Raw genomic sequence first — 72,089 nt, forward strand, 5'->3', positions numbered from 1 at the left:
GGAATCTGAAGGGTGCAGATTAGAGCAGGTAAGAGGAGGTCTGAACTTGATCAGTTCTAATGGATAGCCAGGGTACGCCTTTGGAGAGTTAAGGCGCCCTTTGGGATTGTTAAAAGTGAACATGATTGTGCACTTTTTTACGCACCAACTCATTGGAATTATCAAGCTGTAAAAGTGCTGCCCAGCAGTCAAGGACCTGTCAAGGGACTGTCCAGCTGTCAAGTAAATGTTAAGGAGCTATCTAGCTGTCAAATGTCTCAAAGCTATCCATAAAGTGTCAAAGCAGTCAAGGAACTGTCTAAGGATACTAGGTAAGTTGGCATGGAGGGGGTAAGAGCAAAGGGTGGTGGGTGGGGGACATGGGTTGACATGAGTTGGCACTAAGTTGGTATAGAGTGTGTGGGGGCAATGGGGTTGGATATAGGGTAACTAAATTGGCATGGGGTGTAGGGGCCATGGGGGAGGGTAGAGGAGCACTACATTGGTATAGGGTGAGTGGGGGCCATGGGAGGGTGAGTAGTATGCATTGGAATAGGTTGGTATGGATTTGGCATAGGGAGTATGGAGGGGGGGGCGAGGGGTAAGAGTGAAGAGAATGTGTTTTATTATTATTTATTCATTTAAACAGAACACAGAGACAGGCCTTGCATCCGCATCTAGCAACCTCCGTACTCGTTCTGGGCTCACCTTCCATGACTCCTTTCTCAGCCACTCCCCACCACCCCCCCCCAAAACCCCCACCTGAAAACCCCACCACTGGACGGACATTCTGAAAGGTCGGGTTCTCTGAGCCAGGGAGCCTCCCGACTCTGTGAACCCAAACTGAGGATGAAAATCTGGGCCTTCGATTGAAAAGGCTGTAGGAGGAAAAGGGAAAAAATGAAGAATTCTTGTGTACAGGAGCAACAGAAAGGAGAAAACATGCAGCCCCGATTCGGCAGTCAGTCAGATGAAGAGTTCTCTACCACTTTTTACAGCATACCCAACTGAAAGGGAAGATGAACATGGATATTGTTCGGAAGAAGAATGAGCTGAAGGAAAAGGAGGAGGCATTAAAAGGGAAAGCCGTAGAGCTTTCCAATCTGTGAGCAGATATTGAAGCCATGAGCAGCACAACTACTGAACTGAAGAGGTTAAGGCCTCACCAGCAACAGAAGACCCGGCCAACAGTGAAACCAAAATGAAGGACACGGACAAAGATCTGCTGCAGATGGAGAAAGAAAAGGCAGGAATAAGATCGGGAAATGTAAACCCGACCAAGGAACAAGAGGGAAAAGCACTGGGTGCCCCAAACTTACTGAGAAACATTGAGTTGTTGAAAAATGACATGGCTGAAATGAAAATCAAGAATTGAGGATGTCAAGAAAAAGTTGAACAGTTGTAAGAGAAAGTAGAAGCTCTCACAGAGAGGTGTGAAGAGTCTCAGAAATAGCCAGCAGAAGGAAAACTGAAAAATATAAGCTTGAGAGATAACACAGAGGCAAGGAAAAGCTGTTCAGCTTGGAGAACCAGCTTTCACAAACGGAAGATGTGTTTGTTCATGAAGAATTAGAACTTGGTGAACTTCAAGTATCATGAGTGAATATTAAAAAAAAAAATGGATGAACTGTGCATGTGCAGCCACTACCTGGCCAGCAGAAGCCCCAAGGCCGGGTAGTTCCGGAATGGTAACTGCCCATTCAAAACCAAGGTAAGTGTCGGATTTCCTTACAATGGATAAACACATGCTGGGGAAGGGAATGTTGATAGGGTTAGATCAGGGACCTGTAACCTGCGACTTAGGAGCTGTACGTGGCTCATTAAGGAGTTGCGTGGCTCCCAACTTTGATCGACTGAACCCATTTTGACGATAATTAAATATTTGATTCGGTCCCTTAGAAAAGGCATATTGGCTCTCTCCACGGATGCTGCCAGACCTGCTGAGTTTTGCCAGCGTGCTCTGTTTTTATTTGCTTTATTAAACTTTTATTCACATTGTACTTGTGGGAAAGCATAATTCAATTCATTTTTTTGGAAAAACCTTTAAATTGTTGTTGAAATGAGTATCTGTCTTGTTTTTCATTATTATTGGTATTTGAGTAACAGTATTGCTACTCTTATTGTGCTTTTGACTAAACTTAAAAAAAAAACTTCTTGTTATTAAAGTGTTGCTTACAAATGAAGAGGGTTGAGAGGAGGCTCATGTGGAACATTAACACTGGCATGGACTGGTTGGGCCGAATGGCCTATTTCTGCCCTGTACCATCGATCTAATTCTTTGGAATGCGTTAATTGGATCACTGGAGCTACTAAAGTTCAGGGCTGTGGTGATTGTAATTGCCCCTGGATCTCTTGCCCCTGTGTCTGCAGGCTGATTCAAGGGGAGCCCACATCTCCACTTCCATCTTGCTGCTAAAAGTGGAAGGTAATCGCCCTTGGTTATTCTCAGATAGATGTGCCGAGGTCTGTACATCCAGTTGCTATGGCTGGGGGCGAATGGGTGCAAGTAAAGCTTCCTCGCACCTCCCCCTTCACCAACTCCTTCCTTCTACCAAAGAGGGAGGAATTCCCATCAGAATTCCCATATTCCAATTTTTTATTGGAAATCTACTCACCCCTGGGACCAAAGCAAAATCAGGTGGACACCAAAGATCCAATCGCGGAAGAGCAAAGAGGCTCTTCCTTTGGCTTTGCCATTATTGATCATTCTAGCAATGCCACCAAAGCAGATTGCCTATTCAAGGATCTCATTTGCAGTTTTTGGGATCTTACCGTGTAGTCTTTGTTTCCATTCTCGCCTACAAGGCAATGGTGACCGTATGGCAGAAGTAGGTCACAGCTTGAGAAGCACTTTGGGATATTTAGCACAAAGAGCTACGTAAGTGCAAGCCTTTCGCTCCCTTTAGTGAAAACAGTGTCCTTAATGGTAATGAATGGGGCAAGTTTCAGCAATTATGTAAAACTTAGAACATGAGTGCTTTAGTGTAGAAAAATCAAATTTAATGGTTCATGTATTTCAACTTGATGCTGTTTTAATATCTAAAGTCCCGACCGATGGATTTTAATATTTAATTTTCGTTCCAGCTGCTTCAAAGATTTCTATTTGTCAAAAGGCTAAATTACCCTGGGAGCTGATAGACCATAGAGCTGCAGCGATTTTTATTTTCATTGCTTGCCGATCTTGCTTCTTGAGACACATGAGTGCCAAAACTGAAGGCAGAGCACTGATAAGAGAGAGAATTGGGATTTAGTGTCAACTCTTTGAGGGCTGCTGGAGAGGTTGTGCACCAACAGTATAAATTGTGGTGAAGCTGCATTCACAAGGGCACGGGATAAAATACAGGAGAGGAAGAGCTATCCCCACTCATCTGTACAGAAAACAACAAATATCTGACGGGTTCCCCTGAGCCTTCTGCCAGAGCTGTGACAAGCCACTGCAGAAACCCCCACAGGATTTCCAGACCACGTACTCCCATCAGAGTATATGGTCTTAGATTTTCCCCAGGTTCTTTAAGTTATGAAGAGAGGTTGGATAGACTTGGGTTGTTTTCGTTGGAGCAGAGAAGACTGAGGAGGGGCGACCTGATCGAGGTGTACAAGATTATGAGGGGCATGGACAGGGTGGATAGGGAGCAGCTGTTCCCCTTAGTTGAAGGGTCAGTCACGAGGGGACATAAGTTCAAGGTGAGGGGCAGGAGGTTTAGGGGGATGTGAGGAAAAACTTTTTTTTACCCAGAGGGTGGTGACGGTCTGGAATGCGCTGCCTGGGAGGGTGGTGGAGGCAGGTTGCCTCACATCCTTTATAAAGTAGTTGGATGAGCACTTGGCACATCATAACATTCAAGGCTATGGGCCAAGTGCTGGTAAATGGGATTAGGTAGGTAGTTCAGGTGTTTCTCACGTGTCGGTGCAGACTCGATGGGCTGAAGGGCCTCTTCTGCACTGTGAGATTCAGTGATTCTTGATCCTGTGGAGTCCATTCTATGTAAAAAGAAAGGCTAGCATTTATATAGTGTCTCTCACGACCTCAGCACCGTCCAAAGTGCTTTACAGCCAATGAAGTACTTTTTGAAATGTAGTCGTGATTGTACACAGCAAGCTCCCGCTAACTGCAATGTGACAATGACCAGATAAGCTGTTTTCCTGGTGATATTAGTTGAGGGATTAAATATTGGCCAGGACACCAGGGAGAACTCCACTGTTCTTGTTTAAAATTGTGCGTGGAATCTCCTACATCCAGTTAAGAGGATAGATGGGGCCTTAAAAGGCAGCACCCCCTTCATTGTCAGTCTGGATTTTTGCACCCAAATATTTAGAGAGGGACCTGAACACCCAACTTTCTGATTCAAAGGTGAGAGTGCGACCAACTGAGCCACAGCTGGCACTGTTTTGCTGGCGGCCTTCTGGGCATCCATTCGACTTTTATTAGTTTGAACCTTTCCTCGTTGACCTACATCTCAAGATAGTATTTGGGATTGACAGTGCCGCTACCATTTAAAACTCCGCGAGGACGTCTCTAAGCTGCCTTCTTTCAACACCGGAGCACTTTTCCCCAGCCTTCCCTCATAATTTAGACATCCGATGCGCCTCATGGATTTTCTCAGAGCCACGTCCAGGGATTGACTATCGGGCAATAATTTCTGATGACTCTGATGTGCTGCACTGCCCTCTCATGCTGTGTGACAGAGAGTATGTATGTATCATACTGCTTCTGACAACTAATTGCAAGTCTATTCTGCATCTGGGTGTCTTGAAATATGTACCTAATTAGGAAGGAGATTGCTTTTTTAATTGCTTTACATGGAGCTCAAAATAACAAAGGGCCAAATTTTCCTCTTTTGTTGCGCTATAAGATGGATGCCCTTTTATCAGACCTACTTAAAACCCTCTGACAAAATGGCGGAAATGAGAGCATTTGGAAACTTCGATGAATTGATGATTCTGTCAGGAAGTAGCTCACTTATTATGACTCTTTTAAGCAAGTTGACCTGCCACGTACCTCATCCGTTAATGATGAAAAGTAAAATAATCCACCACAGAATGAGCAATTGCTGAACAAAATGGCTGACTGAAAGGAAGATTTCGTTCATGATGCCCGGAATGTGCTTGTCAGCTATATTATAGAGAAGGAGCAGGACTTATTGTGGGGGCTGGAGAAATGTCCCGAATGTCAGTACACCCGGCAAAATTTCCCATTAACGCTCCAATTTCCAATAAGCGCTGCATGCAAAACTCCAAGCAGGAGAGCTTATTCCTAAAGTCTACTCAATTCAGTTACCTCCCATTTTGGTTTATTTTTAGGGAGACTTTCTTGCACAGCTTCACTCTTAAGAGCGCTTCCTAAACAGCTACAAATATCCCAAATGCTTTTTTTCCTCCATTGACATTAAAGACTTTTCCATTAATATCTTTTGGATGAATTTATTGAACAAGGGAGAACATGGAAGAAATATCACATGTGAAAAATCTTATCCACATAGACTTTTCGTCCTGATATTGCAATTGACCTTAAGATATGGAAGTTCTTTGATTATAGATTAACTTTTTATTACTCACACTGAAGTTGATCCTCTTTGTGCGGTGGTATCAAGGTGGGCAAGACTCCCGCCCACTCCTTCCTGAACATCCCCCAACTCAACCCATTCGCAAAGTACAACGATGGCAGGCTCTGAGGCCCTTTTGGTACCACTAGGCTGATGGACTCAGTGGGCTGAAGTTTTACAGTCCCGCAGATGCGGTTTCAAAAATGGAATCAGGAGCAAAGTCGAAATAAAGCGTGCTGGGTCTGCTAACCGAGGAGTTGCAAAAGGTGGGGCCAGTGCAGCAGAGGCTAATCACAATTGATGGGTCAATTGGGGTTAAGATGATGGCACTGCTGTGATCTTACTGGCAGGAGACAGTACCTGCTGTCAAATTGTCCAGGATTGACCTGAAGGTCAGGGCGGGGGGTAATAGATGCCTTCTCTCTATCATACCAGCAAGGACCCACAGGGATGCGATGGCTAAAGCTGCAGATGCAAGCCCGCTGTGAAGGGAAACCCGCTCCACAATGATGACCTGAGAGCTGTGGCCGTGCATGGGGGTTGTAATTTTTTCACAATACTGCAGAGGGTGCCCTTGCGATTTCCTGCCTGCCTCAGCAGTACCCACCCCGCCCAATGGGGCAGCTGGCCGGACATCGGAGCAGGCCCTCTCACCCTCTGGTTGGACCTCCCATTGCACTGGTCCACCTGCTCCTCTTAATTGGACGGGTCTTCCGGCAGTGGGTTTTTAACTGACCGCCTCCAGGAAGATCAAGAGCAACACCCGACCACTTTTGGGTTGCTGATCCAGAACTGAGGCCAACATCGACCTGAGTGGAAAAATGCAGCCTCCTGTGTCCCTGAAAATAAAATTTTGGTTCTACCATTCACTGCCTGGCTACTTGAGTTCTAAATATAGCTTTTTTTTGTTCATTGGGGTAGGGGGAGGTGTTACTACTTAGCAATTATTGCCCTTGAGCTGAGTGGCTTACTGAGGCATTTGAGAGTCACATGTAGCTTAGGCCAATTACAGATAGCTTTTTACAACGATTGATAATGGTTTCACACTCATCACTTTTAATTCCAATTTGTTTTTTATTTCACAATCTGCTGTGGTGGGATTTGAATTCTGGTCTCTGGAGAACTACCCTAGATATCCAGTGACAATGCCACTATACCAACCACCTTCCCCTAGTACAGAGTGTTGTCAATATGTTAACCACATATGGAGAATTGGCAATCCAAATATGGCAAATTGCACCGTAGATTGGTAATTTAAAAAATGAACAATAGACCCAATTGTCCATATTCGTACGGCATGAACTTTAACCTTTTGCACACTTGCATTCAGTGATAAAATGGTAAGAGGAAAATTAGACTGAATATTTTTTTTCATTATTGTGAGTGGTGTACTTCCTTGATTACTAAAATCAAATGTTTTTTAAGTAGTTATAGACACGTTAAGTATTGTGCAAGTGTATTTAAGGCATTTATATTAATGTTAATGTGCGTGGCTGATATAGTTCCGCTGCAGTTAAGACTTGTGGCTAGTCAGAAATTTCTATTGGATATCACTCATCTAGAGTGACTGAGATCCATTGTTTCATTTTTAATAGAAGATTCCAGGTTTTTTTTTCAACACAGATGATTGAAAACACACAATTGAACCACGAGGCAAAGATTGTTAAATTGATACATGAGTCAATGACTGAGCAAGCAAACAGCCCTGAATCACAGTTTGAGGAAGACAAGCCATGGTAAAGGTTAATGGTACAAAGCCATGATCGTTCATGGTGAATAATCCTGTTTCAACCATGGCTGCACAATTATAACTGTGCCCTAATTACGATCATTTCATTCTCTGAGCTGAATGAGGAGATATATGACCCCATCATAACTGTGCCAGCTTCTGATAGCATTTCTCAGACTTGAACAAGCTCTGCATTTTGGATTGACTGGCAAATTCTCCGCTGACAGTTCCTTGTAGTTGCTAAGACACGCTGCCTTAACCTGAACTATGGAGTTCAATAATTGGATATGGGTTATTGAGGCTGTTGAGTCTATCCTGGAGGCTTTTTAATACCAAGTGGTACCCAAATCAGTGGCAGAATTCTCCTGTAGAGTTATCTCTGGATTGGAGTCAGGTGCCTGCGTTGGAATATTTATTATTCAAGGGCTACTAGCAACGGTGGGAGGGAGCAGTGAATAGGGTTGCACCATTTAATGCATAAAAGAAATAACTTGCATTTTTATAGTGCCTTTCAAGGCTTCAAGATAGCTTTTCACTGCCCATAAAATACTTTTGAAATGTCATTACTGTTGCAATGTAGGAAATGCATCAGTCAAATTGTGTACAGCACACTCCCACGACTGAGATAACAACCAGAGAATCTGTGATGTTGGTTGATGAGGGATAAATATTGGTTACGTCATTGCCCTTGTCTGAAATAGTGCCATGGGATCTTTAGCGTCCACCTGAGGGGGTTTAATGCCCCATCCGAAATATGGCACCTCTGTAGGTGAGGCACTCGCTCAATGCTGCACCGGAGGGTGGACCTCAATTCTGTGCTCAAATCTCTGGGGTGGGACTTGATCCACCATCTTCTGAAAGCTTTCTTAAATCCTCAACCACACTATCCTATTAGCTCCAGTCTGTGACTGTGCACCTCCAACCAACTCCTATAGTATAGACTTTTGAGAAGATTCAACCACAGTGCGGGTCTGGAGTCATGTGTAGGTCAACCCAGATGTGTTTTTACAACAATTAGTCATGGTTATCATTAGACTTTTAATTCCAGATAATTCATGGAATTCAAATTCCACCCACTGCTCTGGTGAGATTTGAACCCAGGTCCCCAGAGCATTATCCTGGGTCTCAGGATTACTAGTCCAGTGACAATACCACTACATTGCTGCCTCCACCACCACCTCCCCTGCTACTATATATTTGAGCACAGGCAATAACCCAATTAATGCCCCTCTCCTGACTACTATTAACCCCAAAGGTATACAATTAACACACTGAGATATGCAAACCAAGTTCTATTTGTACGGAGTACAAATATTTTAATTTTTAATACTGGGATAATTCTGAAAAAGATGGCTTTTCAAATATTGCTGATAGCTGAAGGAACCTGCTCCTTGCCTGGTCCAATAGGCAGAGAGCCAAAGATGTGGGTGCTTTGTAGGACTTTGCATCACCTGCCTTATTTTCAAGAAAATACCAAGCCCCAGAAGCAACAAAATGTCTGCCTACTGAATTACTGGTGGCAGACTCAGGAGCCATCTTTTTTGTTTGCCATTTAACAGGCCATGTCTTAGCTCGGAGACTCCAGGCTGTGTCATGCCCAGAGGTAGGCATGGGAGAAGGAAAGCGGCCTAGGTACTGGCAAAGAAACAAAGGCACCGAATGAGGCAAAGTAAATAGATTGAGAGAGAGAAAAAGAGAGAGAGAAGTGAAGTAAAATTGGTCAGAGCACATGAATCAAAAGAAGAACAAATAGAAGCCACTTCAATCATTCCAATACACTAAAATTGCTCCCGACATTCTCTTTAGAGTACTTCTCTGCACACACCAAGGATATATTAGTTTAATTACCACCATACTCCAGTAACCATTTGTGCAGTAAGCCCTAGGAAAGGAATAAAGGGCTTTGTAGTTGATTAAAAGCTATGATCATCTGGAACATTGATAGCGCCCAAGTTGATCATAATTCTTTCTAACATTTTGACATTTCAAAATGGAAAAGGATACCTTAATCCCCCCTTTAATATATATTGTAATAACCTCTGTAAAAGATTACACTCAACCCTTCCTCGTGCATTTCAAGCTTTCATACTGTCAGGATAATACGGGTGGTTAAGAAATTTGTAATTTAATAATCAACCTGATGGAACATGGTGAGGAAATGGTTGCTTTTTTATTGTGTTTCTTTAGCTCTGCTTGGTGTCTTCAAGCTTCACAACCAGGTGATACAAGGGTTACATTAGAAAGAGAGAAGGATTGGTCAATCACAGCCATTCGAGATTTGGGAACACAGTTGCCACATTGTGAATGACTGGTCTTGGTCATGTTGGCCTGTGTTACCAGTTAGTGGTCAGGGTGAAAATGAAGAGGGGTGTGGAGGGCCAGTGGCAAAACAAATGCTTGCCACCTCCTAGTGGCTCCTTAAGGACCAAAATTGGAACAAGGTTGGCAAAGCCAATGCTGAACAGACGCATACATGTTGCTGAATTGTCTTGGGGTTTCACATCGGACTATGACCTTGAAGCTTGCATTCACCACGCCTCTCATGACCTTAGGATGCCCTGAAGTGCTTCACAACCAATGAAATATTTGTGAAGGGCAGTTATCATTCTAATGTAGGAAACATGGCAGCCAATTTACACATAGCCAGATCCCAGAAACAGCTCATCAGCTTTTTAGTTTTTTTTATCCAAACCATTCTCCTACCCCACCCCAAGTGCCAGTCTGAATCGTCTTCTCATGTTTTGCTTTAAGAAAGTGTTGTTCTGCCACTAACACATTCTGCTATCTTCCTTTCAGACAGGGCTGACCTTTATGCCACTATTAACACTTGCTTTAGTCCTTAATACTATAATTACCACTCCCTTTGTCTTGTGTCCATGACATCTTTGCCATTTAAAAGCTCCTGACCTCCAACATATTCCTGACCTTCTATTTTGCCCCACCTGCTCCACCACCCCACCCCTTTTTAACAGCATAAAACCCTTCACATTCCAACCTCCCTTCAGCTCTGAAGACAGGTCACACAGACTCACAACATTAACTTTGTTTCTCTCTCCCCAGCCTGCTGAGTTTTTCCGGAATTTTCTGTTTTTAATTCAGTTTTCTTTTTTGCGATGTTGGTTGCGAGATAAATATTGGCCTGGACACCAGGGAGAACTCCCCCACTCTCTTTCAAAATAGCACCGTCAGATCTTTTACATCCACTTGAGAGGGTAGAAGTGACCTTAATTTAACATCTGATTTGAAAGTCAGCGCTTCCAATCTGCAGCGCTCCTTCAGTATCGGATTGAGTATCCCCAGATTTGGTGCCCCTGTCACTGAAGTAGGACTTCAATCCTCAATCTTCTGACTCAGAGGTGAGAGTGCAACCCGCTGAGCCAGAGCTGATAAGAAGTTCCAATGGGCCCTGCCTTTGCATATCTTTGGGCTTGTCCAGCCATAATTGTACATGCTACGAGGTCATCCCAGCGTGACTGAAGTGTTCACAGAATGCGCACTGTCAGCAATGGAAACTCTAACCCTGGCACTTGATGTGGGAAAAAGAAGGCGAAAATAATAAACATCTCACATAAAATATATATTTATTTTTGAAATAAATCTATCTTCATTGTGAGCGATCTTCAATACTGGCTACTCGGTCAAAGTCATTTTCATTGCACTCAGACATCTCCCTCTCTCTTACATAAAACATAAAACGCTGTGAATTATTCATGGCGCTGCAGACAGACTTCACACAGACACACACACACACACACTCGCAGACATCCTGTTAAATGTAATAGGTCAAGACATAACAGAAATGCTGCTTTTAAGTACAATTGGATATAACAGGAGTCGCCATTGCAATTTTGAAAATGCCACAAGCAAGCTAGGCGCTGGTAAACATTGAATCAGGAGTTTGTTTTGTCAGGGTCTCTAGATGTACAGTTTGAGCCAGTCCTTTAATTGCGGATGGGCTTCAATTTTCCAATGTTCTACAGTAGCAGCCTCAAACTCGGTATTTTGCTAACACTGCACGTTATTACCAGTCTGGATATTTTTATTGTAGATCAGCATGCACAGATCCAATGAAATAACAATTTTACTCAATATTTTTCTTAACAATGTTTGTTTTTTCACCAACTCACACATTCATTGGTCTCCTCAGGCAGTCCACACTCCCACTGCCATCCCAACGCAGTCCACACTCCCACTGCCATCCCAACGCAGTCCACACTCCCACTGCCATCCCAACGCAGTCCACACTCCCACTGCCATCCCAACGCAGTCCACACTCCCACTGCCATCCCAACGCAGTCCACACTCCCACTGCCATCCCAACGCAGTCCACACTCCCACTGCCATCCCAACGCAGTCCACACTCCCACTGCCATCCCAACGCAGTCCACACTCCCACTGCCATTCCAACGCAGTCCACACTCCCACTGCCATTCCAACACAGTCCACACTCCCACTGCCATTCCAATGCAGTCCACACTCCCACTGCCATCCCAACCCAGTCCACACTCCCACTGCCATCCCAACGCAGTCCACACTCCCACTGCCATCCCAACGCAGTCCACACTCCCACTGCCATTCCAACGCAGTCCACACTCCCATTGCCATCCCAACGCAGTCCACACTCCCACTGCCATCCCAACGCAGTCCACACTCCCACTGCCATTCCAACACAGTCCACACTCCCACTACCATTCCAACGCAGTCCTACTGCCATCCCAATGAGTCCACACTCCTACTGCCATCCCAACACAGTCCCACTGCCATCCCAACACAGTCCACACTCCTACTGCCATCCTAACACAGTCCACACTCCCACTGCCATTCCAACACAGTCCACACTCCCACTGCCATCCCAACACAGTCTCACTGCCATCCCAATGAGTCCACACTCCTACTGCCATCCCAACACAGTCCCACTGCCATCCCAACACAGTCCCACTGCCATCCCAATGAGTCCACACTCCCACTGCCATCTCAACACAGTCCCACTGCCATCCCAACACAGTCCCACTGCCATCCCAATGAGTCCACACTCCCACTGCCATCTCAACACAGTCCCACTGCCATCCCAATGAGTCCACACTCCCACTGCCATCCCAACGAGTCCACACTCCTACTGCCATCCCAACCCAGTCCACACTCCCACTGCCATCCCAACACAGTCCCACTGCCATCCCAACCCAGTCCCACTGCCATCCCAACGAGTCCATACTCCCACTGCCATCCCAACACAGTCCCACTGCCATCCCAACACAGTCCACACTCCCACTGCCATCCCAACCCAGTCCACACTCCCACTGCCATCCAAACGCAGTCCACTCTCCCACTGCCATCCCAACGCAGTCCACACTCCCACTGCCATCCCAACGCAGTCCACACTCCCACTGCCATCCCAACGCAGTCCACACTCCCACTGCCATCCCAACACAGTCCACACTCCCACTGCCATCCCAACCCAGTCCCACTGCCATCCCAACCCAGTCCACACTCCCACTGCCATCCAAACGCAGTCCACTCTCCCACTGCCATCCCAACACAGTCCACACTCCCACTGCCATCCCAACACAGTCCACACTCCCACTGCCATCCCAACCCAGTCCACACTCCCACTGCCATCCAAACGCAGTCCACACTCCCACTGCCATCCCAACCCAGTCCACACTCCCACTGCCATCCCAACCCAGTCCACTCTCCCACTGCCATCCCAACCCAGTCCACTCTCCCACTGCCATCCCAACCCAGTCCACTCTCCCACTGCCATCCCAACGCAGTCCACACTCCCACTGCCATCCCAACCCAGTCCACTCTCCCACTGCCATCCCAACGCAGTCCACACTCCCACTGCCATCCCAACCCAGTCCACACTCCCACTGCCATCCAAACGCAGTCCACTCTCCCACTGCCATCCCAACCCAGTCCACACTCCCATTGCTATCCCAAACCTTTCCACATTCCTTCTGTCATCCCAGCCCAGCCCTGGAGCCAGTCTCCCGGAGCCATCCCAGTACAGCCTCGCCTACCATTGCTCTACCCACCAGCCCTGACACTTATCGGTTCCGCTACCTTTGATTCTCAACGCCTCCAAGTACAAACACTGGCTTGTGCTGGAGGCAGCTTTGTCTACCTTGCACCAACAGTCCCCAGGGAAGTTCCTTACCATGGAGCTCAACGTAAATTTTGAACATGCTGCAAGTGTTTCCTAGGGGTCAGGAAACCCAACAGAGAAAGGGAGGCAGGAGCTTCCAGGCCAGAACTTTCTCAGCACTCCTTGTGACCCAGGAGGAGCTGGAGTGCTCCCTCATGCTCTCCGGGGAGGCTTCTGCCTCCCCTCTGCCAATTGAGGACCCTCTATTCCTCCTGCTGCAATTGGTGACCTGCTCCCCCCAGCCCCACTCCAGCTCCGAGGCCTCATCTGCCCCTATCCCAATTCTAAATGCTGACCAATTTCCACCCACCCCTCTTCCATCATCAGAGGCTGTCCTTAGGGTCCCTGGATAAGGCCTCCTGTCACTAACAGCAGAAGAAGGAAATAGTAATCATAAAAGATTTGGTAAAATCCCCTTTTACCAAGCCTCGCCAGGTTCTTTAGCCATTTCCAGTTTCCGCCATACCCTCCCCACCTCCCCTTAACAATCAGGGCTGAGAATTTTGGATTGCAGCTTCATTAGCATTAAATTAAGTCCCTACGTATTTGCTATAGGGCTTTTGGAAAAAGTATCATGCTTTGCACACCCTTCAGCTTGCATTAATCACGACCCCCTCTAATCTTTATTTCCAATGAGAACAGCTATTAACTTCCTTAAATCATCTTCCATAACTCAATGTTCTAAAACCCTGAAACAGGTTTCCATGCTAAATCAGTAACTGCAATTGTATAATGGCCTGGTTCAAAGGCATTATAAGGATGACTATAGAGATACAACAAGAGCTTTCATTGATTTAGTGCCTTCATTACAACTGAGGTAGCAAATCAGCCCTGGTGACATTAAATGACAGAGCAAGCTCAAAGGGCCCAATGCCCTACTCCTGTTCCGATTTCTTATGCCTGTAATAAAACATCTTTGCAGGAGCGTTAGAAAGCAAAATTTAACAATGAGCCACATCAGGAGATATTAGGTCAGATGACCAGATGTTTGGTCAAAGAAGTAGGTTTCAAGGTTTTGCTTAAAGGAAGAAAGCGAGGTAAAGAGTCAGAGAGGTTTAGGGAGGGAATTCAGAGCATAGGGCAAAGGCAGTTGAAGGCACAACAGTCAGTGCAGGAGCAGTTAAAATCGGGGATGCTCAAGATCCAGAATTAGAGGAGCACAGAGGAGGTTAAGAGATAAGGAGGGGCGAGGCCTATCGGGGATTTGGATCTGGAAGCCAAACTGCAGACACTGCGCAACGTAGGGGAGGGGAGAAATACCTGGACACTTTGTTCCAGAAGATGGTCATGCCTCTTAGAACAGGGTCGTCTGTTTTGACCAGCAGTGAGGGACAGGAGGGTATGACCGTGAATGAGGCAGGTAATGGGACTGAGCAGGTAGTAGTGGAGGAGCCTCAGACATTGCAATTGTCAGACCGGGTTTGAGGCGCTCACAACCTGTGTGGGCGAAAGCGAGGTCGGCAAGGTGGATGAGCAGCCTGGCCATGGCACCATGGTACAGGAAGCTGTTCAAGCCGGGGGGAAAATATAGGAATGTAGTGGTAGTAGGGGACAGTATAGTGAGGGAGATTGACACTGTTCTCTGCAGCAAAGGGCGAGAGTCCAGAAAGCTGTGTTGCCTGCCCAGTGCCAGGGCTGGAGAGGAACTTGGAGTGGGAGGGGGAGGATCCAATTGTCGTGGGTACCAATGACATAGGCAGGACAAGGAAGGAGGCTCTGCATAGTCAGTATGAGAAGCTAGGCACCAAATTAAGAAGCAGAACCTCAAAGGTACTAACTTCTGGATTATTACCTGACCCATGTGCAAATTGGCATAGGACAAATAAGATTTGAGAGATGAATGCATGGCTCAAAGGCTGGTGTGGGAGAAGTGGGTTCCGATTCATGGCGCATTGGCACCAGTATTGGGGAAAGTGGGGGCTCTACCGCTGGGACAGCCTACACCTGAACTATGCTGGGATGAGTGTTCTTGCAAATCGCATAACTAAGAAAGTAGAGAGGGCTTTAAACTAAACAAGGGGGTGAGGGATCAAGCTTGGGTAGATGTGGCAAATCAAGGGGTAGATTCGAAGAAGGAGACCATAACAGTAATATGGGAAATGAGGGTCAAATAATAGCAAGAAGGGACAGAGATAAAATCTAAGAATATACCAATAGTCAAGACTAGATGTTACCAAAGTAACAAAAAGACAAAACTAAAGGCTCTGTATCTGAATACACGTAGCATTCATAACAAAGTAAATGAATTGATAGCGCACATTGAAGTGAATACATATGTTCTGATGGCCATTACGGAGATGAGGCTGCAGGGTGACAAGGATTGGGTCCTGAATATTGAGGGGTATATAATATTCAAGAAGAATAGGAAGCTAGGTAAAGGTTGAGGGGTAGCAGTGTTGTCAAGGATGGTGCAATAGTTAGAGATGACCTTGGTTCAGGAGATCAGGATGTAGAGTCGGTTTGGGTGGAGATGAGACATAGCAGGGGAAAGAAGTCATTAGTGGGAGTGGTCTACAGACCCCCTGGTATCGGTCACAATGTAGGACAAAATACGCAAGAAGAAATATTGGGTGTTTGTGATAAAGGGACAGCAATAATCATGGGTGATTTTAATCTACATATAACCTGGAAAAATCAAATTGGCAGGAGTAACCTGGATGTGGAGTTCATAGAATGTTTTCGAGATAGTTTTTTAAAGCAGCACATTCTGGAACCAACCAGACAGCAGGTTATATTTGGACTTTGTATTGTGTAATGTGACAGGATTAATTAAAGACCTCAGAGTGAAGGCACCCCCTAAGTAGCAATGACCACAACATGATTTAATTTTACGTCCAGTTTGGAAGGGACAAGAGTGGGTCTAAGGCTAATGTTTTAAATTTAAATAAGGGTAACTATGTGGGCATGAAAGCTGAGCTCGTTGAAGTGAATTGGGATACTAGGCTAGGGAATAGATCAATAGGAAAACAGTGGAAGACATTTAAGGGGATATTTCAGAATACTCAGAATAAGTATATTCCTACCATAAAGAAAAATTCTAAGGGGAGGATCCACCATCCGTGGTTAACTGAAGAAGTTAAGGAAAGCATCAAACCTAAGGAAAAAGCATATAACTGTGCAAAGATGAGTGGCAGGACAGATTATTGGTCAGAATATAAAGAATGGCAGAGAATGACTAAAAGGTTAATCCTGAGAAAGAAATTAGAGTATGAGAGGAAGCTAGCTAGAAATGTAAAAACAGATAGCAAGAGTTTCTACAGGTATTTAGAAAGGAAAAGAGTAAGTAAAGTGACTGTTGGCCCTCTAGGGAATTACAATGGGGAGTTGTTAGGAGATAATAAGGACATGGTGGATGAAATGAACAAATATTTTGCTTCTGTCTTCACTATAAAGGATACAAAAAACATTCCAGTAATAGCTGTAAATCAGGAGATGGAGGGGAGAGGGGAACTTGGTGAAATTACAATCACCAGGGAAGTGGTGCTGAGCAAACTGATGGAGCTGTGGGCTGACAAGTCTCCAGATCCTGATGGACTACATCCGAGGGTCTTAAAAGAGGTGGCTAATGAAGTAGTAGATTTGTTGGTGTTAATTTTCCAAAATTCTCTAGATTCTGGAAAGGTTCCATCAGACTGGAAAGTACCAAATATAACCCCTCTATTGAAGAAGGGAGGGAGGCAGAAAACAGGAAACTTTAGGCCAGTTAGCTTGACGTCTGTGGTGGGGCAGGTGTTAGAATCGATCACTAAGGAAGTCATAGCTGGGCACTTAGAGAAACTCAAGGTAATCAGGAAGATTCAGCATGGTTCTGTGAAAGGAAAATCATGTTTAACCAATTGATTGGAGTTCTCTGAAGGGGAAGTATGTGCTGTGGATAAAGGTGAGCCTAATCCTTTTATTTCCAGAGGGCATTTGATAAGGTGCCACATCAAAGTTTATTACGGAAACTAAAAGCTCATGGCGTAGGGGGTAACACATTAGCATGGATGGAAGATCGGCTGGCTGGCAGAAAACAGAGAGTATGGATAAATGGGTCTTTGCCTGATTGACAGGATGTGACGAGTGGATTCCTGCAGGGGTCTGTGCTGGGGCCTCAACTTTTTACAATTTAGATCAATGGCCAAAATGAGGGGAGTGAAGGCATGGCAGCTAAATTTGCAGATGACACAAAGATAGATAGGAAAGTATGGTTTGTGAAGAGGACACAAGGAGGTTGCAGACAGATATAGATAGGTTGAGTGAGTGGGCAAATTTGGTATAATGTAGGAAAATGGGGTATAATGTAGGAAAATGTGAAGTTGTTCACTTTGGCAGGCAGAATAAAAAAGCAGAGTATTACTTAAACGGAGAATAGCCACAGAATTCCGAGGTGCAGAGGGATCTAGTTGTTCTAGTACATAAGTCACAAAAAGTTAGTATGCAGGTACAGCAAGTAATTAAGAGGGCTAATGGAATTCTACCCTTTATTACAAGGGGAATTGAGCATAAAGGTAAGGATGTTATGCTTCAGATATACAGGGCATTGGTAAGACCACATCTTGAATTTTTTTTATTTCATATTTCCAGCATCAGCAGCATTTGGCTTTTATCTTGAATACTGTGAGCAGTTTTGTTCTCCTTACTTAAGGAAGGGTGTAAATGCGTTGGAGGTGGTTCAGAGGAAGTTTACTAGATTGATACCTGGAATGAGTGGGTTGTCTTATGAGGAAAGGCTAGACAGACTGGGCTTGTTTCCGCTGGAGATTAGAAGAGTGAGGGGTGACTTGATTGAAGTATATAAGATCCTGAATGGTATTGACGAGGTTGATGTGGAAAAGATGTTTCCTCTGGTGGGTGAGTCCAGAACTAAGGGGCACTGTTATAAAATCAGGGGTTGTCCTTTTAGGGCAGAGATGAGGAGAAATTTTTTCTCTCAGAGGGTTGTGCGACTTTGGAACTCTCTGCCTCAGAAGGTGGTAGAGGTGGGGTCATTGAATATGTTTAAGGCAGAGGTAGATAGATTCTTGTTAGGCAAGGGAATCAAAGGTTACCGGGGCCAGATGGGAATGTGGCATATAAAACACAACAGATCAGCCATGAATGGCAGAGCAAGCTCAAGGGGCCGAATGGCCTACTTCTGCTTCATTTTCGTATGTTCGTATGTTTTGAAAATAAGGATGAGAATTTTAAAATCGAGAGAAAGAGAGAGATAGGGGTGATGGATGAACTTGGTGTGAATGAGGATACAAGCTACATGATCCAATAGTTTATAGATTAGAAGAAAGTTATTAGGGAAATAGCAACATCATCTTCAGGATGTTCATGGTTGTAGCTTCTCGGAACTTTTGTCTATTTTAATTGCTTTCCTAAATAAAACATTAAGTATGTGGCTAGAACACGGTCTCTTTACAGCAGTCAGTTGTTGGGGTCTGTCAGGTTGAAAGGCCTTTTATCTTTCCACAGCTTCATGTGTTCAGAGGGATGTGGAGCTAAGATGGATAAATGAAGTTGAGGTAGAGATAGGTTATTGTCTAACTGAGTGGCAGCGGAGCCTAGAAGGGTTGAATAGCCTGCTCCTGCTCCTAAGTTTCAAAATTGGCTGCGCAATTGGCTACTTAGAAGCGTTGTACTTTTAATTTGCAAGTGTGAATCATCAGTGGGTGTGGGTGTACCTACACCACATGGACTGCAGTGGTTCAAGAAGGTGGCTCACCGCCACTTTCTCAAGGGCAATTAGGGATGGGCAATAAATGCTGGCCCAGCCAGCGACACCTACATCCCGTGAATGAATAAATAAAATCGGTTGTAATATGCTTTGGGGCAGGAGCTTTGAAAGGTGTGGTAAAAAAAACCAGCTTCTTGCTCTCTTTCCCTATCAATCTTCATCCTTTATCGAAGATTTACGCATACCACCCTTACTCTTTGCTGTTGCGCTCTGAGAGCAGATTAGACTTATTTAATGAATTTGTTTGTTTTGTTAAGACATCAGTTCCCTATGTTACAGAGTTATTTCTGCGTTTAGATGTTTGCATATGACAGTACTTCTTCATTGTGGACATGTTGGGCTGTGTTGAAAACTGGATATAAGCTGTTCTTAAACAGCCATTGTGCCCTTTCCCTTTGCTTTTTTCTCCCCATTAGATGTAAATTGGAATCACAAGGTTATATGTCATTCATACTCCCAGGTCTCTACCGTCTTAGTTCTCTCGATCCCTGGCAGATCAAAACCCTCAACTTACATCATGATGCATCATCCTGGTTCTGAAAATAACTCTTATTATCTACCTTGTTTCTATGTAGTCCCACCTGCCTCCGACCAACCATAGTTATCATATCATACATCATGTGGATAAATCCCGGTTTGTTCCAAAGAAACTAAAGTGAGAAAGTCAGGGTTAGAAGTTACATCACCCAGATATGGTTTGCTGCTTATCTTCAGCTGCTCTTCCTCCTCCTCACATCTCAGCCGGTTGAAATTAAGGTTAACTGTACCATCTGCCCTCAAAATTATTCCAGGACTTCAGAAGTGTTGAGCTTCTCTTCTCCCTCGCCTTTTTTCTTCCTATAACAGCTCCCCCTCTTTCAGATACCATGCCCCAAGAGGGCATTGGTGACCATGGACTTCCATTGGATTGGTCCATGATTATGCTTGGCAAAGTGGATTGCCGTTGCCTCCTGCAGTATGGCTGACCAGGAAATCCTCCCACTCTTACTGCCCGCCATGCATATTAGAAGGATTTACAATCAACCTGTTTAGCCATGTTATAAATGTACTTTCCATGGCCAACAAGACTGGTAGTGGGACTTGGACCCAGAGCTTCTGGCCCAGAGGTAGGGACCTCTCCTTGTGATGTGTACAGACGTTTCACATTTGGCACCAGTGAACCACTACTTTAAAATTTATTTTCCCTTCTTTCCCAGGGGTGGACTTTAAGTTTTAGCCGCACTCCACTGCTGGGATTAAGGCACCACAGGGCTGCCAATGTTCTTGAACTAACTACTGGTTTCCCGCCTTACTATCTTCTTACGACGAGCTTCTCTCAGGGAATCTGCCTGTCATCTCAATGATCCAGACTATGGCATCTGGCATGAAACACCTATTTAAAGGGATGCAACAGTTGCTTAAAGGGCGAGACAAATTCTTGTTGGTATTATACTGCAGCCTGAAGGGGCTTGACAGGGTAGACAATGAAACAAGAACATGGAGGGCATGGCCTCATGGTAATGGCCAATGGAGTGAGACCAGAAGAAATTTCTTCACTCAAAAGATTGTGAATCTTTGGAATTCTCTACCCCAAAGGATTGTGTATGGTCCATTGTTGAAGGCTGAGATAGACAGATTTTTGGTCTCTCGGGGAATCAAACAGATAGAGGGAGCAGGCGGAGTTGATGCAGAAGATCAGCCATGACCTTGAATGGCGGAGCAGGCTCTTATGGTTGACTTTTGGTCCTATTTCTTATGTTCCTAGCAGTCTACAGTTACAAAGGAGAACTGTCACTGCAGAGCCTGCAGGTGCAGTGTGGAGTTGTTGCTTCAGAAGGTGGCAGAAACAAGGGTTGTCGACCTGTTTGGCACAGCAGGGCAATGTTAGAGGAGAACAGTCAACTTGTGCTGGTGAAAACAGCCAGGATCATCCGGAGATACTGGCAGTAAATTTACTCAACAAACTGCAACTGAATAAAGTAACCAAGGTAAAATATTTGTTTCCTTACTCTCTTATGTGGGTGCTGCTGTGTTATTATAATGATATAATACCTTGGGCTTATTGACTGTACAATACACCAATCACTGTTAAGGGATTGGGTAAACACATTGTGGGTTCATTTATTCAGGCTAGGCACATGAGAGCAGGTATACATAGGTGTGAAGCTTGAAGACATCAGAGCTGTCTGTGCTCTGTGTGTGCTCTGCTCAAGTAAAACTAAGACTGGATCACCTGACAAACTTCCCTTCTAGTGATGACATGCTGCTATCCCTTAAGGGTATATTACAACATCCCCTTACTTTTTAAAGATACTTTCCTCTCTTCCAAAGAAGTGTAACTATTTAAAGTAATATTCATGTTTATTTACCATTACATAAGTGTATAGTACTGGTGAATCTATGAGTCTCCAGAGCGTAAAGGTAATCTGCTAATACACCCAGATCTTGTAATGGTAATCTTGTCTGAAGTTTTCTTTAATTGCTCACAGTGATCTGTGGAATTCTCATTCTTGGATGTTGTTCCTGGTTGCATTTGGGATCTTGTCCTCGACGCAATAGGACTGTATGGTGGTTGAGAAGCCAGAATGGATCCGAGTTGTCCTCGGTTACGCCTCACCATTGTGTCTTTTTGTTAACGACTTCATAGAACCTTTGGTTCTGAACAAATCCTTGTCACCTCGGCTGGTTGCCACATACCTTCTGTGGGATCCTCGATGTGGACTTGTTGTCCCAACTGTAAACTTGGCATTTCTGTGCCTGCATATTTATCGTTGCATGTTGGTCTTCTTCTCTTGTAGTTTTAAAAGTTGTTCTCTAGTTTCTGAGGGAGTAGAATGGGTAAGAGTAGGTAAATTCATACACACCGGTCTGCCAAACATGAGCTCTGTCGGTATCATTCTCAGATGAAACGTTGTAATGTGTAGACCTTGCTTGGTCTGTCTACATTTCAGAATTAGGGATTTCACCATGTGAACCATTCATTCAGCTAGGCCACTAGACCTAGGGTAATGAGGAGAAGAAATAGTGTGATCGACATTCCACTTCTCACACATATCCTGAAATGGCTTACCAATAAATTGGCACACCGAATAAACTGAAAATAGCACTTAGAGCGTGTGCAACAGTTGAGCTTGATAAATTGCGCATTGGAGTACTTGGTAAAGTAGTTGATGATAATGATGAAGTCAGTGCTATAGACATGGAAAAGGCTGGATGTGATTTTGACCAAGGATGGGTAGAAACTTTATGTGGAATCAATGGCGTTTTATGTTTACATGCCTCACAATTCTTGACAGCAACTTCAATGTCATGGTTCATACCCAGCCAATAGGCTGTCTCTCTTGCGAGTCTTCTCACCTGATCTATCTATATTGTCAATCACCTCACTTATATGTTTCTGACGGGATAGCGACAGAGCTCCCTTATTGCCTGAAGGGACCCAATCTGGTTGAATCAGTACACGGCTCTTTGTAGCTGCATCAGCCTTTGCTTTAGTGCACTGCTGCTATTCTTTCTTGTTTGTCTGCCAATGACCCTTTCTGCCACATGCTTTGCCAAATTGATGAAAAGCTGGGCATTTCCTTGGTGCATGCAGAAGTCTACACTTCCCACATGTCTTGCTAGGTTCTAGTGAGCGCGTCAACAATTGGAGTTGTGCTTAGGACCTATAGGCTTTGTCGACCTGCGAGGGCTGTTTTGTGCTTACATCCATCCTTGAGTAGCTCTTCGATGCTATATGTTTTGGGCTTGTCTAGCAGATCTTTCTAGAATATTTCCATGGGAGTGGATGCGATCCTCAACTCAACAATTCTGTCTGCTGGTTGTACATTTGAAAAATCACAGTCTGTACCCTTTTCTCTGCATCAGCCAATGAAGTGGTCTGTGGATTCTGTAGGCAATTGTCAAAATGACATGAACTTTAGTCGATGAATATGGAAGTTTGACCGGTTTCTGAACCGGCCCTCCAATGTATTTCATATCTTTTGGGGATCCTTTAACTCTTCTTCTGTTAATCTTGATGTGTTTAGCCTGTGTAGACCTTCATTCTCAATTGCTAGGTGAATTTTTATGGCTTGCTTGTCTGGTTCAGTCACACCTGAATCAAGAAACCGTAGCTCTGTACGCTCTTTAAACATTTTGAATTTGGATAGTAGGTCAGGAGCATCCCAATTCAAACTGGGGAACTTTGTGGACATTCTGACTTTGATCTTCCTTTTCTTATAGTACCTGGGATGAATGTTGCTGTAGCCACTTTGATGCGTGTTTCCAAAGCTCCGCACACAAAGACAAGATATGGTGGGGATGCACCATGGTCTTTGCTTTTTACACAATTTATTCTTCGGCAACTCCCGACAACCTAGCAAATGTTTCCTTTTGGTTTCTTTGGACGCCTCTTAAAAACTAGATACACTTCAGAGATTTCTGAAGGAGCCTGGAAGTCCTAGGACTCAGCTCCAATTGCACCTATATCAGAGAAAGAAAGACTTATGTTGACATGGCTCCTTTATGATCACGGGACATCCAAAGTGTTTTACAGCCAGTTAAGTAACTTTGATGTGTAGTCACTGTCGTAATGTAGGAAACACAGCAACCTTGTGCACAGGAAGCTCCCATAAACTGGGGGCATTATCACATTGTATAAAATGTGACAATGACCAGATAACTTGTGCTTGTGATGTTGATTGGGGGATAAACATTGGTCAGAGCAGTGTGGAGAGCTCCCCTCCTCTTTGTCAAAATGGAGCCACGAACCTGAAACGAAAGACAGAGCCTTAGTTTAATGTCTCATCTAAAAGGCAGCTGCACTGACATTGCAGCACTCAGAGCGTCAACCTTGATTTCATGCTCAAGTCTCTTTCATGGGACTTGGACCCACAACATGTGGACTCAGAGGCAAGAGCGCTACTGCAGTGGGCTTGTGGAGTCACCAGCAATTGAGGTTTATGCCCTTCCTCAGCTGCAGGACATGAGGATTGCTAACTGTGAGCGTAGATATCTTAAGGGATAGCCACCTGCACGGCACGGTGTGTGTCACAGGAGTGCCCCACTTTATCAAAATTACAAGGGCATAGGACGCTGATTGGAATAACTAAGCAGCCACCCACTTGCTACAGGCCAGAGTGCAATTTGCCCATTTACATTCCTGCCTTGGGCCTAGATGCCACTCTGACTTCAGGCAAGAAACAGGCCGTTGGTTGAAAACAGCCCCCTTGTTTTATATGATTTGCTTCTCAGAGAATTACAAGAGCAATACCATATGGCAAACCATGCAATGCGACAGGCAAAGCTGCGCAAAATCACATCTCTCTTGTTTTGGTTCAAAATAGCAAATTGCCAAATGGACTTGCAGCCATTTTACAAAACTGAGTGGTTCAAGTAATTTCAGAAAGTGCAAGGGTCTGTAAAAAGGAATTCAAGCTGCAATTTACTTTATTCACTGGCCTTCTCCCCACTGAATTAATACAATTATTTCTTGTTTGCCTGCTCAGAACACCAAGGCGTAGGTTGAACCTCACTAGAAATGTACTTACCAAGGCAGCCCTTCCGATAAGAACTGTGGATAAATCTCAAAACTCTCACAGTTTAAGAAAGATGTGCAAATCTATAACACTTTGCCATGTCTCTCCAAAACATCTTGAGGCACCTCGCATAGAACAACAGAAAGCCATTGTATTTATGTCGGGGTTTACACCAGAAAACCTCCCACGCTGCTTGACAGAGGCATAAGGAAAATGGACCCTGAACTGAAGGAGGAGATTTTAGGGGGGAGGGCCTAAAGTATGGTCAACACAGTGGCTGAAGGAGGGTCGTAAAGTAGGTGAACATGCAGAGATTTCAAAGGAGGGATCCCAAGGGCTGGGATCTAAGCAACTGAAGGCACAACTGCTACTGGTGGCTGAAAGGGGTTGGGGAAGATACAAAGAGGTGACAGTCAGAAGTACAGAGTTCAGGGGCCAGGTTGTAGGGCTGAAGGAGGTTATAGAGATGAGGAATGTTGAACTCATTAGAGAATTTTAAATTGAAAGCATTGAGTGATGAGGAGTCAGTTTTGGTCAACTCAATAGACAGGAATTCCTCCATGTGACCCTTCATATCAATGGAGATCTGTTTTAGGAATGACAGCAGACTTAACATTTGAGCCACTAGCGGGTTCTTGTTGAACTGCCTGGTTTTTAACTGATATTGGGCCCACTTTTGAGTTAGAAGTTTCTGGGGGGGCGGGGCTTAAATTTACTTCAGGAGCTTCACAGTGCAGAAGTGAGGGAGCATTGCATTAATTGGGCAGTCACCCATCAGGTGAAATGTTAAAACAAGATGCCATCTAATTGTTCAAGTTGGACACAAAGTGAAGAAGAGCAGTGAAATCTCTTAATGTCCTGGCCAATGCCCCACACTGAGCCAATCCTAACAAAAGCAGGGTTATCTGGCCATTCCATTGCTGTCAGGTACGCAAAATGACAACAAAAATGTGGTTGTACAAGAACAGGGACCGTGTACCAAAAGTAACTGCCATTAAATGCTTAGAAATGTTTCTAAGACGTGACAAGGTGGAATATAAATAGAAGCTTTGCTTACTTTTACAAATTCATTCACGGGATGTGGGTGTCGCTGGCTGGGCCGGCATTTATTGCCCGTCCCTAGTTGCCCTTGAGAAGGTGGTGATGAGCTGCCTTCTTGAACCGCTGCAGTCCATGTGGTGTCGGTACACCCACAGTGCTGTTAGGGAGGGAGTTCCAGGATTTTGACTTCAAATTGAAAGAGGTTTCTCAAAATGCAGGATGGAGGTGGAGAATAATGCTCATGGGTGCATTGGAAAGTACATTGAGTTGAAGTAAATCTCATTTATAATTCCTGCAAAGCACAAGGAAGAACGAAGTTCCAAAACTTTGTTTTCTTTTCTGAGCAAGATGCTGTAAACATGTTTTTTTTGCCTTTGACAGCCACAATTAATCACTCTTAATTCCAAGAGCAGAGCGTAGAGCCACATGTACAATCAGTGCAGGTCGTTATCAATGCTGTCATATTTCTGCTTATTCCAACTCTGCCATAAGTACGACCTGCCAGTTTACATTAGCTCAATGCGACATGATCAGCACAGAGTCACAGTTTCAACCAACAGCCCAACTATTGCATCTGGCCACGACCTGTCACAACTAGACTCAAACCCCTCTCATCCTATTGAAGCCCTTCTAACAGGTGATCTAAACGGATAGAAAGAGCCCTCATCCTCCATACGCATCACATACTAACTAAATTGTACCTATGCTAGGATCCAAGGGAAATGTTAAAGCTATGATTAAATGAACAAACAAAGAAAAGTCCACAACTCAAAGTTGTAAGGTAAAAAGCTGTCTGAAGCAGTCCATGTCCACATGCAGCAAGGCCTGAACAATGATCAGACCTGGGTGATAAGTGGCAAGTAACATTCGCTCCACACAAATGCCAAGCAATGGCCATCTCCAACAAGAGAGAATCTAAACATCTCTCCTTGACATTCAATGGCAAATGTAAAGGTAAATGAATGGAAATGGGTTGAATCTCCCACTATCAATATCCTGGGGGGTTACCATTGACCAGAAAACTGAACTGGACTAGCTATATAAATACTGTGGCTGCAAGAGCAGGTCAGAGGCTGGAAGTTCTGAGGTGAATAAATCACCTCCTGACTCCTCAAAACTTGTCCACCATCTACAAGGCACAAGTCAGGAGTGTGGTGGAATACCCTCCACATACGCAGAAGGGTGCAACCTCAAGGAGCTCAAAACCAGGTTCAATGAAGAGTTCAGGAAGGCATGCCAGGAGCAGCACCAAGCATACCTAAAAATGAGGTGTCAACCTGGTGAAGCTACAGATCTACTTGCATGCCAAACAACATGCAATTGGCGGAGCTAAGTGACCCCACAACCAACAAACCAGATCTAAGCTCTGCAGTCCTGCTACATTTGGTTGTGAATGGCGGTGGACAATTAAACGACTAACCAGAGGCTCCACAAATATCCCCATCCTCAATGATGGGGGAGTCCAGCACATCATTACAAAGATAAGGCTGAAGCATTTGCAACAATCTTCAACCTGCAGTGCCAAGTGGATGATCCATCTCGGTCTCCTCCAGAGGTCCCCAGCATCACAAATGCCAATCTTTGGCCAATTTGATTCACTCCACGTGATATCAAGAAATGGCTGAAGGCACTGGATACTGCAAAGACCATGGGCTCTGACAACATTCTGACATTAGTACTGAAGACGTGCCCCAGAACTAGCTGCGCCCCTAGCCAAGCTGTTCCAGTATAGCTACAACACTGGCATCTATTTGACAAAAAAGATGGATGTGGTTGTTGGAGGTCAATCATCTCAGTCCCAAGACATCACTGCAGGGGTTCCACAGGGTAGTGTCCTAGGCCCAACTATCTTCAGCTGCTTCATCAATGACCTTCCTTCCGTCATAAGGTCAGAAGTGGGTATGTTTGCTGAGGATTTCACAATAGTCAGTTATGTTCACAACTCCTCAGATACTGAAGCAGCCCATGTCCATCTGCAGCAAGACCCAGACAACATTCACCTTGGGCTGACAAGTGGCAAGTAACATTGGCCGGCAAAGACTATCCCCTACAAGGGAAAATCTAACCATCTTCCCTTGACATTCATTGTCATTACCATCACTGAATACCCCACTGTCAACATACTGGGGGTTACCATTGAAACTGAACTGGACCAATCATGGCTACAAGAGCAGGCCAGAGGCTGGGAATTCTGTGGAATTCTGTGGACTTGCCAAAGCCTGTCCACCATCTACAAGGCACAAATCTGGAGTGTGATGGAATACTGTCCACTTGCCGAGATGAGTGCAACTCCAACAACACTCAAGAAGCCCAACACCATCCAGGGAAAAGCAACCTGCTTGATTGGCACCCCATCCTCCACCTTAAACATTTAGTCCATCCACCACTGATAACAGCACTGTGTACCATTTACAAGATGCACTGCAGGAACTCATCGAGCACCCTTCAAACCCATGACTTCTACCACCTAGAGGTCAAAGGCAGCAGATGCATGAGAACACCACCATCTGCAAGTTCCCCTTAAAACCATGCACCATCCTTATTTAAAACTATGCCGCTGTTTTTTCACTGTCACCAGTTCAAAATCCTGAAACTCCCTCCTTAACAGTACTGTGGGTGTACCTATACCACATGGACTGCAACGGTTCAAGAAGGCAGCTCACCAACACCTTCTCAAGGGCAATTAGGGATAGGCAACAAGTGCTGACCTTGCCAGTGACATGCACATCCCTTAAAAAAATTAAGAAAAAGACAGGCAAATCTAGTTTAATACTTTAAGGAAAGTTGTTGATTTGCTGTGCAACTCTCTTTTAAATGTACAGAATTATTACATTGAATTAAATTGAATCTATAGCTCAGAAATGCAGCATTCAGCCCAATGTGCCAATGCTTAGGCTCTACACAATTCTTCTCCTCCTCTAACTCTATCAGCATAATTTTCTATTCCTTTTTCTTTCATTTGTCTATTTTGCTCCCCCTTAAATGAATTTACATTACTCACCTCAACTACTTATTGTTCTTTCTATAAATAATGGTCATGAGTGTTTGACAACAAAGCTCCCACAATTCAATTAAAGTCCAGTTGTCACCACCATGCTCCTGTACTGCAGTGAGACCTGGAATGTGTTTTTTTTCATTCGTTCATGGGATACGGGCATCACTGGGTGGACCAGCATTTATTGCCCATCTCTGATTACTCCCTGAGAAGGTGGTGGTGAGCTGTCTTCTTGAACTGCTGCAGTCAATCTGTTGTAGGAACACCCATAGTGCTGTTAGGAAGGGAGTTCCAGGATTTTAACCCAGCAACAACGAAGGAATGGTGATATACTTCAAAGTCAGAATGGTGTGTGGCTTGGAGGGGAACTTACAGGTGTTCCCTTGCATCTGCTGCCCTTAACCTTCTAGGTGGTAAAGGTTGTGGGCTTGGAAGGTGCTGTCGAAGGAGCCTTGGTGAGTTGCTGCAGTGCATCTTGTGGATGGTACACACTGCTGTCACTGTGCTTCGGTGGTGGAGGGAGTGAATTTTGAAGGTGGTGGATGGGGTGCCAGTCAAGCAGGCTGCTTTGCCCTGGTCAATGTCAAGATTCTTGAGTGTTGTGGGAGCTCCATTCATCAGGCAAGTGGAGAGTATTCCATCAAACTCCTGACTTGTGTCTTGTAGATGGCAGACAAGCTTTGGGGAGTCAGGAGATGAGTTACTCGCCACAGAATTCCCAGCCTCTGACCTGCCCTTGTAGCCACAGTATTTACATGGCTAGTCCAGTTCAGTTTCTGGCCATTGGTAACTCCCAGGATATTAATAGGGAAATTCAGCAATGGTAATGCCATTAAATGTCAAGGGGTGATGGTTAGATTCTTTCTTGTTGGTAATGGTCATTGCCTGGCATTTGTGTGGTGAGACTGAATGTAACAAGGGCATATACATAGAGTGAGTGAGCAACTTTGCCAGTAGCAGTGTTGTTGGAATTAGTGACACATAAGGGCATGATAGAAATTCTATCAGCAATGGCTCTGCCACATCACTGCATTCAATGGGAGGACTGTTGAAAAAATGCTAGTGTCCTTCTTAAAATCAGGCCCACAATCATTCAGGCAAAACCCCTGAAAAATCAGTTTCGATGGTCTGGACACTGTGTCCAGATGGCTCAAAATAGCGTCCCCTGCCAGGTCCTGTTCTCTCAACTCTCAGATGGCTAGCGCTCCAGGCATAGGCAAAGAAAGTTCTTCAAAGACACCCTGAAGGTCTCCTTGCAATGCAGCAGCATTGACTTTAATGACTGAGAGGAGTTTGCTACCACTTGCTCCGAATGGGGACAACCTGCCCAGCAACTTGCACCATGCTTCAGTGCCCGACACCTTAATGGTGAGGCAGAGCGACGGCAGAGAAGTCAAGAAAAGGAAGGAATAGCTTTACTCGGGATCCTATAACCTTATGCCCCACGTGCTCAAAGGCCTGTGGTCAAGAATGGGCCGGTTCAATCGCATGAAGCCCCACGGCAGAAACCCATGACCCGAAGCAGACATCACCCTCGAATCGAAGGCCCACTGACGATGACTCCATGTGATAGTGAGTTCCACATTCTCGCCTCCCTCTTGGTAAAGAAGCTTCTCCTGGATTCCTTACTGATTAAAGAGCTTCACGTTTTAATAATCAATACTGTTAAGTAGAAACAAAAGGAAACACATATTTCCAAAGGACACTGTTTTTATTCAAAATAGTCCTATAATAAAGAAAACAACGTTATGACTTCAAAGCGCATGAGCTCTGCTCCCCTGCTATAAACCACAAAGAAGAGAGGTTTCTATCCATTTGGTCCAGTCATGTCAATTCCAGCCTTACCCTTACCCTCCCAACCTTTACCCTGTGAAAATTCTCTCTGTCAAGGGCATATACATAGAGTGAATGAGCAATGAGCACATTTGCCAGAAGTACAGTTGTAGGGATAGGGATATATTGGTAGGGAGCCTAATGGGGAAGGGGTGCTTGGTACAGAGGGACAATTTTGCTGGAGGCCAAAAGGTGGGGCAGAGTTTTGACAGTGCCACAGAAAGTAGCTTTATTTTGTTTTTAAGCAAAACTGCCCATGGCAAAGAGGCTGGTACGGTTACAACAGCCTGTTCTCTCATAATTGGATGTCCTAAGGAGGCAATGCAGTGAATTGCACCTCGGCCATGATGTGGACCTTCGCCTTACTGTACTCGTGTTTCATTCAGGTGTGTGTTATCCTGGGAACAACAAAGGTGGAATCGGGCGAATTCCAGTGGATGACGTTACCCTTCCACTCCTTCCCTGCTTCCTGAAATTGTGAGCAACAGGCAAAGATCACACTCCCTGAGGAAAACACAGCACCCATCAAACAGGACAGGGACAGGGCACCACAGAAATGCGTTCTTCTTCATAATCCACCCTAATAATGCCTCGCATAGAGAAAAAAAGATTTTCATCCCCTGCATTCTTATCTCAGCTTAGAAATGTGGTTGCAATTCTGGTGGGGTGGGTGGGAAGGGGGGTGGGGAGGGGGACATTATGAAGTGAGCAGTAAGAGCATCATTAACTGGAAAAGATATCTGGTTTCCTCATTGTTGGCGCCGACTGTTCTTTCCAGTGTTAAGGCACTATTCTGGGGCTTAGACAAGTGACAATGGGTTCTTTGTGACATGCTAAACTGAAGGTTGAGCATAAGATCAGAGACACTTCAGGACCATGGAGAGCATTTTGTTTGCATGTGCAGTCTAAGATTAGAGACACTTCAGGACCATGGAGAGCATTTTGTTTGTCTGTGCAGACTAAGAATTGTCTGTGATTTTGTTTTACAGTGCCGTCAATAAAGTCACTCAGTTCAACCCATCAGTTCAATGAATACGTCAGACTGCTGTAGTGTCATTGTGATATTTAAGGCCATGTTACTCTACTGTGACATTATTTAACTGTGTGTAGGAGTGAGCTCTCTTCTATTTCCCTATTATGTTTTGATCTGAAGGCTGCAGTAATCTGTATTGAGCCAGAGGCATTAGTATGTATAAAAAGTAAGAGCAGGGCAAGGTTTCTATTGAACTAATCTGGACAGACAAAAGCTCAAAACATCAATGCCCACGCAAACAACTGATTGGAATATGATGGAAATGATTATATCTGTGAATCAGCGGGGGTAAGGTGATATTATGGTGGGTGGATCCATAACCAGAGCACACAGATTTAAAATAATTAGTAAAAGAACAAGAGGAGAAATGAGAAGAATATCTTTTATGCTGCACGCTGTGACCTGGGATGTACAGCCTGAGAGGCTAGTGGAAGCAGGTTCAATAGTAAATTCAAAAGAGAATTGGAGATAAGCTTAAAGGGGAAAATAATTCAGGGCTATGGGAAAAAGAGCAGGATTGTGGGGGGAACTAATTGCATAATTCTTTCAAAAAGCCGACACAGACACAATAGTCGGAATGGCCTCCTTCTGTATTGTAAGATTCTATGAAGTTGAATGATGGGCAGTATCTATCCTGCTTGCAGAATTTTTGGATGATATTCCAATCGTCAGAAAGCGGCATCAGTGGGGGAATAAATTATTCCCGGGTTGATGATTGCACGGTAGGGTAATCTGGATCTACTTTTTGGGGCTCCTTTTATTCCCTTGGATTCTTCAATGCGACAGTAAAATGGCCTTCACCATGGAGAAATAAATCAGGACATTAATTGCGGCAAGACGTATGGTTTCATAGTCTCACTTTCATCTAGCTAATATGATCACATTGAACGAATTAATTTCCAGTATTCCTACAGCAAGTTCTAAGACAACTGATCCTTGAAGCCATTTGAAGATGTGCATAATGAAAGGGATTAAAGCTTTCCCCAATGCCATCCATTCTCAGCTGGATTCTTGTTTTTAACAGTGAAAATCCTGCAAGGTCATTTCTTTAAATTTTAGATTTCTTGGACTTTGCAAGGATTTTGTGCCAATTTAAACTTTGGCCGCAATTTAGCGTGCATTTAATTAGCTTTCTTGAATGGAAAGGAGCCTTTTTCTCCTTAACTTAACCAGAACAGAAATGTTTGTGGATTAGATATTAGAGGGGTACGATGAATGCATTTCTCTCTAGTCAATTTATGGTGCTGCATTTAGGGAGTTAAGAATAAGCGTAGTCTTCAAGTGAGGCGGGTTTACGGAGATTTGAACCAGGCATGCAAACATCAACCCCCATTTTAAAATCGTACATTCTATCCTTAGTCTATATATATCCATATTTACAATGGACAGTACCTCTGTAAGGCTGTTGTGTTGTAGTGCAGTCACTGGAGGGCGAGATTACACCGTGACAAGTTTACATATGCCATTTCTATTTTAAATAGGGACATAGGCATTTATACTGAAAAGACTTTGACAGGAGCTGTAATACATCTAATATATTAAATGTTTCTTTGCTTTGTAGCTCATTCTCCATTGACTTGTTCCATTACCTAACCAACACTGTTTTCCTTTAGTATCCTTAGCGTTCGCTATTCATTTAGGCCATCCTCTTGATGGCACATTTTGAGGCCTCAAACCCAGTTGGATGTAAGAGATTCATGTCGCTATTTTGAAGAAGGACAGGGGGAGTTGTCCCCAGTCTCTTGGCCGATAATTATCCCTCAACCAACATCACTAAAGACGGATTACCTGGTCACCATTGCAGTCCTGTTTGTGGGAGCTTGCAGCATGCAAGATGGCTGCTGTGTTTCCTAGGGCTGAATTTTACACTGATCGGGCGGGCGGGCGCCCAGCCCGATCGGGCATGAAATCACGCGAGATGACGTCGGGTGAGCGTCCCGACATCATGCCGCGCTCGCGCGATATTTCAGTCGGCGGGTGGACGCAAAAATCGGAAGTGCGCCCGCCAACAATTTGGAGGCCATTATCGGAGCAATTGATTCCGATCTTTCGTGGTCCGTCCAACCTTACGGTTGGCGGACAAGGCAAATCGGCCAGGCGGGCTTTGCATTTTCCATGAAATCTCACCCGAGGGCAGGGCAAGGCTTCCGTTATTAAATAAAATAAAAATAAAAATAAAAATCTATGGACAGCATTGTTATCATCGGTATTTTCGGGTGCCCGATTGTGATGCTCGAACATTTTTTTTCTGCTTCTTAAAACTTTGTTTGGACGTTTTGGAGCCTGCAGCTCCCTGAGGCAGCTCTCTGCATTCGGGGAGCTTGCTCTCAGCACTCGGCCGTGCCCGCATTGACGTCATCGCCTGCCCTCCTCCCGCCCCCCTACCCCGGCAGCGCTGAGCTTTTCAGCACGCGCTTCATGCTGGCTGGCGGTTAACTGGCCAGCCGGTGTGAAATCGCAGTTGGGGGGCCGGTTACTGCCAACGGTCTGTTTCCCAGCCGATCCCTGGCCCACCGATCACGCCCGTCCGCCGAGCTAAAAATTCAGGTCCTACATTACAACAGTGACTACACTTCAAAAGTACTTCTTGGCTTGTATTGTGTTTTGGATGGTCCTGAGGTTGTGAAAGGTGCGGTATAAATATAAGTCTTCTTCTATTTAAAAATTTGCATGTTGGTTTTATTATTCTTTCAAGTTGGTGTATTCTTTATGAGAACTTGTTCTCAAACTTTTCTTTTTGCTGAATAGAGGCTGAAATTCTTTCACAAAGACCTGACCTGTGTAATAACTGTCACAAAAAGTGTGTGGAAAAAATATTGTCAAGCAGCAGGTAACAGTACCCTGGGCTTTATTAATAGGGGCATAGTGTACAAGAGCATGGAGGTTATGTTGAACTTATATAAGACACTAGTTAGACCTCAGCTGGAGTATTGTGTACAGTTCTGGGTGCCACACTATAGGAAGGATGTGAACACATTGAAGGGAGTGCAGAAGAGGTTTACAAGGATGGTTCCAGGGATGAGAAACTTCAGTTATAAAAATAGATTGGAGAGATTGGGATGGTTCTCCTTGTAGAGGAGAAGGCTAAGAGGAGATTTGATGGAGGTGTCCAAAATCATGAGGAGGCCGGTTAGAGTATGTATCCCGCTCGTAAAAGAATCTAGAATGAGAGGCCACGGTTTTAAAGCGATTCGCAGAAGCGAAATGTGATGTGAGAGAAAAGCTTTTTTGCACAGCAAGTGCTTCCAGTCTGGAATGCACTGCCTGGAAGTGTGGTGGAGGCAGGTACAACTGAGGCATTCAAGAGGGTATTAGATGATTATTTGAGTGGAAACAATGTGCAAGGGTCTGGGGAAAAGGCAGGAGAATGGCACTAAGCCATAACGCTCATTTGGAGAGCCGGTACAGACTCGATGGGCTGAATGACCTTCTTCTGCACTGTAATGATTCTGTAATTCTGTGAACGAGGCAGAAGGACTTCCATTTTGTACACCAACAGCTTGAAAGATATAAGCATTGTCTGGTGGATGTCTTATCGATTCGGAACCAGGCAAAAAAAGCCACAAAGGTACCATACTGGAACCAGTATGGCGATTGATTGTATGTCAAAAAAGACAGAAAAGGCTGTGACCACAGCACCTGTGGAGGGAGAAGAACAGAATTATCATTACAGGTCTATCACCAGAACTGGTCACCGAACTAAACCATTAACTCTCTCTCTCTCTGCCTCTCCACAGATGCTCCCTGACCTGCGGAGTGCTTCCAGCACTTTCTGTGTTTATTTTGGATCTCCAGCACCCGCAGTAATATTGCTTCTGTGTTTGTTGCATGTCACTGTTCGCAAGCTGCCTGATCTACATAATCAGATGGGTTCTGTCCTGGCAGCGTAACTCCCAAAAAGAAAAGACATGTTTCTCAAAGAATTTTAATCATTTTCTGAAATCAAGCTGTCAAATAAAATGTTCAATTCGAAATTGGCTCCCGCACTAACCGTATGGCCTGCAGAAATGTCAAACCTGTGTTTCAGATTTGACTTGCATTTCTCTATGCTTCCCTCCAAATCTAATCGAATATCTGTTCTGTTAAACAAACTTATACCCTTGAGGTGCTGCCTGTTTGTAAGCCTATGCTAAAGATGAAGTATTGCTGGTCTTTGAAGCAGAAATAGCTAGATACTAAAGAATGGGGAGATAGTGGTATTGTCACTGGACTGTTAATCCAAAGACCCACAATAACGCTCTGGGGACCTGGGTTCAAATCTCACCATGGCAGATGGTGGAATTTGCATTCAATAAAATTCTGGAATTAAAAGTCTAATGATGACCATGAAATTATTGTAAAAACCCATCTGGTTCACTAATGTCTCTTAGGGAAAGGAAATCTGCTGTCCTTATCTGGCCTGGCCTACATATGACTCCAGATCCACAATAATGTGGGTGACTCTTAAAATGCCCCCTGTACAGGGCAAGAGATGGAGCAATAAATGCTGGCCTAGCCAGCGATGCCCACATCCTGTGAACAAATATAAAAAAAAGACAAATCTTTCCCTGTGTAGGTGATTCCAATGTCTGTGTGTGTGGTTTGGGTACAGAAGACCAATCTTAGTTTGTTTCCCCTTCCAAAGTGTAGGAAACAAAAGCAAACATGTTATGATCAAGATTGACAGTGATTATGTTGATGAACAAAAGTGCTGGGGAAATAGAAGGTGGGTTATGACAGCTGCTTTATCTGAATGAATGGATCATTGCTTTGCCTATGGTGCCTTCGATTGGCCACTGCTGACCTCGTATCGGAAGAGCATGCAAGTTTTAAATAGGAATTCACGGAAATAAAAAAATGTTTGCGACATGATGGAGGCCACTCAGCCCATCGTGTTTGTACCAGCTTGTTACTGGAGCAATTCCAAACTAACCTCACTGCCCTGCTCCTCTCCCTGCATCTTTGTCTGCCCCAAGCCTCCATCCAATTTTCAAAATGGTCCCCATTGAGCCAATAGGATTTCAGCAATGCTTAGGGTGCCCATCATATGTCACCTTAAATTAAAGCCATCCTGCTTGTCTAATGCTGTACTGCAATATAAATAGCGATTTGTCCTGGTGTCTTGGCCAACATTCATAGGACCATAGGAATAGGAGTAGGCCATTCCTCTCCTGCTGTTCAATCAATGAGATCATGGCTGATCTGTGACCTAACTCCATATACCCACCTTTGACCCAAATCCCTTAATACTGTTGGCTTACAGAAATCTATCAATGTCTGATTTAAAATTTACAATTAATCTCTCAGCCAAAACCACCAAAAACAGAATCGCTTTACTTTTTGGGGACTATTACTGGTGTGGAATGGGGTAGTTGCATTTGTCGGCATGACAATTATTACCACACAACAAAATTAATTTGTTGCATTATGGCATAACTCAATTAGCTCAATCCATTGTTCCACCATGATTTACTTCATAAAAGATTGGGCAGCAAACATCAATATATTTTGAACAACTTAAGTCAAAGCCCATATTGCAAAGCCACCAATAAAAGCTGAAAAGAACAAAATAGATTGCGACTCGGGGTTAATGATTAGGTGACACGAATATTAAGTTTCAAAAACCAGTGAGTTCCAGGAGCAGGTGAGGGACTTAACTGTTATTAAAAGATCCTCTCCATCTGTGGGAGCAGTATCCAAGTCTTGAATGGAGTTGAGTTTATAGGATCTTGAATTGCAAGGCCATAAAAAGTGTTCTATTTTCTTGGAGGCAGCTTTTACAACATCAGAGTTCCATCTGAAATGAAACAGTGAAGCCAAGGTTGGCAGAAAATTCAGTGCTAAGGTTGGAGTCTTCAAACTTAAGAGGTAGGATAGATTTACATTATCCATTTGGCCTTAGCAGGTTGGGAGGTGTGGCAGGACGGTGCTATTAAGCAGGTCTGGAGTGGATTTTGTTGCCAACGCTGAGGTAAAGGACACTGATAGTGAACTCCCGGACAGCCAAGTGTGACATTTGTGAGCTGTGGCTCAGTAGGTTGCTAAGCCAGAAGGCTATAGGTTCAAGTCCCACTCCAGGACTTGAGCACAAAAATTAAGGCTGACGCTCCAGTGCAGTACTGAGGAAATTCTCGGTGTTGGAAGAACCATCTTTCAGATGGGACCTTAAGCTGAGGCCCCCATCTGTCCTCTCAGGTGGATGTTAAATATCCAAGAGCATTACCTCAAGGATTGGCGAAGGAGTTATTCCTGATGCTCTGTCCAATATTTATCCCTCAATAAACATCACAAAAGCAGGTTATTGGTTGTTATTTCATTGCATGGTTCTGGGAGCTTGCTGTGCACAAATTGATTGCCACATTTCCTGCATTACAACAGTGGCTATACTCCATTGGCTGCAAAGCGCTTTAGGACTTCCTGAAGTTGTGAAGGTTGATTTATAACTGCAAGACTTTCTTATATTTTAACATTCAAGATATTCGATCCCATCTCACAGAAAGTGAAATTCATCCTTCACCTGTTTTGTTTTACTGCTATAAAGCTACTTCACTTTGTTCATTATCACTTTTTTAAAAAAGTACCAATCATATATTATACAGATACATTCCCTGAGAGTGCATAATGTAGATTTTTGGTCAGTAACAGCCTTTTGGTAGGATAGGGCTAGGCAAGGGGGCATTTGTTAGCAGATGATTGAATCTTTGAGATGTAGGCACAATAAATCAACACAGCTCCTAAAGTAAAACACATTAACTTCTTAGTCACTTGACTGACGGCACCTATATGTCCTTGCCTTTCCAAGGCGTTGTGATAAATGGAACAATGACTTTTTGTGATAAATGTCCAGGAATTACACTAAAATTGAAAAGGCTGTTTGTCAGAACAGACTGTCTGCAGCCTATCAAACAACTTGCTTGTAATACAGGATAGATCAATTGACAATAGATTGTGGAAGGCCTATATTTAACACTGGTTATTTAATGATTAACAGTGCCCATGAGGAAAAATAAATGAATGAAGGGCTTGTATTTATAAAGTACCTTTTAAAACTTGACTGTTCCAAAGTGCTATACAGCCATTCTGAGCTGTAGTCGCTGTTGTAATGAAGAAACGCGGAGGCCAATTTGTGCACAGTAAGCTCCCACAAGCAGCAATGTGATAACAGCCAGATGAACTGCTTTTCCTTGTGGTGCTGATCAAGGGATACATATTGGCCAAGACACTCAGGAGTGCTCCCCATGCGATTCTTCAAGATATTTACAGCCACCCAAGAGAGCAGGCGGGGCCTCGGTTTGACGTCCCACCTGAAAGACAGCCCAGCCGACAGTGCAGCACTCCCACAGTATTGCACTGGAGTGTCAGCCTGGTTGTGGCCAAGCCTCTGGAATGAGAATGGGGCAGGAAATTTTTTTAAATGGCAAATGCCCAGAAGCTCAGGATTATACTTGGGAGGAGGCAAACATTTCATTGCCGTCTGCGTGTTACTTTACATTTAATCGTGATAGTCCATTGGAAGTCATGAAAACGAGAAAGTCCAAAGGGACTGGAAAAATATCCACTTTGCGAATATCTCATTGCCATGAAAAGAACAAGCCAAGAAAATCGGGATGGTCCTGATCAACCTGGTTTGGAGGCTCAGTCCTTGCAGCTTGTGTACTCGACAGTGCCGCTGCTGGTCAAGAGGGGAACTGCAGTGGGATGGGAGACCCACTCTTCAGTTGCAATTCTCAGCCTGACCAGGAAAGCTGCTGTAAATCAGACATTGCCGCTCGGGTGGACTCTCTGATGATGAGAAAAAGACAACCAAGGAGGAAATCACAAGTAGACACGAATAAGAGAAATAAAAATAAATGGGGGGAAATGGCAAAGATTATTTTAAAAGTGAAAAAGTGAGGATGAGTTTAAAAATGATTAACATACCATTCCACCCACATGTTTTTTTTTATTAATTCACGGGATGTGGGCATCGCTGTCTAAGCCAGCATTTACTGCCCGTCCCTATTACCCTTGAGAAGGTGGTGGTGAGTTGCCTTCTTGAACCGCTGCAGTCCATGTGGTGTAGGTACACCCACAGTGCTGTTAGGCAGGGAGTTCCAGGATTTTGACCCAGCGACAGTGAAGGAACGGATATATATTCCCAAGTCAGGATAGTGTCAGGAGGAGAACTTCCAGGTGGTGGTGTTCCCATGTGTCTGCTGCCCTTGTCCTTCTAGATGGTAGCAGTCGTGTGTTTGGAAGGTGCTGTCTGTGGAGGCTGGGTGAGTTTCTGCAGTGCATCTTGTAGATGGTACACACTGCTGCTACTGTGTGTCAGTGGTGGAGGGAGTGAATGTTTGTGGATGTGGTGCCAATCAAGTGGGCTGCTTTGTCCTGGATGTTGTTAGAGTCTTGAGTGTTGTTAGAGCTGCACTCATCCAGGCAAGTGGGGAGTGTTCCATCATACTCCTGACTTGTGCTTTTTAGATGGTGGACAGGCTTTGAGGAGTCAGGAGGTGAGTTACTTGCCACAGGATTCCTAGCCTCTGACCTACTCTTGTAGCCACATATTTATATGGCTAGTCCATTTCAGTTTCTGGTCAATGGTAACCCCCAGGATGTTGATAGTGGGGGATTCAGCAATGGTAATGCCATTTAATGTCAAGGGGCAATGGTTGGATTCTCTCTTGTTGCAGATGGTCCTTGCCTGGCACTTGTGTGGCGCAAATGTTACTTGCCAATTGTCAGCCCAAGCCTGGATATTGTCCATGTCTTGTTACATTTGGACATGGACTGCTTCAGTATCTGAGGAGTCATGCACAGTGCTGAACATTGTGCAATCATCAGCGAACATCCTCTCCCCTGACCTTATGATTGAAGGAAGGTTATTTTTGAAGCAGCTGAAGATGGTTGGGCCGAGGACACTACCCTGAGGAATTCCTGCAGTGATGTCCTGGAACTGAAATGATTGACCTCCAACAGCCACAACAGTGATTCTCTGTACCCTTTTTCCCTATTTTATTTATGTTGCTAGTCTCTGGACATTGTTACAAGAAACTTCCCATTTTAACCTTTTTTTTTTAGTTACATTCCATTTGTAAAATTTACTTCATTTGTATTCTTACTCTCTCTTTTAAACTCTTCATCTACCACTCCTTCAAGCACTAATCCTGTATTCTCCCTATTTACCTCCCTAAGTCTCTACATATGAGAAACTCATCTTTGGCAATTTTAATCTCTATCCCAGCTCCCAGTTCCCTCTCTCCTCTGAATTCACTGCCCACCTGTTTTATGTGAATCAATCCCTTCATATAAACTCTCTAATTCTTTCACGGCCACTAATCCTCTCGACATTATCATATCATGTGGCCTCTCTGATATCCCATTGACTCAACTGCAGAGGAGGCCACCTCCAACAATTTCCTTGTATTATCTTTTACCATCTACATCACTGTTGTTTCTTCCAATCCCATTTCCTTCTCTGGTCTGTATCTGAGAAATAAAGTCTCCCCCAAGTCACTAGCAACTGCACTTTCAACCCAACCACCTCCATTTGTAATAGTTCCACAGGCTTGGTTCCCTCAATGATTCCCTCACCTCCACTTTAGATGCCATTCTTACCTACAAAACCTCTACTGTTACCCATTCTGGTCATTCCCCCTTGATATGGAATCATTCTCGCTGCCTCATTTCTGAGGAGTTCCCACTTGAATATATCTGATGTACAACTGGTTTAGCCATCCATCGCGATATCTAGCTAGACGACTTCAATCATTATTTGGCATCAGTGTCCTCTGGCAAAAGCTCTGTGCTACTCCAGGATCATCACTGAGAACAAAGATAATCACTGACTTATTTTCCACACTCCCGATTATCTCGTTAAACTCAACTCACCAGCCCTCTCCTCCTTCAGTTCTAACTGCAGATGCTGTCTGACCTGTTGATTATTTCAAGCATTTTCTGTTTTTATCTCACCTCATTTTCCTTTGTTTTTGATTATGTACTTGCCTCGCAAAATTGTGCCCACCATCCCTGCATTTCTTTATTTCAACGCTATAACGACTCTGACTGTGTCTATAGCCATCATGCACTATCACTCTTTGGCTTCATTTAGTTGAACGCATGAACCTCCTTTAACACCTAGGGCAGAATTTAGCCCTTGTCGGGCGGGCTCGCCAGGGGTAGGCAGGGGTGGTCGGGAAGCCGACTGCCACCCACGATCGGGGATGGACCGCGATTTCACACTGGGCGAGCCAATTAAGGCCCACCCAGCGTGAAACGTGAGCAGCAGCGCTAAGTGCTACCTGTGCAGGTGGGCAGGGGGGGTAGTGCAAGCACTAACTTCGTGCATAGGCACAAGTGCGCACTTGCAAATCTCCCTGAGGCACAGAGCTGCCTCCGGGAGATGAAGCGTTTTCAGAAAAATAAATGAAGGCTCATAAAATGTTATAAAACATGTTCCCTCATGTGACTCTGTCACATGAGCAGGGACATGTCATTCATTCAATTTTAAAACATTCATTTTACTTTTGGAAACCTCATCCCGCCCGTGGATGAGGTTTCCTAAACAGTGCAAAGGCCGCTTGGCCTTTTTGCCTGCCCGCCAACCGTGAGGTTGGAGGGGCAGTGAAAAGTTTAAGTTAATTAAGACTGCAATGGCCTTACCAAGCCTTTTAATTGTCAACGGGTTTGCTGCTGATTCCTGCGCGCGCCCACCGACTGAAATATCACCCGCCTGCTCACGCAACGTCAATGTGCATCATTTTATGCTCGAGCGGGTCGGGCGCGCACCCACTGGCCAAGGTAAAAATGTTGCCCCTAGTTCTGTTATCCCACTCAGCAGGAGTGTCTTCACATGGCCCCACTCTTAGCGATCCAATCTTCTCCAGAGCATCGCCAGAAATAACGACCCCTCTGTCCAAATTTCTCCACAGACCTACCCTTTATTCACTTCTATTTTTAATTTATACCATCTCCTTTACTGACATTATTCACAGGTATGTGCACTTGTGACACTGTCGATCTCTGTTGACTCTTCCAGTGTTGTTAGACTGCTTTCTAACATCCAGCCTTGGATGAGCTACAATTCCTTCCAGTTGAACTTTGGGAATACCAAATCCATTACCTTAGCGCACACTATAAACATCTTATCTTCTACCATCGATCCCTTCTCCCTCTTTGGCTGTTGCCTCAGGCTGAACTCACAGTTAACAATCTTGGCATCTATTCAATCCTGAGCTGAGCTGAGCTTCCAACTCAGGTCCTCTCCATCTCGTAAATTGCACACTGTTATTTCCATATTATTACCCATCCCTGCACCTACAGCAACCCAACCCCCGATTAAAATCCTCATCCATGCATCTGTCATCTCCAGACTTGATTATTTGAATGCTTTCCTGACTGAATGTTTCCCATGCCCTCCCACTCCATAAGTTTCAACTCATCCAAAGCTTTGCTGGCCACACCTTATTCTATACTGAGTTCTGCCCGCCCAACATCCCTGTCCTTTTAGACCCTTTATTGGCTTCAAAATCCACAAAATGACACATTTAAAGTTCTCAAGCTAGTGTATGAAGCACATGATCTTCTTGGCTTTGATGCTCCCTGACTCTATAACCCTCTGCAGCCCAACAACCACCCTCTCCACCCAATCAGTTGTTCCTCCGATACTGGCCTCTTGTACCCTCATCCAACCTGCTTTACCTCACCATCGATGGCTTTTCTTTCTACTGGAAATCTATGTTGTGGAAGTTCCTCTATAAGCGACTTCATCTCTTGATGAATGACACCGAAACATGGTCCTTTTGCCTTATTTAGTGCTTTTTTTTTATAATTTAGTATGTTAGTCAGTCAAATCATAGTTTTAATTTCATTCTCCTGTCATCAGGTGTTTCCTCTCATGAAGGAGACAAAAACCACGGCCATAAATATACGATCGTCATTATGAAATCCGATATTCAGAAGAAACTTCTTCAACCAAGGCATAGTAAGATTGTGGAACTTGCTACCACAGGGATTAGTCGAGGCGAATAGCAGAGATGCATTTAAAGGGAAGCTAGATAGGTACATGAGGGATAAAGAAGTAGTAGGTTATGCTGATGGAGTTAGATGAAGTGGGGGAAGGGGGGAGGCTTGTGTGGAACATAAAGGCTGGCCTGGATCAGTTGGGCCAAATGGCTTGTTTCTATGCTGTATACTCGATGTAATTCAATAGTAGTTCCCAGTAGAGAATTGAATAAATGTTTGAAGGAGGAAACATGTAAGCATATAGGGAAAGAGCCAACATTGGGACTGACTAGACTCTTCTTCAAGAGATATAGCACAAACTCAATGGGCCGAATGACCTCCTTTAATGCTGTAGTATTCTATGATTCTATAATCAACATTGGGCTCCAAGGCGGTGGGATGGTAGAACTGAAAGCGTAAAACAAAATTGGGTGATGTCTTTGGTGTGGGGGCTCTAGGTTGTTCTTAAACGGGTGAACTAAACTGGGTCAAATTACTTCCTTGTCCTTATTTAACTTGTGGGTAAAAAACTACAATGATGATGAGATAAGAATCCATTGAAACACCCTGATGTAGGAGCGGGATCGTGATGCACTAAATTTTAATATCTGCTATATCACAATTTGATTGTTGAATCTACAAACACAGGTGCAGTGTAAGTACAAATAAAAAGCTTAGAGTTTTATTCCCTTTGGCAGTACACAGCGCTTTAAAATTTATTTCTGACTGTGTCACATTTTGGCACACTGAAGTTCTGGTTGAAATTAGCTTGTAAAATGCAACATAACTGCTGTAACCACTGCCTCCCAGATATAAAGGAAGTCAGGCTTGCTTATAAGCAATTATTGTTAGTGGGCCAGATTTTACAAGAGCAGGGTTTCTTCGAGAGAGAGCTGTTAGTTAGACTTTCTTCCTTGCTCTCAGGCTCGAATCTTTTGCCCTTAGTTGCTGAAAGTGTGCACTGATAGCGCATAGCGAGGGTGACAAGATATCCGGGATTTTAATGAACAATGGGGCCAAGAATTTACTTGCCTCTTCAGTTCTCTGCCTGAAGGCAGGTCTGACCCACAGCGCCACGACCATCACCGCGGGTAGGGCAAGGAGGCAGGTGCCAAATCCACCCCATCCAGAACAGGGATCATACCCAGTGCTGCTGGTGCCAATCTGAGCCACTCCAGCCACCCAGCCAACTGACCCCCTATCCACTTAACCAATGAAATGTAAGGCTTGACAAAGCTAGCAGAGATGGTAACAGTGTGAGTTAGGTTCAAATCAGGTACCGGAAAGAGAAATAAAGAGAGGAGAATAGGGGTTATATGAAGAGGGAGAAATAAAAGAGAGAGAAAGGAAAATTAAGAACAAAATTATAACATATTTAAAACTTCTAACACCTGTTTACCACATGCAGGAAAGAACAGAAACAGTTTAAATTGTTCCGTTTCAGGGTTGGAGGGTGTGGTAGCTGAAGGTAAAGCCTCTCCTGCTATCTATCGGGGTCACATGATGTTCTTGGAGGCTCTGACCAATCCAGGGGCTGGGGCTTCCTGGCGAGAGTCCTGATCGAGCATGTGGCTTCTGAAAAGCTCTCTGTCATAAAGGTTATCTGTTTCTTGTTGAAACCTGTCCTCTCCGTCAAGTCATTACATATGGAGATGAGGGTAAAATAGCTCCGACGCTGCATCTCGACTCGTTAATGTGAGTACATCGAATCTTAAGAAAAATGAAAAGACTATTCACCAGTCATGCCGCTCTTTGGCCGAATCGACCCTTGTGACATGACTATGGAAGACTGGAGCCAGTATGTAGAGCGTCTTGGGTTTTATTTCATAACGAACAAAGTTACCGCAGAGGAGAAGCAGAAAGCAATCCTTTAGAGTGTATGTGGTAGCAAGACACACAATCTCATCCACAGCCTAACGGCCCCGATCGTGCCCTATTCTAAGTCCTTTAATGAATTAGTGGACCTCGTGAAACCACATTTTCAGCCAAAGTCATCGTAATAATTCAGCGGTTTAAGTTTAATTCCAGAGTTAGGACCCCGGGAGAGTCCATCGCAACCTATGTAGCCAAGCTGAAGCAGTTGACAGAGCACTGCGACTTCGGGGACACACTCAATGATATGCTGTGGGACCGATTAGCTTGTAGAGCTCAGGATGCTGCCATTCAGCGCCGTTTACTCGCAGAGGTCGACATCGACTTGAAGGGCGCCTTAGAAATCTCCTTCTGTGCTGTGAGAGACTCACAGGCTTTGCAAAACATACAACATGGTGCTGTTCTTCATGTGAGGCAAGAACCTACCTCCCAATGTGACACGAAATCCAGAGACACAGCAGTGAAGCGAGAGGCAATGTCCACTCTTAGAAATATGAGAAGGCCGAGTAGAAACATTTCAGCAAGGTTAATTTGTTAAAGATGTGGGGGTAACCATGTACCGGACACCTGCAGATTCAAGGAGGCAGAATGCCATTACTGCCATAAGAAAGGTTACCTACTAAGACAATGCACGGAGAAGCTGAAATAGGCTGTAAATCAGCAAACCCGCATGACTGAATTAAAAAATACAGCAGAACCTGAAGCTGCCAATACCGACATCTATTCCCTGTATAACATATGTGTTGAAGGAGAAGGCGGATGCAGAATCGTGCTGGCTAGAAAAGCTGGGCATCATCCAGCGAGTCCAATTCTCGGAATGGGCAGCACCCATAGACCCAGTAGTTAAGCCTGACCAAACCATAGGCAGTTATGGGGACTATAAATTGACCCTAAATAAGGCAGCCAAACTTGATAAGTACCTCATTCTAAGGATAGATGACTTACATGCAAAGCTAGCTGGAGGCAAATCCTATACAAAATTGGATATGAGCTATGCTTACCAACAATTAGAGTGGGTAGCATGTCTAGAGGACACATGACTATCAACACACACAAGGGTCTTTATCAGTACACTCATCTACCCTTTGGAGTATTGTCTGCATGTGCTATCTTCCAGGGAACAATGGAGAGTCTTTTCTAAGGACTTCCTTTGGACTATCTTCCAGAGAACAATAGAGAGTCTTTTGTAAAGACTTCCTCGAGTTATAGGTTACCTAGATGATGTTCTGATCACAGGGTCAACCGAGACCAAACGCTTGGCCGCTTCTTGACAAACTTATCTACTGTGTTGGCACCATTACCCATGTTGTTAAGAAAAAATCACCATTGGTCATGGGATTCACAACAGGGAGAAGCCTTTGTGAAAGTAAAGAAACTGTTGCTTTCATCATGTCTATTGGTACACTATGGCCCATTGAAAGAATTGGTATTAACATGTGGTGTCTCTCCTTATGGTGTAGGAGCTGTGTTATCACATAGAATGGAAAATGGATCAGAAAGGCCGATTGGCTATGTCTCAAGAACTCTCTCCAAGCCGAGAAGGGTTATTGCCAGGTAGAAAAGGAAGGTTTATCGATGGTATTCGGAGTGAAGAAATTCCACCAGTACCTGAATGGACGACATTTCACCATTGTGTCGGACTATAAACCATTAATGAGTTTATTATGTGAGTATAAGGCCATTCCACCAATAGCATCAGCAAGATTACAATATTGGGCTTTGATATTATCTGTGTATGAGTATACCTTTATACTCCTGGTTGACATGTTGCAAATGCGGACACACTCAGTCATCTCCCATTACCAGATAACATTGTATATGCTCCAGTGCCACAAGAAGTTCTGCTATTCCTGAATTTCTTGGATTCTTCGCCTGTGTGTGTGAAGCAAATTAGAAATTGGATGGACAGAAATCCAATTTTGTCGAAAGTCAGGGACTTTGCCTTGCAAGGGTGGTCAAATTCGCTTGTATCCGAAGAGATGAGACCATTCCATGCCCGTAAAACAGAGTTAAGTTGTCAAGATGGAATCTTGCTGTGGGGATCGAGAGTTGTTGTCCCTTCACAAGGAAGAGAACCATCCTTGACAGAGCTTTACGGTGCTCATCCAAGCATATCGAAGATGAAAATGCTTGCATAAACTATGTCTGCTGGCCAGGTCAAGCCCTGTCTCCATTGTCAGCAACAACTGAAGTTGCCTGTTTCAACTCCTCTGCATTCGTGGGATTGGCCTGGTCAACCCTGGGTTAGACTACATATTGATTATGTAGGACCATTCTTAGGTACCATGTTTTTGTTGACCGTAGGTGCACATTCTAAATAGATGTATGTATACGAAGTCAGATCACCAACATCGAGCGCAACTATCAAGAAGCTGCGTCATTGTTTTAGCATGCATGGCCTACCAGAAATCATCTTTTCTTATAACAGTAGCCTTTATTAGTACAGCGTTTCAGAGTTTCATGAATTTAAATGCAATCAGATATATTAAAACAGCCCCATACCATTCCTCATCAAATGGTTTAGCTGAAAGAGCTGTGCAAACTTTCAAATCTGGAATGAAGAGGTTATCAGAAGGTGCTCTAGAAACTCAACTTTCCCACTTTCTTCTCAGTTATCATACAACGCCACATTCGACTATGGGTTCAACACCATCTGAATTATTGATGAAATACCACCTACGTACAAAGTTAAGCCTGATGTTTCCAAACTTAGAGGGGAAGGTAGCGAGGAATCAGAGTAATCAAAAATTGAATCATGATATTCATAGCAAAGTTCACACCTTCACTGTAGGAGACACAGTTTTCGTGCAAAATTTCGGAGTGGACTTTGCTGGACTCCTGGAACCATTGTCTCAGAGACTGGTCCCTTATTCCTCCAGGTGGAAGTGGAAGACAGAATTGTCTGAAAAGACATGGACCATATTTGTGATCTAGAGACATTCCAACAACCAACTATTCCGCCTGTGATTAATGTTGAACCATCAATCCCTGAAGTGACAGATTGACCTAGAACAGGCATACTGAATGTCTCTGAAGAGTTGCCTAACCCAGAACTGCCACTTTCTAATGACGTATCTCGTGCTGCAGTTCCTGATCATGTTGAGCCTGTGGGGGAACCTCAAGTGGTAGAGCTACACCGCTCTAACCGAATAAGGAAAGCACCTCAGAGACTTTATCTTTAATCGCCTGAAATTGTATATATGTATATGTTGTTGGATATTCAAACGTTCTCTGTAAATAGCAACTGTAAAAAACGAAAGGGGCAGGAAATGTAGTAACAGAAGGTATAGCCTCTCCTGCTGTCTATCAGGGGTCGTGTGATGGTTCTGGAGGCTCTGACTAATGAGCCCTAAGTGCGGACAATCCGGGAGGTGGGGCTTCCTGACGAGAGCCCTGATCAAACATGTAGCATCTGAAAAGCTCTCTGTAACAAAGTTCATCTGTTTCTTGTTGAAACCTGTCCGGTCCATCAAGTCATTAAGAGAGATGGATTGTCAGTGCAGGAATATTAATCTTATTAAAAAAGGTGCTTGCGCTGTTACACAGCTAACATTCTGAGGCAGGTCTACTTGGTGATTAATGCACAAATGCAGCAACTCCATGAAACTCACCAGTAGGTTGAGTGAGAACTCTAGTTCCTTGAGAGGCTAATGGCAGAACAACTCAAAGCCTCTTGTGATGATTTCTAATTCATTGGGTACCTCTTCATTGCCATGATTAGCTGGAGACTGCATGCAGTTCTGGTTACTATACTTTAAAAAGGATTTAGAGGCACTGGAGAGGGTGCAGAGAAGATTTATCATGATGATACCAGGAATGCACGGTTATGCACATCAGAGAAGGATTAACAGGCTGGGTCTCTTCTCTCCTGAAAAAAGAAGGTTGAGGAATGGCCTAATAGAAATATTTAAACTCTGAAAGATTTTGATGGAGTGGATACAGACAGAATCTTCCCTCTTGTGGGGAAGTGCTGAACTAGAGGCCATCAATATAAGATAGTCATCAAGACATCCAATAGGGAATTCAGAAGGAACTTCTTTACCCAGAGAGTGGTGAGAATGTGGAACTCGGTAGCACAGGGAGTGGGTGAGGCAAATAATATAGGTGCATTTAAGGGAAACTAGACAAGTATAGGAGGGAGAAGGGAATAGAGGGCAATGGTGAGAGATGTGGAAGGACGGGAGGAGGCTCGAGTGGAGCATAAACATAGGTATTACATCCTATGTAATCTTACGTAATTAGTAACGGCGGGTGCAATTAAACCCACCATTACTTTGCCAGCAAAATCTGCGCCAATTTTCTTTTTAAAATTTTTCTCAATGATACACATCTCTGCAGAGGACTGTGCAGAAAGCTGGTCAGGGTTAAAGCATCAGTGACAACTTGGCATTGCATGAATGTCACTGATCTCTCCTTCACAGTATTCTGCAAGCAGGTAGGTGAACGAGTGAAAAGCAGCCTGGGTGCATTTGAATGCACCTCAAAATGGACAGAATGAAATACTTCTCCCATCACATTTTTAGATACATAAATACCTAGCATTTCAATAAAGAAACACAACTACAGTTATGAAGTATTAAACCTGCTGCTTGGTATTTTCTGTACAATTGTTGACAGTAGTTGAAGAATAAAAAGTCAAATTATTGGCTACATATTTGCACATCTAGTAATCTAGAAAAGCTAAAATCAAATCTCAGCTCAGCAGTTTGAGAATTTGAATTCAGTTGAAAAAAAAAACCTGGGAATAAACTGTCAATATCAGTAGAGCTGACCATGTCGGTTTGTTGTGAAATCTAACCACTTCACAAATGTCCTTTATAGGGAAGGAATTCTGCTGTCCTCACCTGTTCTAGCATATATGTTAAAAGCAAAAAACTGCGGATGCTGGAAATCCAAAACAAAAACAAAAATACCTGGAAAAACTCAGCAGGTCGGGCAGCATCTGTGGAGAGGAACACAGTTCCTATGTTGTTCTATTCTGGAAAGCCAGTTGGTGTAGGGTATTACTAGAACCAATCTTTACTCAGTCTTATATTTATTTACAGAGTGAAACATTACAAGCACACACCTCCGAACTCAACTACACACCTGTTTCAATAAAGGGCTCTTTATTTGTGCTCAAGTGAAATATTATTAAACACACTGGATGCACAATTAACATACTTCAATATGGTTAACTCTTTCCCGACCTGTGAACTGCCATTGCAGTTGTATCAAGCTGCTTCGCAGGGCAACTAGGGATGGCCAGTAAATTCTGGCCTGATCAGCAATGCCTACATTCCCAGAATGAATAGAAAGTGACTGACAGCATGTACTGGCATTTAATGCTAATAACCAAGGCCTTATTTACACATGCCAGGTCACTTTGGTTACCCATCACTTCATATATTAATTTGCAGCCAGAAAGCTGAAGTCAATATTCATTTATTAAATATGTATAAATACACTTCAACCTTAGAAAACTGCAAATGGATAACAAGGATGAACAGGAATGGAAGTCCAACAGAATATAGATTCTGTGCCCACCTGACTCGTAAGCATTAATCAATGGTGGGGATGTGCTCCAAGATTGAAGTGCAATAATTCTTAAGTCTGACAGCTCATCCTTGATGCATGACACTATGCCATACTGGACCTTGTTATTGTTGGTCTTTGCACAGGCTGTTATTGATGCCTTACGATATCATTCATTGCAGTCTCTAAATAATAGCCAGTTGTCATGAAAGAAAATGTTTTCCCCCGTGTGTAATACCTCAGCAATTTACATCATTTTCTGCATTATTGCTGAAAAGAGAGACATGATGAGGAAGCTTTTCGTCTCGCACTCATCAGGACAAGCACAAGAATGCCAAATTTCAAATGATCACGAAAATTTATACTACAGGAGAAAAGGACGCTGATTGGTTGGCAAGACGACTCTGATTGGCTGAGGCATTGCCATAGGGAGAAATTTTCCCTCCGTTAGGGGGGGGTGGGGGGTTGTGCGGGGGTGGGTGGGGGTGGGCACAGACCCGATCAGCTCCCCCGATTGGGTGCGCGCCGCCATTTTACGCTGGCAGACCAATTAAGGCCCACCCAGCGTGATGCACACCCGGAAGCGCTGAGCGTTCCCTGTGCGGGCGGGGGTGGGGATTCCCTGAGTCGGGGCCTGCGCTCTTTCGCACATGCGCGCGAAAGACTGCAGAAAAAAAACTTTAAGGACACGTCCCCTCATGTGAAACTGTCACATGAGCTGGGACAAGCCCTTTAACTTTTTCAAAAATGTTTATTTAAATAATAAACCCTTCATGAAACCTCATCCCGCCCGTGGATGAGGTTCCATGAAAAATGCGAAGGCCGCCTGGGCTTTTCGCCTGCCCCCCCGCCAACCTTAAGGTTGGGTAGGCAGCATTCTTAACAACTTTAATTACTTTGTTAATGGCCTCAATAGGCCTTTGACAGTTCGGCGGGCGCGCAGCTGAGTCGGCTGCATACCCAACGAACTGAAAGTCTAAATGACGCGCGGTGATGTCAGAACGCCCGCCCAACGGCACCGCGCATCATTTTATACGTCGGTGAGCGGGCCCCTCTCCTGCTCGCTGACGGGAAAATTCTTCCCATGGAGAAAGGAACAATAGGCCCCCCAAGCTCCCAGGCAATTCAAAAAGGCACAAGGCTTGAACATATTCCTTTTGTTTGCAGAGAATGGTTCCCTGTGTATGAAGGTATGGCATTTCTAGCAAGGGTAAATGAGCTGCATTATGAACTCGAGTGATTATCTTAAATTGGTTGTTACTGTTGCTATTAGTGCACTCAGGATTGTGCAGCAAGTGCTGCCCAATCATGGAATCACCTTTAACTGTAGATATTTTGTTTGGGTTTTGCAAGTGTGGGCTGGTTGAGTATGGTCTGCACTTTGTCTATTATGAATAACTGAAGGAAGGAGCCTTCTACATTATAACACTGGCTGCAAAATATTGCTTGAATGTTAAAAACACTTTAAGAAATCCTGAAATCATAAAAGGTACCACATAAATCCAAGTTATCTCTTTCTCCCTGTTATTGTCTTGTATCCAATAGGCATTCCCTGTTAAGAGTAACATGTTACTTCTTAAAAACTCTTCTGATCATATTTTGCTGATAAAGCCTCTTTTTTGTAAACAGTGGATCCTCCAACTCGTAGTGGGCAATGCCACATTCAGATCTACTGACAATACGTCTTGATTATATGGCACAATTCCGTTTAGCACCAAGCTTCCTTGCTGTAACATATTCCCTATTAATTTTTGTCCAACCCCTGTTATTTTGGAACAGGATGTCTTCCAGCAAAGCCTCAGGAGATCTTTTGATTTTATGTAGAATATTGTTCCTATAATACTCATGGGGAGATAATTTCTTCAAACACTTTAGTTGTTTTACATTTGCTCATGAGATGTGGGCATCAATTGCAACGTTAGTGTTTATTGATCATCGCTAGTTGCCCTTGAGAAGGTGGTGGTGAGATACCTCCTTGAACCGCTGCAGTCCATGTGGTGCACAGTGCTATGAAGGATGGAGGTACAGGATTTTGACCCAGCAACATTGAAAGAATGATGATTCTTAGATCCCTAGATCCCTCTGCACCTCAGAATTGTGCAGTTGTTCTCCATTTAAGTAGCACCCTGCTTTTTTATCCTTCCGTTAATTGGAGGTGATTGCTTTCCCGGCTCCACCCCCACTGTCCTTCCTGTGAAAACGGTTGCGTTCCGGAGGTGTCGGGATCCAGTAATGCCCTCCGGGAATGCAATTTTCAATGTGCATACAACCCTGCTCAATCTCCACCCACCCCACCCCCCACCGCCCCACTCCCTGCACAACTGGAGATTCAGCCTACAGTGACTTACTGGATGCTTTACAATCTGGGGGATTGAGGGTGATCAGCTGTCACCACCAGTAATTGTGCAAAGGGATTCGAGCTCAGGGGATGAGTCAGACGAGCAGGAAGGAAGACGAGATGTAGGAAGACCACAATCAAAATAGCTCCAATTCCACCACTACCCAATCACTCTTTTTCTGGAGAAATGTAACAGAAACAGCACAGCTTACAGATATTAAACTATCCATCCTAATGTTTACTCTTAAGTGGCTCTTGCATAAGTGCTCTTACCTAAACTGGTACTTCTACAAGTGCGACCCAAATGGTAGCAGCAGGCGGGGTGGGATGTCTGCTTAGAATCTACAGGGCATTTGTCTGCTTGGGCCTCTCTCGTGAGCCCATGAGCCATGGTGTCTTTGCTTCAGACTGCACAATATCAGCAGTCTAGACCACCTGGCTGACAGGCAATGGCAATGGTGGAGTTGTAGGGTGGAAGCAGCAATGCCAGACTCTGGGGAGAGAGGCCAGTAGGTTTCTGGACCCTGTTTCCCACGGCACATGCTCTGCGCTTTCTGTTGAGCCTCCCTATGTGATGTGGTGGAGGAGAGACCTCCAGGCAGCTTGAAACTCTGCAAGCCCCTTTCAAGCAAGGGACCCAGAGTCGCTCTGGTAGTTGCCTGGGCTTCCATTGCAAAGCTTTGTCATTCCATGTGCTATTCGAGAAGCTGCACTGGCTGCATTGGAAGCTTTGACCTCAGTTATGAGACAGAGATGTTGGGCCCTAAAGATCACTGGATGGAATTGACCAGCCTCTCCACACTGTAGAGGATGGATTTCATGCTTTGCGTCTAGCCTTGCACCAAGAAGAGAATTTCACCTCCATCTCCCAGCAACGACCCATACCTTTATAGGTACGCTCTCCATTTTATTTGTTAAACCCACTGTCCTTCTTCTGAAACTTGGCAGGGCTAGGTCCTCATGTGACTCCTCTACAGCAGCAAGTTGGTAACGGGGTGTACCTTCCACCTGGCATGGCTGCTGCCCATTACTGCCTGAAACATTCCACTGTGAAAGCCCGTTTTCTACATGTGCCTCTAAGTTCCATGTGGTGCCAGCTTCTGAGCTGGTTCCTGTGATGGTGGTACCCATTATCATAGTGCCATCGTCCTTGCTGTCCTCCCCTTCCTCCGCGGAGCGAGGTGACTCTTCCACCTCTTCCAGTTCCTCCAGGGTGTGAGGCGGCTCTTGCTCCTGGGAGCTCACAATGATAAAACCGGGACCCGTGTGGCTACCATAAGAGAATGTGTGCGACAAGAACATAGTGAGTTTGTGAGTAAGGATAGGTTTGGGGAATTAGAGGTCAAGAATAACTGTGGATATTAAAGGAGCTGGAGTGGCCATATCTAGGTGATATGGCCCCTGTTCCTCCTGTGACCATATCACGTCACTTCCCTCCAGGTTACCACCAGCGCTGCCTCCTCTATGGGAGTGATCTTATGGAATTGTGCTTCCAGTCTTATGCTTTTAAGGAATAGTAGCAGATTATCACTAGAAGGGAAGTGTGTCCTGTGATCCAGTCTCAGTTTCACTTTAGCCTGTGAGAAGAACAGAGCGTACACAGCTCTGCTGCTGATGTCTTCAAGCTTTATACCCATGTGTATCTGTTCTCTTGTGTGTAGTCTTAATAAATGAACCCACAACGTGTTTACCCAATCCCTAATGACTGATTGGTGCATTGAAATCATTATAAAAACACAACACTTCCCATGCCCCAGTCAGGTCTGGCTGGTGTCTGGTCCAGTCAGCTCCGAAGAAGACTCGAAACGTTTACTCTGTTTCTCTCTCTACAGATGCTGCCAGACCTGCTCCCAGCATTTTCTGTTTTTATTTCATGGCCGGCTGGTGCCTGTCATGTGTTATCTTGTCCTGGAAGAGAAAGAGCGGTAATTCAAAATGAGACAGTCGAGTTTGTGTGTATGAGTGTGATGCCTCGTATAAATGAATAGCTGTGGAATGTGTCTGAGTAGTGTCTGTGAGGGATGCAAAAGTGTGGTGTAAATGTTAGTTATCAACAGATTGTGGATGAAGAGTATTGATGATGTGACGCTGGTGGTGATGCAATTATTGAAAAGTCTGTTTACGAGATAGGATCCTAACTTGACGGCTTGTGTTGGATCGTTAATTTATTTCTGTGGTGTAGGAGCCATGACCTGGGGATAGGGCTCCTTGCTATCACCTCCCTGGCCATCTCCTCCCGTATCCACTGCATGATTTGCCTCTGCTGCGGTCTCCTTCCGTGATGTGGGCACAAGACATCCCTCCCCTGATCCTCATCCACAAGGACCTCCAGTGCTGCTTCCAAGAACCTGTGAGCCTCTCTTCCTTGGTCTTTGATCCATCCTGCTGCATACCGTTGTCTGTCAGTCAGCACACTCCACACTGTCAGTGCAAGTGTCTGCCTCAGGGATAAATATATTACTCCATGAAAATTACTCCTAATCAGCACTGAGTGCAGCACATGTGGAGCTGAGTTGCAAAACAGGAGCCTGGCTTGATTTCTGGTCGGGAACCTGCTTCAGCAGAAACTGATTAAAGTTCTGATTTTCAAGAGTCCTTCATTGTTATGGAGGCTGGCTTCCTGTCCAAGTGAGGATGGTGGGTGGGCTCTCAAAGCTGGAGGGCCAATCAGAGGCCTTCCAGCTACAGAGAAGCACTTGGCAGCAGTACGAGGTAAATAGCTGGGAGGGTGCCTCAACAAGAGGGTGCCCTCTTAGCCCCCTTTTTTTAAAACACTTTAATAAGAAAACAGAAAAAGCAGCCAAGCCTCCACTTTGTGAAATGAAGGGATGGAGGTAGTGGTGAGGGAATTCCTCTGCATGACGGCCTTTGCCTGTACCCCAACCCAGGAGAGCAGTGAAGGCCTCTAGGCCTGCCAAGAGTGCTGTCACCCCTGCCTACTGCTGGGTGCCTACTTCCAGACAGTTGATTTGCCCCCCTGCATCACATCGGGAAACTGGAGGCCAACTGGAAAATCCTAATGGGCTTCCTTAATTTACCTTTAACAACTCTTTCGAGTACAATCACAGTTCTTGGTTTCCGGGAGTGGGACATGAACCCACAACCCTCTGATTCAAAGGCGAGGGTGCTATGAACTGAGCCACAGCTGACACCTCTTTGCCTTTAACAAAAAAAAAATTCTTTCGAGTTATCAACAGTCACAGATTGCAACTCTTTTGAGTACAATCACAGTTCTTGGTTTCCAGGAGTGGGACATGAACCCACAACCTTCTGATTCAAAGGCGAGGGTGCTATGGACTGAGCCACGGTGGACCTTAATTAGCAAGGCTATTAACGAGTCTAATTACCTGCTCGCCTAATGGGGGTGGACAAGAGTTCCCGGGCTCTGAACCCACTCCCTCAGAATGACTATTGCCAGGATGTCCTGCATTCAGCCGGCATCGGTATTACAGGGGGCCCCCTGCGTTCATTCCGGACTTCAGGGGGGTCCTGAAAATTCAGCCCACGGTGTTTGTTTTAGCACCTCCAGGCATGTTTAAATCATTTTAATCAACAATTAGCCCCAAAATTGCAGACTAAAACCAGATCTTTAAACAGGCAAGTCTTATTAGCTCAGCACCCACTAAGTGTCTCCTTTCACCCTTTTCCTAAAATAACTCCCAATATTCTTTCCTAATGCACATTAGGAGATGAGCTTAAATTTGCTCATTACTGAGAGGAATTCTGACAAACACCCTCCATTATGTCTTCTGCTACAATTTTATAGAGGATCTGCTACGCATAAACACACACACATGCACATACATACACAGCGGTGAAATACACAGAAATCATATATGCACATGCAAAGGTAACACACACACATATACACGGATAATGCCACATATATACTGCTCCTCAGAAGACCAATGATGTCAAATGATCAGGGAAATGACCTGGACCCACAAAGAAACATGTAGCCATATACATGTGCACATATACGTGGATAATGCGCACACACAGATAAAAGACAGATAACACGCAAATATTTTAACCCTAACACATACACTCAAAGGCAACATGCACAGATAAATGTTGATAATGCACAGTCACATGATGAAAGCATACACAAGATTTGCCTCTCTCACACACAGATAAAACAGACAGATAACATACACATGTACTCAATAACGCACAGGGACATACACAGGTAAAACATCTGCACTCATACACACCACCCACACGTTGAAAAATAAAGCTGAGATTCAGAAGAACATACTGAGATTCCTTTATGTCCAGCGGGCGTACTTGAAAAGGTGTGTCAACAATATTTTTTATTAAAAATACCTTTTCAGAGGAAGTAATGTGCTGTTATCACACTTATGAATGGATGTATAATGGAAAAGCATAATTGAGTCCATTGAAACATCAGCATTTAATACAGTTACGAAATGGAAGGGTAAAGAGATGTGGATGAGTGCGATGTGGGGGCTTTGTGCGTATGAATGGAGTAGTATACAGTAGGAAGTACCATGGCAATGTTTCAAAGCATTCAATTATTATGATGGCCTTTGTAAATTGTAGGCAAGTGATGTGGTAATGGCACTTTTGGTAATAGTATTGCAGCTATTTCGTATTCACTTAACCTTTCATGATTCTGAGTGTGGGAATTTGACTATAACAGGGGCAGTTCAACACAGCAGACGGGTTCACTCTGTATATTCAATAGGATAAATAGCTGTGACATGTCATTGCCAATGTTTCATTTAAAACACGGGTCTAACGACTGATTTCAACTGTTATTTAAATGTTGGCAGAGTTACCTCCATGAATGGACAGAGAAAGATGTTGGAATAAATGCTGCGAGAGGAAGGATGAGAATAGATCCACGAGATGTGCCCCATTCAGATGTGGTATGGCCACAGACACCATTGACCTGCCCACCATCAGAGGCTAAAGGAAACAGACATCGGAATTCTACTCAATTTTCATGCTTGTTGTACTCGTTTCCTGGGTAAATGTCGTGTGGATCCACATCCTGAGGAAAGCACCTGTCCTGTCCCCATATCAACTCTAACCTCAGAGGATCTCCAACTGACTGTAGACCAAGGCTGGCCTCTTATGTGTATCGCTGATTTTATTCATTCCACCATTAATGGCCTTGCTTTCAGCTCTCTCTCCAACAACTCGCTACCTCTCTTCCTTTAAGATGCTCCTTAAAATCTACATCTGTGACTCAGCATTTTGACACCTAGACCTAATATCTCCCGATTGGTTCATAGTCAAATTTTCTTTGATAACACTCCTATGAAGTACTTTGCGACACTTTACTACATTGTTATGTTTTGGCTATGGGTTGCTCTGTTTGTGAACTGGTTGCACGCTTATCTGTCAGCAGGTGAGGTGATTACCATATACTGTAGACGCAGAGACCCACATGAAATAAAGCACATACTATTTATTTACACAGAAACAGAGCACCAACATGATGTGTGCTTCTCCAACCAGACCCTACGCTAGACTAACATTAACATGGTAGCCCGCGCTACACAGCTATTGGGTCTTACAGTCAAGTGGTCAATCTACTCACACTCTCTTAAAGGTGCATTACACCTCAGATTACCACATACATTAAAGGCGCTATATGAATAACAAGCTGTTGTAGCTTTATATTGTCTTGTAGCACATTGCTTAACAAATAAACATTAACACCTAGGTCTATTGTTGACAACCAATAGATTATAATTACATTCAAAACCAAGAAGAATTTTAGTTGAGCATTTTCCCTTAATGTTCCCTATTTATGCAGGTCTGGGAACAGATGTTCTACATATCCTTTCTGTGGGTGGTAGTACTTTGCCTTGGATGTGGCAACCATAAAAATGGGGCCACATATTGTGCTATGGCCCATTTTTCAGCTCTTTTATCCGGTATTTTCCATTCTTTTGCCAGCCATCATTCCTCTGGTGGGGAAAAGACCAGAACCAGGGGGTATTACTTTAAATTTAGAACTAAGCCCCTTCAGGGGTGATATCAGGAAACACTTCTTCATGCGAAGGGGAGTGGAAATCTGGAACTCGCTCCCCTAAAAAGCTGTCGCGGCTTTGGGGTGGCAGGGGTGAAGTGGAAAATTTCTAAACTGTGAGTGATAAATTTTGTTCATCAAAGTTAGTAATGGTCATTGAACCAAGGCAAGTAAATTGGAACTGACTGGAGGAGTTGCATTGCCTACCCCTCGTTCCTATGGTCCTCAATCCTACCACCACCTCATGGACCTCTGTTAAGGTCACTCCATGACCAGCTCTGATGTGGCCTGAGAGAGGCTTACCCTCCCTCTGCGGCAACCTCCTGGCCTTTGCTCTGCCTCTCTAAACCATTTGATGGAGGTGTTCAGTAATGAGGCAGAGGTAGGAGACTACAGTTGGCCCAACTGCCGCTAAGACAGACAATGGGAAAATTGGCCAGGGCATTCCAAACCTCACACTGCAAAAACACACACCCACCTGCTCACCATTCACTAGATTAATAAAGTAAGGAAGCTCCTAAAGCTTTCTTCACAAACAGAGTTATTGTAGAGAGGGGAAATTTGTGTACAGTAGAAACACTAGCATAAATGTGTTGGGCTGAATGGCTTGTTTCTATACAGTGAACTCCATGTAATTCCATTTAAATGTTGAATGCTTTTCCTGAGATAGCAATTGAAGCAGTGGTGTTGGTTTAAAAAGCAATTGGACAGGTACTGGTGAATAAAAATATATGGGGACCACAGGGGGTGCGAGTACAATAGATAGCTGCTGCTGAGAACCAACAGGCACTGACACAGGAAACACAGAAAGTTAACACGCAGGTACAGGTAACAACTAGGAAGGCAAATGATAAGTTAACCTCTATTGCAAGGGATTTGGAATACTGTATTAGAGTAAGGAAGTCTTGCTGCAATTATGTGAGGCTGTAGTGAGACCACACCTGGATTATTAAGCATAGTTTTGGTCTCCTTCCCTAAGGAAGGATATACTTGTCTTAGGGTGGGTGCAACAAAGGGCAATGGAGTTGTTGTATGAGGAGAGAATGGGAACAATGGACCTATACCCTTTGATGTTAAGAGGTGACCCCATTGAAATGTGTAAAATTCTTGGAAAGCTTAGCAAGGCAGATATAGAGAAGCTGTTTCTTCTGGTTGGAGAGTTTAGAACTAAGTGTCATAACCTCAGGATAAGGGGTCAGCCATTTAGGACTAGAGATGAGAAATTTCTTCAGTCAGAGGGTTGTGAACCTTTGGAAGATCCACTTCCACAGAGAGCAGTGGATGCTTCGTCGATATTCAAAAATGAGGTTGATAGATTTTTGGATACTAAAGAAATCAAAGGATATGGAGATAGTGAGAGAAGGCAGAGTCGAGGTCAGGGATTATCTTATTGAATGATTGAGCAGGATCAAGGGGCCACATGACCCGCTCTTGCTCCTGTGTTCTGATGTAGGAAGAGCTTTTTAGTATTGCAACTTTATGATCTGTGAAATATTATGGATCTTATGCTCTAAAGCTTTAATACTATGCCAATTCCAATTCACATTGATGGGAACAGAGACTTCTGAAAAATATGCTGTTTTGTCTGCTTCACCATATGGCTCTGACTTGTGTAATAATATATAGTTAATATATACATTAACATGTATCACCAGGTGAATTAAACATTTGACTGTTTCTCTTCCTATTTTACATTATTGTTCACCATGAATCAGGTTAGGGTACTGGTCAAATATTCAATCACCATCACTAAAGCAAATGATCTGGCCATCATAATTTTGCTGTTTGTGGGAGCTTGCTGTGCATAATTTGGCTGCCATGTTTCCTACATTACAATGGTGACTACAATTCAATTCAGAAGTACTTGGTTGGCTGTAAGGCATTTTGGGATGCCCTAAGGTTGCAAAGGGCACATTGGACTAGTAATCCAGGGTAATGTTGCAGGGATAAAAACAAAAAGCTAAAAGCTACTGCGGATGCTGGAAATCCAAAACAAAAACAGAATTACCTGGAAAAACTCAGCAGGTCTGACAGCATCGGCGGAGAAGAAATCAGTTAACGTTTCGAGCCTTCATGGCCCTTCGGCAGAACTGAAGCATAGTTTCAGCAAGGGAGAAATATAAACTGGTTTAAGGTGGGTGGGGGGTGGGTGCGGGGGGGGAAGAGAGAAGTTGAAGGTGTGGTGATTGTGGAGATAAGCAGTGATAGGAGCAGATAATCAAAAGATGTCACAGACAAAAGGATCAAAGAGGTGTTGAAGGTGGTGATATTTGTCTAAGAAAAGTGCTAATTAAGAATGGAAGACAGGATACTCAAAGTACAGCTCTAGTGGGGGTGGGGTGGAAAAGACTAACAAGGTTTTAGTTTTAGATTTAAAAATAATGGAAATAGGTGGGGAAAGAAGAATCTATATGAATTATTGAAAAAAAAAGGGGGGGTGGGGGGGGAAGGAGAAACGGGGTGGGGATGGGGGGAGGGGGAGTTTAAGATCTAAAGTTGTTGAATTCAATATTCAGCCCAGAAGGCTGTAAAGTGCCTAGTCGGAAGATGAGGTGCTGTTCCTCCAGTTTGCGTTGGGCTTCACTGGAACAATGCAGCAAGCCAAGGACAGACATGTGGGCAAGAGAACAGGGTGGAGTGTTAAAATGGCAAGCGACAGGGAGGTTTGGGTCTTTCTTGCGGACAGACCGCAGGTGTTCCGCAAAACGGTCGCCCAGTTTGCGTTTGGTCTCTCCAATGTAGAGGAGACCGCATTGGGAGCAACGAATGCAGTAGACTAAGTTAGGGGAAATGCAAGTGAAATGCTGCTTCACTTGAAAGGAGTGTTTGGGCCCTTGGACACTGAGGAGAGAGGAAGTGAAGGGGCAGGTGTTGCAACTTCTGCGTGGGCATGGGGAGGTGCCATAAGTGGGGGTTGAGGAGTAGGGGGTGATGGAGGAGTGGACCAGGGTGTCCCGGAGGGAACGATCCCTACGGAATGCCGTCAGGTGGGGTGAAGGGAAGATGTGTTTGGTGGTGGCATCATGCTGGAGTTGGCGGAAATGGCGGAGGATGATCCTTTGAATGCGGAGGCTGGTGGGGTGATAAGTGAGGACAAGGGGGACCCTATCATGTTTCTGGGAAGGAGGAGAAGGCGTGAGGGAGGATGCGCGGGATATGGGCCGGACACAGTTGAGGGCCCTGTCAACGACCGTGGATGGAAAACCTCGGTTAAGGAAGAAGGAGGACATGTCAGAGGAGCTGTTTTTGAAGGTAGCGTCATCAGAACAGATGCGACGGAGGCGAAGGAACTGAGAGAATGGGATGGAGTCTTTACAGGAAGCGGGGTGTGAGGAGCTGTAGTCGAGGTAGCTGTGGGAGTCGGTAGGCTTGTAATGGATATTGGTGGACAGTCTATCATCAGAAATTGAGACAGAGAGGTCAAGGAAGGGAAGAGAAGTGTCAGAGATGGACCATGCGAAAATGATGGAGGGGTGGAGATTGGAAGCAAAATTAATAAATTTTTCCAGGTCCCGACGAGAGCATGAAGCAGCACCAAAGTAATCATCGATGTACCGGAGAAAGAGTTGTGGGAGGGGGCCGGAGTAGGACTGGAACAAGGAATGTTCCACATACCCCATAAAGAGACAGGCATAGCTGGGGCCCATGCGGGTACCCATAGCCACACCTTTTATTTGGAGGAAGACCCCTTCACTTCCTCTCTCCTCACCGTCCAAGGGCCCAAACACTCCTTTCAAGTGAAGCAGCATTTCACTTGCATTTCCCCTAACTTAGTCTACTGCATTCGTTGCTCCCAATGCGGCCTCCTCTACATTGGAGAGATCAAACGCAAACTGGGCGACCGTTTTGCGGAACACCTGCGGTCTGTCCGCAAGAAAGACCCAAACCTCCCTGTCGCTTGCCATTTTAACACTCCACCCTGTTCTCTTGCCCACACGTCTGTCCTTGGCTTGCTGCATTGTTCCAGTGAAGCCCAACGCAAACTGGAGGAACAGCACCTCATCTTCCGACTAGGCACTTTACAGCCTTCTGGGCTGAATATTGAATTCAACAACTTTAGATCTTAAACTCCCCCTCCCCCAATCCCCACCCCGTTTCTCCTTCCCCCCCCCCACACCCCCTTTTTTTTCAATAATTTATATAGATTCTTCTTTTCCCACCTATTTCCATTATTTTTAAATCTAAAACTAAAACCTTGTTAGTCTTTTCCACCCCACCCCCACTAGAGCTGTACTTTGAGTGTCCTGTCTTCCATTCTTAATTAGCACTTTTCTTAGACAAATATCACCACCTTCAACACCTCTTTGATCCTTTTGTCTGTGACATCTTTTGATTATCTGCTCCTATCACTGCTTATCTCCACAATCACCACACCCTCAACTTCTCTCTTCCCCCCCCCCGCCCCCCCCACCCCCCCACTCCACCTTAAACCAGTTTATATTTCTCCCTTCTCCTAACTATGCTTCAGTTCTGCCGAAGGGCCATGAAGGCTCGAAACGTTAACTGATTTCTTCTCCGCCAATGCTGCCAGACCTGCTGAGTTTTTCCAGGTAATTCTGTTTTTGTAATGTTCCAGGGACATGGGCTTCAATCCCACCATGGTAGATGGTGAAATTTGAATTCAATAGAAAAAAATATAGAATTAAAAGTCAAATGATGACCATGTGCCGATTCTTGTAAAAACCCATTTGGTTCATTAATGTCCTTCAGGGAAAGAAATGTGCTGACCTTACCTGGTCTGGCCTACATGTGACTCCAGACCCACAACAACGCGGTTGACTCTTAAATGCCCTCTGAAATGGCCTAGCAAGCCGCTCAGTTCGCAAGGACAACGAGGGATGGGCGATAAATGCTGGCCCAGCCAGTGATGCCCCCATCCCATGAATGAATTTTTAAAAAAATATGGGTTCTGTCTTTTATAAGCTGGAGCTTGGCAATGGAACCAATTCTGACAGTGAGGAGGACCTTTCTCTCCCTCATAGCAACCATGAGCAGCTTGAATCCAATTTTTTGCTGGAAATAATTCTACAGCGCAAAATTCCACCTGGGGAATTCCACCAGGGAGAAGGGCTAACTCAAATGTGATCTGCTGATAATTGTCACTAGGCGCAGCACGGCAATTATGCTTGTGAAGATGCCCGCTGTTTGGTAAATGTAGTGAAACTATATACAGAAACAATATATGAACTATATAGAATCCAAAAGGAACACAATTAGGATTTTAACAGAAACACAGAGCAGAAGAAATCTCCAAAAACATGCTTCTGAACTTAAGGTAAAAGCAAAATACTGTGGATGCTGGAAATCTGAAACAAAAACAGAAAATGCTGGAAAAACTCAGCAGGTCTAACAGAATCTGTGGAAAGAGAAACAGAGTTAACGTTTCAAGTCCGTATGACTCTTAAGCCACTTTAATGTCCTTTAGGGGAGGAAATCTGCTGTCCTTACCTGTTCTGGTCTACATGTAACTCCAGACCCACAGCAATGTGGTTGACTCTTAACTGCCCTCTGAAATGGCCAAGTAAGCTGCTCAGTTCTCAAGGACAATTAGGGATGGGAAATAAATGCTGGCTTTGCCAGTGATGCCCCCATCCCATGAATGAATTAAAAAAAAAATACAAATAGGGGCTCTGTCTTTTAAGAGACATAAGAGCCATATGGACTCAAAACGTTAATTCTGTTTCTCTCTCCACAGATGTTGTTATACCCGCTGAGTTTTTCCAGCATTTTCTGTTTATGCTTTTGAACTTGTTGCTCGTAATGAACAAAACAAAATCCTTATCTCCATAAGGCCAGCGAATATGGTGGACTGACAACGCAGAGGCTAGCCTAACCACAGTTCGGTTGCACTTAGGATTGTAAAGTAAGAAGGATCATTGCTGGATGAGATGTGCAGAGAGCCCCAAATACTCACTTTCCTCAGATCAGAGAGCATAAAATTCACTAAAAGAAATATATTTGTACACAAGGTTCTGTGAGCTGCCAACTCCATACCTGGGAGAGGAAGAATGAAAAGCATAACATGTCAAGGGAGCTGCATTTGAGAGCTCCCAATCCACCAGCTTTTACAAATTAATTTTATAAGTGACAGCATTATACCCAGGTTTGTACAATGCTCTGGATCAATACTCTTTTAAAAAAAAAAGGGCATTTTGGACTAATACATTTATTATCAGCCATAAAAAGGTGTTATTGGTCTCTGGAACGATACAACAAAAAAACTACTGAGGTTCTCACAGTTGTCACTATAATCTTGTACAGCTGGGTCCCCGGGGTGTTCTGACACAAAAAAGACAGCTCTCCTGAAACTCAAGCTTTAAGGAGTTGCACTTTCCAGCCTGAATATTTATTTTATGAATTGTGACTTTTCTTGAACCTAACTCTCAAGGGCATGAAACTTCAGCCTTAAAAGCAGCCTAAATTGGGCACAGGCTGTGATATTTAGAACTATTTCATGATCTAGCCGCAGGACAGTGGACCACATCTATGTATTTTCTCCAATGTATTTATTATCAGTCTCCATTCATTCAATTAAAGGCATAAAATATTTCTGATTCACTCTCTTTTATTCACATTCCTGGAAGCTATGTAATGTTGAACCGTGTTTGTATTGCACTGATTACATTTGGGGAACTTTATGAGATTAGCATGCTACATCTCAATGCCACTATTTTGTATTATTACTTGCAAAGCTCTGTGGCCCTGTTCACAATAAACCAGAGGAGGCAATGTTTTATAAATGTCGTTTGTTCTTTCATTGTCACCATAGCCTCAGTGTGGCCATTGGCATCGTTCTTCCCTGCCTCCCTTCAAGCCTCGGTCCGCATCTCAAAAATTATCCACCCATCCGATTTTTCTTCTTCCTCTTCTGTTTTTACCTTCAGTTTCTCCTTCAATTGTTGCCAGGGCAAGTTGTTTCAATATCTGTGCTTGGCTAACATTCTCTCTCTAACTGTACTTAGCAACCTTTTCAACCCTGAACTTCTACTCTTAATCATTTTTTTTTAAAGTTCTTTCACATGATGCATTCTTTCAAATGCAAAGCCAGCATTTGTTGCCCACCCAAACTGCCCCTTGAACTGAAATTGCAGAGGGGGCAGTTAAAAGTCGACTACATTGCTAAGGGTATGTAGGCCTGGCCAGGTAAGGATGGCAGATTTCCTTCCCTAAATTAGTGGATTTTTATGATAATTTCATGGTCAACATTACTAAGACTAGCTTTCAACTCCAGATTTGTTAATTGAATTTAAGCTCCACCAGCTGCCACGGTGGGACTTGAACCTAAGTTCCTGGGTCATTAGCCTGGACCTACTGGATTATTCGTTCAGTGACCGTGCCATTATGCCACCATCATTCCCCATTTGATTGAGCCCACTCATTTGCCCTTCTGCCCATTCAGCTAATTCTGAGCATCCTCTGCCATACCCACATTTCAAAAGCCTCCTCTCATCCCCTTTCTTCAGAGTCCAACTCTCACATCTGCAGAGTTCAACACTAAATACTGGTGACTATTAGATGTTCTTCCAGCTCATGCTTTTGCATTTCCAGATGTCATGGGGTTGAAAGTTTACCTGGGTGATGGCGCCGAATTTATCAGACAGACCCAGATGTTGTACCCAGCTTCTGATATTCTGTTCACTTGCAGTTAATGGAGTTAAGTATCAGCTGCTGTGTAGAATGAGCGGATGATCTTATACAGCTTATTATGCGCCGTCATCTGAGAATATCTAGCACCAGGGGCATTGCATTATGCAATGCAAAATACAATTATTACTGTTGTGTTAAAATACAAGTATATGTCCTTTTAACTTTTAATGCTCCTAATTTTAATTGCTTTTAACATTGGGCCAAGTCAATTAAAAGACTGCAGATATTCTGGCTCTAGTATTTTATGTTCCTTGATCATTCCTGTTACTTTGTATTTCATTTTTTTGAAATGAGACACAGGAATTTACATCGGACAGTGTGCGTGCTGGACAGCATGCATTCTGGACAGAAAGTGCCTGCATATCCAAAAAGATTTTAAAATGTTGCTGATAGATCTCCCACGGCATTGCTCAGAGGGAGTCAGAGGTTGTGTGGTTTTATAACAATAGATGGATTATAACCAAAATGTAATGGGGAAAATGTGAATGTGGAAAGTGTTATATGAAGTGTGATACCTAAACGAAGTGCACACCATATTCAAAACTTTTAATAGGTAGGGGAGGCAGTGGCATAGTCACTGGACTAGTAATCCAGAGACCCCCAAGGTAATACCCGGGTTCCAATCCCACCACGGCAGCTGGTGAAATTTGAATCCAATAAAAGATCTGGAATTAAAAGTCTAATGATGACTGATTGCTGTAAAAACCCATCTGGTTCACTAATGCCCCTTTAGGGGGAAAAATCTGCTGTCCTTACCTGGTTTGGCCTACATGTGACTCCAGACCCCACAGCAATGTGGTTGACTCTTAAAAAATGCCCCCTGAACAAAGGCAATTGGGGATGGGCAATAGTACTGAAGACTTGCACTTCTGCTGGAACTTGCCATGCCCTGAGTCAACCTGTTCCAACTGGCATCTACCTGGTAATATAGAAAATTGCCCAGAAAAAGCAGGACAATTCCAACCTGGCCAATTATCACCCCATCAGCCCACTCTCCATCATCAGTAAAGGTGATGGAAATGGCCACACAAACAGCACTATCAAGTGGCAGTTGCTTAGCTGCTCACTGATACTTAGTTTGGGTTCCACCAGGGTCAGGTCTTGACCCCATTGCAGCCTTTGTTCAAACATGGACAAAAGAGTTGAACTCCAGAGATGAGGTGAAAGTGACTGCTCTTGACATCAAGGCAGCATTTGACCAAGTGTGGCATCAAGGAGCCCTGGCAAAACTGGAGTCAATGGGAACTGGGGAGAAAACTCTCCACTGATTGGAATCATACCTAGCACAAAGGAAGATGGTTGTGATTCTTGGAGGTCAATAATGTCAGCTGCAGGAGTTCCTCAGGGTAGTGTCCTCGGCCCAACCATCTTCAGCTGCTTCATCAATGACCTTCCTTCCATCATAAGGTCAGAGGTGGGGATGTTCGCTGATGATTGCACAATGTTCAGCACCATTCGTGACTCCTCAGATACTGAAGCAGCCCATGTCCAAATGCAGCAAGACCTGGACCATATCCAGGCTTGAGCTAACAAGTGGCAAGTAACATTCGTGCCAGGCAATGATCATCTGCATTAAAACCATTGCCCCTTGACATTCAAAGGCATAACCTAAATGTGAAAGGGCAAGTTAAGCATAGATGTGGTTAGATGCCCTGCTCTAGCACATCTAGGCTGACACTTGAATACAGTACTGAGGAAGGACTGTACTGTCGGAGGTGCCATCTTTCAGGTGAGATGCTAAACTCCAATCTGCTTTCTCCGGTGTGAGAGATTTCAACACCTCTATTTGGAAAATAGGAGTGTTCTCAATAAGAGCCACATGCCTCTGCATTTAGAGTGCCTATTAATATCAGCAACTGCCTTGGGTCTTTCTGAGCAAGATCCTCCTGGGAAAAGGAGCCCAGATGGCAGTATAGGGAAGCTATTGTCGAAACTTGGCCTGTTTTACAACCTCTCCTCTACCGGGACTCGCTGATCACGACTGGGTAAGCAGCGTGCAGGCATTGTGAAGGCTTTAGAGAGGGTGCAGAAAAAAAAATCACGAGAATGATCCCAGGGATGAGGGGCCTCCGATACGAAGATAGATTGGAGAAGTCAGGGCTGTTTTCTTTGGAGAAAAGAAGGCTGAGAGGAGATTTGACAGAGGTGCTCAAAATCACGGGGGGCCTGGACAGACTAGATAGGGAGAAACTGTTCCCATTGATGGGAGGTTCGAGAACAAGAGGGCACCGATTTAAAGTGATTGGTTTAGAAAACTCTCTCCCTAACAGCACTGTGGGTGTACCTACACCACATGGACTGCAGCGGCTCAGGAAGGCAGCTCACCACCACCTTCTCAAGGGCAATTAAAGGATGGGCAATAAATGCTGGCCCAGCCAGCGACGTCCACATCCCATGAAGGAATCAAAAAATAAAATAAGCAACAGTGACATGAGGGAAAAAAGTGCTCACACAGGGAGCGGTGAGGGTCTGGGATGCACTACCTGAGGGTGTGGTGGAGGCAGGTTCAAATGAAGCATTCAAAAGGGGGAAAAAAAGCAAAACACTGCGGATGCTGGAAATCTGAAATAAAAGCAAAAATAGCTGGAAAAGCTCAGCAGGTCTGACAGCATCTGCGGAGAGTTAATGTTTCGAGTCTGCATGACTCTTCATCAGAACTCTTATCCAAAAGGGGATTAGACAGGCGTCCCAATAAGGAAGAATGCGCAGGGTAGTGGGGAGAAGGTGGAGGGGGGGGAGTGGGACTAGGCGAGTTGCTCATTCGGGGAGCTGGCGCAGACGCGATGGGCCGAATGGCCCTCCTCCTGGCGCTGTAGCAATTCTGCCAATGTGAGCCTGAAACCAAGTGGAAGCCTCAGTCCCTCTAGCGGCCCGAGAGCCAGCGAATTCCTGCCTCTTTGACATTTGCCAGGGGTCCCACACACCCGGGGCTGCATAGAAAAGGGGGAAGGGGTGGGGGGAAAGGAGCCCTGCCTGGTGGACCCAGGTGCATTCCAGAAAATCCTCGCAGCAACCCCCCCTCCAAAAAAAAAACACACACTCCCCCCCATGTATCTCGGTGAATCCTTCAGGACCAACCACATCTTCCACAAGAGCAGAAATCTGATTCTAGCAGGTAGAGTTGGCAAACTTGGGGACATTGGTCAATGATTGGTTCGGGGGGATGGGGGGGGTGGTGGAATTCGGAATCTATTTTATAAAAGTTACAACTTGAGATTCCAGATCAGTTCGTGGCTGTGAAGTCCGGAGTGCAGTGATCCATTCTCCCTGACTGGGGAGTTTACCACACGTGTGGATTTTTGCCTAATTTAATGGAGGTTTTCTCCCCCCAGGCTTTGCAATGTCAAATTGAAGCAAAATAAAATACTAGGGTCATACAGTCTCTGTTTCTCTCTCTCTCTGTCTCTCCACCGTTACTCTCAGCCCGGCTAAATTGTATTTCCCCCCTCCCCAGTTTGTGTTTAACATTGTAGCGCTGCTGCGACAAGTGATAAGACAAGTTGAGGAGCAGCTCCCTCGAAATGCTGGGGGCTCAGTGAGGGCTCAGTTCTGGGTCAGGCACACACTGTGGGGTGTAGCAGCAGGGAATACATTCTCTCCCTCTCTCTCTGCGTGTTTATTTTTATATTGCAAACGTAATTTTAAAAGTGGAGAGAGAGAGAGAAGCGTCTGTCTCCCCCTCTCTGTCTCTCTCTTTCTCTCTCTCTCTCTCTGTCTCTTTCTCTCTCTCTCTCTCTGGAGCACTAACGGGATTTAATCAGCCGGGGTTGGTTACCATCCAGTTGCTGTAAGTCACACAATGTGGGAGGGGGGGAGCAATCTGGGCCGATGTGGTGTCAGGCGCCGGCTTCTATCCCACAAACACTGCAGGGCCAGTCTGCAGTGACCACTCACTTGCTTTCTCTCCACCACCACCACCACCTCCTCCTCTGTGATTGGGATTTCCAACTAGCAGGGGGGTGGAGAGGTTGGGAGGAGGGAGGAGGGGAGCAATGATGAACCGAGGTAAGCATGCTTAAAATAATGATGCATGCGTTTTTCTTTTTCTTTTCCAAACCCCGGCTGATGGACGCTTTCCAAATGAATTCTACAGCTCCTTGTGTGCAAATGTATGTATTTTGTCATCCTGGTGGGTTGAAGGGCACAGCGCATGCTCGCGTCAATTTCAATGATGTTTCTTGACAACTAATTTCATCCCCCCACACACACCTCCCTCCCTCCCTCCCCTCCCCTCCCCTTGCACAAAAAAACAATGTAGATGGATATATTGCAAGATAAACTATAAGGCGGTAGAGAGAGAGGCTCTGGGAAGGTTACCTCATAGCTCCTGCTATTATTAAAAGTGCATGCGTTGCCCCATCTCCAGTTCCTCGCCTGCTCCAGGAAGTTGGAAGGGATTTATTTATACATATTGCATTTCTTGTTTTGGTGAGTGTATTTGTGTGTGTTTCCCCCTCCCTCCCTCCCCTCCAGGGCAGAGGGGCGCCCCCAGTGCCAGTTTCTATGAGGATGGCTGACGGTCTGCGCTTTGTGCTGTGCCTCTGTTCTAGGGTTCACGCCCAGGGGGAGCAGCGAAGCAGCCGTCGGGACGCCGCACTCCAGCCTTGAGATGCTGCCCATCACCGCTTCGGAGCCACCAAGTTGTCCGGGCTCCCCTGCAAATGCGCAGGCGCCGGGTTCCCAAAGAGACACCTTTTAATTCTGCAGCGACCAGAGGGGAAGAGGAGATACATTCCATCTCCATTTTAGACACACACACACACACAGAGAGAGAGAGAGAGAGAGGGAATTTTAGACACACACAGAGAGGGAGAGGGAATTTTAGACACACACACAGAGAGAGAGAGAGAGGGAATTTTAGACACACACACAGAGAGAGAGGGAGAGGGAATTTTAGACACACACAGAGAGAGAGAGAGAGAGGGAATTTTAGACACACACACACAGAGAGAAAGAGAGAGAGGGAATTTTAGACAGAGGGGGAATTTTAGACACAGAGAGAGAGAGAGGGGGGGAATTTTAGACACACACAGAGAGAGGGAATTTTAAACAGAGAGAGAGAGGGGGAATTTTAGACACACAGAGAGAGAGAGGGAATTTTAGACACATACAGAGAGAGAGAGAGGGAATTTTAGACAGAGAGAGAGAGGGAATTTTAGACACACAGAGAGAGAGAGAGAGGGAATTTTAGACACACACAGAGAGAGAGAGAGGGAATTTTAGACACACAGAGAGAGAGGGAATTTTAGACAC

This window comes from Cetorhinus maximus, chromosome 30 (assembly GCF_964194155.1).
Source record: "Cetorhinus maximus chromosome 30, sCetMax3.hap1.1, whole genome shotgun sequence".
Taxonomy (NCBI): Eukaryota; Metazoa; Chordata; class Chondrichthyes; order Lamniformes; family Cetorhinidae; genus Cetorhinus; species Cetorhinus maximus.